The sequence below is a fragment of the Taudactylus pleione genome, unplaced genomic scaffold (genome assembly GCF_031769625.1).
Source record: "Taudactylus pleione unplaced genomic scaffold, aTauple2 ptg000037l, whole genome shotgun sequence".
In the NCBI taxonomy this organism is placed as follows: Eukaryota; Metazoa; Chordata; class Amphibia; order Anura; family Myobatrachidae; genus Taudactylus; species Taudactylus pleione.
Window position 1 is genome coordinate 9,204,600 of NW_028284439.1, and position 63,575 is coordinate 9,268,174.

Consider the following 63,575-nt stretch of genomic DNA (forward strand, 5'->3'; position numbering starts at 1 on the left):
ATCTTAGACCATCGATATTGCCTTTAAACAGTGCTAGTTATACAGTTATTATAGAATAACTGTATGGATTCGATTTATTTATTCGTGTTTCACTATGGGGACGTATGTTGATTCTAATGAGGGGTGGGCTGAGGCTCTATTTCACTTGACTCTATCAACTTCAGGTGTATAAATATGGGGTGGAGTGATTTATTGTGTATCTTGACAAAATTCCCAGAGCGGACTGAAACGTCGATGCTGTTTCTATTTGCCATGTGAATAAAGAAAACCCGTTTTTATTTTACTACAAATTTTGTCTATTTTTTGTCTATATACTTATATATATATATATTTATATAATATATATATATAAATAATAAATCTGAAGTCATATGGTGCATACACACAGTCCAACTTTGCAGGACAATATGAACGATAGTTTATCTTGATATCGTTCATATCGTTGACTCTTTTGCATTGAACGACCAATGATGCGTGTGGCCATATGGACGATAACGATATCTGAGGTCGACCATACATGCAGGCCAACTTGGTCGATATCATTTAAATACTGCCAGATATGGTTCATAATTCATGATCGTTGCTGAAATCATTCAACGATATCGTTCATTTTAAAGGTGCATACACACGTAACGATTTTTTTAACGATTTGTTGTTAACAACGTCATTATCGGTCAATCGTTCAAAAAATCGTTCAGTTTCTGAGTTATAACGATGAACGAAAATCGTTCAAGCGCGTTCCCGTTTGTAGTTCATCGTCCATTTCAGGCTGTCCAACATAACGATTTTCATTAAGGGAAGGAACATTTTTCGTTCATCGTTGTAAAAATCGTTCATTACACTTCAAAAAATCTTTCACTTTTTCAAGGGAAAATATGACAGAAAATTGGACAGATAATCTGACAGAAAATCGTTGGTTACAAAATCGTTACGTGTGTATGCATTAAGGGGCCTATCCATTTAACGATATGAAAGCCTGAACGTCCAGCGTTCATGTCGCTGAGGTGCGGGTACTGCACTAAAGAAGTTTGCTGAGCTCCTTTATGGTGGGTACACACTGGGCGATTAAAGTGGACGACTGAACGATATCGTTATCGTTCAGTCCTCCACTTTATCGTCCATTTTATCACAAAAACGATGAACAATAACGACGACGCGCGTTCCCGCGGTTCGTTCGTCATCATCGTTCATCGGGTTAACATGCAGGCCAACCTGACGATGTCGTCAGGTTGCTGCATGTTGGGGAATGGGGGAAGAGAGCCCAGCGCTGAACGATATCGTTAATGATATCATTCAGCGTGCTGAACGACATTGAGCACACCCTGCCGGGGACACACTAGACGATATCGCTCAGGGAGCATATCGTTTAGTGTGTACGCACCAAAAAAGTAGGAAAAAGTCGTTCAACGATATCGATGATCGAGCAAGTTGGATCGTGTGTATGCACCAATCTGCACTAGTACTATCGATGTGAGAGGAACCGATGTGAACCTCAGGGTCCTGCTACAGTAGTGCTGTGCTGCTGGCCGACACACACACAGTATATCAACAGCAACAGTGCCCGGGAGCGCGCGTAGCGCGATGTGGTGAGCCTGCAGCCACGTGCCCGCCTGCTAGCCCCGCCCATCCACGTCACCAGACAGCCGGGGCAGACATGGCGGAGCGGAGGAGACTGAAGAAGCGGATTCAGGTAATTATGTTCCGGGATAGGGTGCATCTCTCTTGGGTCGCCCGTGTGACAGCCCCGGCCGGAGCAGCGGAGGAATGTATCCACGGGGCCGGCTGGCCGATAGGTAGTGTATAGATGTCTGCTTCCCCTATCGCCATGGCGGACAGCTGAGGAAGAGGCCCCGGTCCTGATCTGGGATTACCCCCGTGTGGCTGTGCGGAGTGCGGACCTTCCGGTGCTGGTGTCCTGTGGCATACCGGTAGGCGGATGCGGGCCAGTCCCTGGGAACAGCTGGAGCCTGTTATTTGCTAGGTGGGGAGCAGGGTGCGGGGAGAGGGACAGTGGTGCCCGGGGTGATGGTGCTGGGGGCCCGCTAGACACACGTATGTCACTACCTGCTAGTGATACCCAGGCAGGTGTGTACACACATCGTAGGGAGCTAGGGGAATTCCACATATATGGCTATATATTATGTGTGTGTGATGTGTCCCATTGTAATCTGATGCATTCTGACATCTGTAACCTTAAGCTATAGCTGTGTTCAGTAAATAAGTTACCGCATAGTGTACTGGGAATATATAATTATAGCTCCAAAGTATATGATTTACTACATTATACTGTAGTGTTGCAATATTTATGGACCCGGTTACTGTGGGTCTAATGCAAATGTAGGAGCTAGTTTGTATGTTTAGGGAGCTGGAAAAAGTGTGTACTGTACATCTCTATCTATACACATTGACTCTAACATACGGATGCTTGTACTTATCACATTTTAAAAATGTTATAAACTTTCCTCAAGTTCTGAGCCATTGGCTGTCATGTATAATTATTATTTATATAGTGCCACTAATCACTAATGTATGCAGCACTGTACAAAAAATTTGTCATTTATAGCGTGAAAAGATTAGAGACATATGTGTTTAAAATTTGTGTTTCGCTGTGGTTTGTTTACTCTTGGTTTATGAGCTGCCCAGACGTCATGGAATGAAAGTGTGCAGAGCATATATAGTTTTCTGCTACTGGATACGCCACATCATGTCCTGTTATAATTGTGAATGGTATGAGTAGAACTTGTATTTCAGCGGATGGATGGCTTTGACAAGTGTTGTGATACACATGGTCCATGACCACACTCATTAGTGTGAATAAAGGAACTACAGAACTAACAAGAAGTTACTGCTCTGATGATTGGGATTACATAACGCCAGCTATAATTGTCATATAAAGCACAAAATTCGGCTGTTGTACAGTTACTTTTAGAGCTGTACCAATTTTGAAGCTTTTTTTTTTGTAATGGCAAACTTAACTGGAAGACATAAATCTTTTATTCTTCGTCTTAAGGCCCCATGCACGGTGCAATATGTACCTTGTGATGCGACGGCTGATCTGATGGTCGACCTATCGGGCGGTCCCCATACACATAGAGATCGGGTGGCCGACCGCCCGATATGCCGGCACCCCCCGCCCACATAGCGCTGCATGGGATCATACATCGCTCCCCCAGATCAACTGAGCATGCAGAAAGATCTGGAGGAGCGATGTACACTCCCACGGGAGCGCGCATTGGCCGATATTGTTCCAATCCGTTGGATCGGCTGCTAGATCGCACCATGTATGGGGGCCTTTACTGTTAAGTTAAAAAAATTTAATATTTTCATTTAAAGTGGTTACTTATTAAAATGCAACTAAAGTAATAACAATCATTATTTGAGGAATTCCCTACTTCATTTACAATTTTAAAATAGAACTCCCACACATTTCTAAACTTAACTAGAGGATGAGGGGTCCTAACTCATTCATCATCTGTGCTAGGAGGATGCTGAAGGGATAGCAGTGGTGTGGGGTTGCATTTTTTTTTTTCCCCACTGAAAAGATGTATTTATCCATTTTAATACTGTTGGGCCTATGTATCAATATGTTTTTTTTTTTTTCATAAAGTTATGCAGAAACTGTAGTATCTGCATAATTTTATGTATTGTCGTTATGTACTAAAAGCACAATGCAGGAGATTTCACAGAAATTTCAGGCAAAGTGCTTAACACTTCAGATAGTAGTGCCCATATTAATTATCAATGAGGACTACGATCTGAGCCCTATGTACTAAACTCCAAAAGCGAAGCTTTTTGGCGTTTAGCCCCGATAGTTTACACCAGGGCTTGAAATTTTTTTTCTAAAACCTAAAGCCAGGATGAAAGTGTAGGAGCCAGACCCCCCCTTCCCCCAGGGCAGCATTACTGAGCACCTACGCCCCAACCCCCATGGCCCACCACTAACGGGGTACCCCAGGTAAACTACCCTCCCACAGCCACATTATTGAGCAGCTAACCCGCTTCTCCAGGCAACCAACCACCATAAAGACCACCCTTCCGCAGCCAAAAAACCCCGGGCAAACAAAGCCACCTCCGTCAGTGGCCGAACTAGAGAGTGGTGGGCCCAGATGCAAGAATATGCTTTGGGCACCCCTATGCAGTTCCCCCAGTAGTGGTCCCCCTATGCAGGCAACCAACCCCCATAAAGACCACCCCTCCGCAGCCAAAAAACCCCGGGCTAACAAAGCCACCTCCGTCAGTGGCCGAACTAGAGAGTGGTGGGCCCAGATGCAAGAATATGCTTTGGGCACCCCTCTGCAGTTCCCCCAGTAGTAGTCCCCCCTCTGCAGTGCCCCCAGTAGTAGTCCCCCCTCTGCAGTGCCCCCAGTAGTAGTCCCCCCTCTGCAGTGACCCCAGTAGTAGTCCCCCTTATGCAGTGACCCCAGTAGTAGTCCCCACTATGCATTGCCCCTAGTAGCGGCCCCACCCTGTACAGTGCCCCAGTAGTGGCCACCCCCATACAGTGTCCCCAGTAGCGGCCACCAACACCTATGCAATGCGTTTGTTACTATGTAGTGTGGACCGCGCTCACGGTCTGCACTACAGGGCCCGGGGTTTGCTGAAAGTCTGGTCGCCAGGCAACCAAATCGGGTCGCCATGGCGACCTGGCCCCCGGGTTTTGTCGAGCCCTGGTTTACACTAGCTTCAGATGGCGTAGACTAGTGTAAACCTATGGAGGCTCCCGGTGCAGGAGAGAGATCTTTCGTTCTCTATCTCGCAGCCCCTGCTTGGCTGTAGAAGCTGACACTGTACTCATGCGCAGTGTCGGCTTCCCCTGGAGAAGTCTTTCACTTCTTTAAAAGGCTTCTACAATTTGCCAGGGATATAACTCAGAGGGACAGCGGTTACTGCAACTGCTGTCCATGCCACTTCCCCTTTGTACATAGCGCAGATACTTTCATTAATAATGAAAATATTCCAGGCGATATGGATAAATAATAATCGCAACTAGTCTGCTATTTTTTAGTACATAGACCCCTGTATGAAACACCTCTTTAGCCAGATCTAGTGATTAAATAAGCTGTGGCAATTAGGTGTCTGAAAAGTGTTAAACAGGCTGCATTCTATACACTAGAAACAAATAAAATTGTATGAACAGACTACGAAAAATAAAAAACCATATTCTCATCTTATATTTATGTGGTTCCACAAGCCACCCACAGCGAGTACATATGAGAGGGAAATCGAAAATTGCTGCAGTGTACTGTGTTTATCACAGGGCTTTCTATTGCTCTATTAAAGAGAACCTGTCATAGATGGTGAATAATGCTTTTTGCACTATGTATATGTTTTAAATGAAGTTGACCTTCGTTCAAGGTACTTCAGTATTTTCAGATCTCAGGATCCTGATTTGAATATTTGAAAATGTTTTTAGTTCTTTTATGTATGCCAACTTGTATTATAAGTTTAGTGTTTCTGGAACCCCCTCAAAGTATTACTATTATGCTCTTGTAGGGTGTCACAAGGGGTCCGCAGCACCTAACAAAGTACAGATACAGTATACACGTAACATGATGTAAAGTGAATAAAATTTACAATACAATCAAAGCAGAACACTTAATCTGCATACACACGTAACAATTTTTTGCACGATTTGTTGTTAACGACGTCGTTATTGTTCAAAAAATTGTTCAGTTTCTGAGTTATAACGATAATCGTTCAAGCGCGCTCCTGTTTGTAGTTATTGTTCATCGTCCTTTTCAGACTGTCCAACAGTGACTGTTCCAATGAGCCTACATATCGTACCGCTGGTACACATCAGAACGATGATATGAACGACGGAACAAGCACTCGTTCCGTCCTTCATTAACATGAATGGAGCCGCATGCAATATTGTCAGGTTTGATGTGCAACGCATCAAACCTGACGGCGCATGTGGCCACGGGTGCACACGTCGTGCATACACACTGCACGATATATCGTTACGATTTGGCCAAATGTAACAACATCGTCCCGGTGTGTACCCGGCATAAAGGTTCCCATCCACTTAAAGATCTGAAAACGACTGCACAATTACAACATTGTAATCGTGCAGTCGTTTATCAGTCTGTGATGAGCCTGCACTGAACGAGCAGTCGTTCAGTACAGGCTCATCCATCATCTGCAAACACGCTCAACCTGACGTTAACGTCAGGTTGACCAGCATGTTTGCATGATAATAGATGTCTAAACGACCAGCAGGCATGCGCATCGCTGGTCGTTTTAGATCTTTTTGCAAAAGATTTATGAACGATTGAATGATAACGATATTGTTATAGTTCAATCGTTCATTTAAATCGACTAGTGGATAGGGGCCTTTAGAGTAACTGCAGACCTGTGAGATGGTAAAGATATCACTCCCTTGGTTCACCACTTCATGGAAGATGTTTCCCCAAGGTGGCATTAAACAAGCATCACTTATCATGTGCCTCAGCAAAGTCATGTGTACAGAGCACTTATACCCAAGGCTCATCTGTCTTCTTTTGGTTGATTTATTTTTTGGTTATCACTCCCTGGACTGTGTCATGTGGGATGAATAGACAGCGGTTCATGTATGATTTTAACAAGCAGTGCAACTGTACTATGGCTTGGCTATACGAGCCCTGTATGTACACCAAATGTCTTTTTTTTTTTTTTTTTGCTTGTAGTTTCTTGCCAAATCATAAGAATAAGGGTCTCACGAGTAGGATACACTTCTTAGGAAAGCTATACTTTTTTTTTTTTTTTTTGTTATAGATCAATTAGCATTAGGTGATGCAAATCATGATTGTTTCATTGGTCTGTTGGCCCATCTCTTCTCATATTAATTTGAACAGTAGAATGTCCAAATAAAGCTCACTGGGGCTATACAAACTTTATTGAATGATGCAGCATGCCTGCCCAATTTGTAATTATTGATAGATGATGCCTCTGTTGATCATGATGTTAAGGGCTATATTTACGAAACCCATCGATTACTGGCGGTTTTGCCAACAGAATTTAAAACAGCAATAATATTAGGTCCAAGACCATTGCATTTAATGTCATTGCAGCTTTGAATATAGCCCTAATGGTGCATACACACGGTCAGATTTGCAACAATGAACGATTTCTCTAACTATCTCATTAACTATGAACGATTTCTGACAGTATTTAAATGATGAAGTCGTCCAAGTTGGACTGCAAACACAGACGACTTCAGATATCGTTATCTGACATGCGGGTTGGTCGATACATGTCGATATGAAAGATGGTCCGATTTTTTTCCATCATCGTTCATATCGTCAAGAATATCTGACCGTGTGTACCCTCCATAAGACTTGACAGAACGGCATCTGTAGACCCAATGAAGCATCAGGTTTTTTAAACATGTATATAGAAATATTTTTTCTTTCCCATTATTCATGACCGTTCTGAGCAATCAAATTGCGCTCTCTCTCTCGATAATGTATAAATAGGTGATGGGGGCTGTATACAGCAACATAACGCTTGAGGGCTAAAGGAAAATGTTGTTGTGCGAAGAGGGGCATTCCACAGAGTGGGTACAGCCCAGAACATATCCTGTAACCGGGAATGTGGGCAGGTAATAAGTAGGGGTGAGCGGGTTCGGTTTTACTCAGATTTACTCGGATCTTTAAACGGCATTTTATTGGCTATCGCCTATCATGTGTTTTGGATAGCCAATATAATAAATCCGAATTTGCGGTAAAGTGGCGATAAGAACTGAGTAAATCCGAGTAAAACCGAACCCGCTCACCCCTAGTAATAAGTGTGGATGAGAGATGCAGATCTTGTATGGAGCGGAGGGGTGGAGTTGAAAGATATTTTGAGATAAGTGTAAAATTTTATTTTTGCATAGAGTTGTTTATGGCCTTGTTTGTTACTTGTATTTTATATTTAATTTGACAAGATGAAGGCTGTAAAGACTGTTAGAGCGGCGCATCAGCAGTAGAACATTTTATGAAGAAAATCAGTTTAGCTGTTGCATTCAAAATAGAGCCTAGTGGTGAAAGTCTGTTTTTATGGCAAGACCAGTATGGAGGCTATTGCAATAGTCAATGAGGGCGATTTAATTCAGCGAGATGCTGAATAGCCTCAGGAAGGAGTTCCAGGAGCTATTAAATTCACTGCGCTGTTAGCCTAGAGGGAACACTAGAAATCCTTTAGATGGGCTGTTTTAGGGCACTGCGCCCTGCCCGATTATTAAAGGACAAAATGTGCCCTGCACTTTTAGCGACGCCCCGCTAAAACAACCTGCCCTGTGCCTTCCCCACAGTGTCCCGTGGGTGGGAAAAGTTGCGGTGACCGATCACCGCTGGGTGAATAGATGTCGGCATCTGTTCACCGTGACTGGAGAGCTTGGGGGAAGTTCTGGGCACCCCCCCAAATGTGACAAACTGGGGTTGTGGCACAAGGGCATGCCTTCTCCCCGGTCGGCCATGCACCCTTTTCAGGAGCGTGCGCAGTGGATGCCCTACCTGCGAGTCTGTGCCCGCATTCTAGCTGGAAAACTAGATTTCTTTTCGCACCCTCAGGAGGGAGTGAGCAAAAATCTGATTAAAGTGCCGGTCGTGATGCTGATTTTCAGCTTAGCAAGAAGCTAACAGCCTCGCGGCTGGCACTTTAGTCAGAGAATACTGGTTAGTGCGACAAAACACCCTGCTTTAGGCACACTAACTGGCATTCTCCAACGTAAGTGGTTTTAGACAGACTTGACAGCGCTGTGATTTGAATAGCTCAGGTAACTCCTTCCCGGTGCTATTCAGCATTGCGCTGAATTGAATCGCCCCAATGTTGGAGGCAATGAGGGCATGAACTGAAGTTTTTTCATTGTCATATATGATATATGTACATATTTGGAAACAAATTGAATGTGAGAGGCAAAGAACAGTTCCAAGTCAAGGGTGATACCTATGCAACAGGCTTTAAGCGTATGGTTGATTTTATGTGTTGTCAACAGAGATGTCAGAGGTAAGTTCTGATGACTGGTGGGGGTATTATTATCTCAGTTTTTGAAAGTTTGAGATGGTGAGAGGACATCCAAGACGATAAAGCAGAAAGGTGGTTAGTAACCTGTGCCATCACAGTGTTGGAGGATAAGTAATGTGGATATCACCTGCATACATATGATGCTGACGTTCTATAGGTAGAGAAGAGCATAGGACCTAGTGCTGAGCTTTACAGTTCTCCAACTTGTAAAGGAAGCACAGAGGAGGTAAAGCCAAATAACTAGTAGAACTTTTTTCTGGTAGACCCTTCCTCTGTGAGATGTCCAGCAATTCCTGGTTCAGTACGCAAACCATTTTGTTTCTGTTTAAGGTTAATTGGATAATATTTTGGATTTTAGAGCAGCAAAATAGTCTTTGAAAGGCATATTCCACTGCATTGCTACAGAGGAAAGAAAGTAAATATTCACCATAATCTTTCCTGTGCAACATGGTCTCTGGTGTAGCAGTCACACATGTTTGCCTCAAAGTTGAAACACCAGGTGCTGTAACAGTCTGTTTCCCTTTTTTTTCTTTATAGAAGAGTGTGTGTGTGTGATATTCTAAATTATAATCTGCAAAAAAATCCCAGCTTGGCGCTAATAAAAACTAATAATAAAATATATAATACTCTTTGATAAAGCTTCCTGGACCGGAAGCGAAACGCATCAAGGGATTGATACTTTCTGGTACTATTTTGCTTTTTAACCTGCTGGACATTTCTTAAGAATTGTCTCTCTGATCTATGCGCACTGTCAGTACGCTGCACTTGGACTGTGTGCGGAGTAAGGCAAAGGTGGTCACGAGTTGACTTCATTATAGCTTCCGGACGGGCTTGTCCATGGATCACCTGTCGGCAGTCTTCAAACGGGAGACACTATACCAGCAGCACTATCTACTGCAGTGATTTTCAACCTTTTCAACTCAAGGCACACTACACAAGATTTTAAAATTGCCAAGGCGCACACCATCCAGCGATGCGGCATGCATGACCAATGAAAAAACATAAACATTGGCTCCCACATAAAATATACACACATATTGGCCTCCACAGGAATAATACAAACTACATTGGCCTCCTCAGGAATAATACACACTACATTGACCTCCACAGGAATAATACACACTACATTGACCTCCACAGGAATAAAACACACTACATTGGCCTCCTCAGGAATAATACACACTACATTGGCCTCCTCAGGAATAATACACACTACATTGCCCTCCTCAGGAATAATTCACACTACATTGGCCTCCTCAGGAATAAAACACACTACATTGGCCTCTTCAGGAATAATACAAACTACATTGGCCTCTTCAGGAATAAAACACACTACATTGACCTCCACAGGAATAAAACACACTACATTGACCTCCACAGGAATAAAACACACTACATTGGCCTCCTCAGGAATAAAACACACTACATTGGCCTCCTCAGGAATAATACACACTACATTGGCCTCCTCAGGAATAATACACACTACATTGGCCTCCTCAGGAATAATACACACTACATTGGCCTCCTCAGGAATAATACACACTACATTGACCTCCACAGGAATAAAACACACTACATTGGCCTCCTCAGGAATAAAACACACTTAAGTACTAATGTGCTGAGCTGACTGCCGCGGCACACTTGACAGGCGCTCAGGGCACACTAGTGTGACATGGCACAGTGGCTGAAAAACACTGATCTACTGAGCCCAGTAAGTGATCGATCGTTATCAGCCTGGAGGTCACAAAACGGGTGGCTCAGTTCTCCAATACACAGAGTTGTTTAAACGCCTTAATATTACTGGACCTGGAGGTCAGAGAAGGTGAACTAAGACTTTAATTATGTGTATGGATGGCCAGTGAGACTGTCATATTTTCTGGACAGATTGTTTCATATATATACGGTCCCCACAGCGGGGAATTCACGTACTAGCTTTTGTAGTAGTTCTTTTTTTACAATATAACCAGATTAGTGTGCATAGACTTCTTAATAAGAAGTAGTTTTAATTATTGTATGAAGAACTATTTCTAACTATACAATAGGTGTCTTGATCTTGATTTTTGCCATGTCCAGTTATAATTATTTATTAGCGCAACACCTATATCTTTTGTCTGTAAATTATAATCTGACAACATATTTTGTAAAACACCACTTTGTTACCCGTGTCTTTGGCCACCTATACTCTTATATTGACACACAGAATTACTTTTATATGAGATGGCATTTATCATGTCCCATCCCTGCAGTACACTTTTAGGTGCATAATAATTTCATAATGATGGCCCTCAGTACAACTCCATGCCTGATCCCGACTGTGGAAGAAGGTAGCAGCTTACGGCCAGACAGCAGTGTGACATTTACAAAAAGTAAATGCCACTTGCCATCCAGTATTTATTTAGGGCTTTATTGCTCATTATCTTTCAGTTACTCCTTATTTTTGTGTGCATTTTCTGTGCATGTTTCCTAAATGTACTTTCTATCTATGCGGGTGACATTCTAATAACTTTTTCTTTTAATATTGCTAATTGAACACGTTATTGTATAATTTACTATGTGCTTGTTAGCACATATTGTCCATGTTTGCCTACTGTAGATGTCAGTCATGTTCTGGTATGTTGCTGTAGCTTGACTAACTGGCTTCTGAGACATTAAAGTGATCTCTGGCATCAGTAATAGCTTCTCCAGGTACACACTTAACAGATATATCTGCAGATGATGGTTTTTCATACACACTGAATAACCATCATCTGGACGTGGGTCCGGCTGGCTGGGGGTCACGCTGCGATCTCCTCCCCGCGGGATCTGTTGAAAGTGAATGGGCGATCGGCTGATCGTCCATACAAACAGCACAACGGACAGATATATCTGCATATACATCTGCCATCTGCTGTGCAGCACAGCCGACGCAATATGTCTGTGAATGATGTCGTTCACAGACATATAGCTGGTACACACTGGCCGACAGGCACACAATATATTGGCTGATCAATTGATCGGCCAATATATCTGCCAGTGTATAGCATCTATGTGTTGTCCGTGTGTTGTCAGTGCTTTGTATGCATAAAAAAAATAAAATAATGCAAATTGATTTCTCTGGCACCATTCACATTGGAGCACAATGCATTTTTAATAAACATTTCTTTATATTTAGTCTGTTGAAAATGCTGTGACTGACCAACTTACATGAACCTGTCAGAATAAAAAGAGAGGGCAGTTAAAAACCTCATCCTCAGACCGAGTGACGCACGTGTGTTTAACGCTGTCAGAGCTTCACATTGTTCTCGCTGTGTTTAAAAGATCCTTTTGTGAACCATAAACCAGGTTTATACATCACTTCTAAAGTAAAAAAAAAAAAAAAAAAACCCTGGATAGAAAGTTTCTAGGAGCATCATGTTTTTTTTTTTCTCCGTTCGGTTCTTTATATGAACATTGAATTGAAATGTAATCTATTTCTCTAATAATGTAAATCACCATTTGAGGCTCCTCTTTTTAGTTCATTTGTAGCTCTTTCTGTGTTGTATTACAATTAGCCAGAAGTACGTTTTGGTTGTTTTACATGTACTTATTAAAAAATTTCTTTATGGGCTTCTTCTTTTTGAAAGTCAGCCAATGCTCTCCTCTCTGTGTATTTATAGAGGTAAATGAAGGACAATTTGACGATGAAATTTATAACTTTAAAGCAAAATATACATGCTTATAGTTTGTGTTGTCTCACAGGAGGTGGGTGAGCCAACCAAAGATGAAAAGGCCATCGCGAAGTACCTACGTTTCAATTGTCCATCAAAATCAACTAACATGATGGGACACAGAGTTGATTACTTTGTTGGTAAGCTACAATATGCATTAGGAGGTTTCTTTGACACCTAGGTCATATTCACATTTCTAAGGATTGTAAATATTGTAGATCAACATCCTAATTGAATGTGCATATAGATGCGTCGTCATACACCTAGCCTAAACGCCTTACGTCGTGAGCCGCCAGATCCCATGCGACTCATCTTGCGCCAAACTACTGTTTTCCTGCTTTTTTACCCGAAAATGTGTCATAGTCGCAAATGGATGTGACAAACCGCTTCACGGGACTAATTTGATATGGCACTTGTATGTCTGAATCTGTATTCCAAGCACAACGGAACTTGGCATGAAAAAAAGACAAACCGCTGCATAGCATTTTGTATGCAGATTCAAACTCAGTCGCACATAGATATACACATGGCATCTATTCACCCGGCGGTGAACCGAAGCTGCTACTTTCTTCTTCAGGGTCCACAGGATCTACCTTGGGGTATGTAGTTGGAGTGATCCATTGCACCAAACAGCTTACAGCTTTGAAGCTCCCAGCATGCATAGGTCCTCCTCCCTGCCCAGCCACAGGCATTCAGTTTTTTTGTTTGGTGCGCGACAAGTATCCAGACGCACCGTTTTAACAGCAGGTCTGCCTAGGCAGTCCCAGGCTTTTCTTTATTTGACTTACCTTAGTTTTGTTAACTTCTGAGTTTAGCAGTATTAGGCACCGAATACGATGCATATATGGTGACTGTTTCTACCTCCGCCGATGCCGAAACGCCAGTACCGCTATATACGCTGGAGATTTCAGTGGGCCTCAGCGTGGCTCAGCTAGCGGCATCGCAGGGCCTGGACTGTGATCGAATTCACGGAGATGGCAGGTAAGATGACTCCTCGTGTGGGGAATTGTGCGCGAAGCAGTCCAGGTCTCCGGTGTAGGAGACGCATCGGAGGCAGCTGCAGGTGAAAGTCTTGTTTAACATGTCCTCACTAAGGCGGCCGGGGCCATATGGTCTGTCGCCAGGGTCGGGTAGTAGACGCACTCGGTAGCATCTACTACTGTGAGGCCAGTACCCGTACCGTCAAAGTCGCAGCTTAGGAGCTCCCCCAGCCTCTCCTCCCCCAACCCAGACGCATATTCTGGTTGCGGATTCTCATGTCTGGTTTGCTACTTCTGACAACTTCGTGAGTGAGACGCTCACAGTCCACCTTGGGTGCGCTGCTGAAAGCTGTTGGTCTCAGAGGTTAGGTCTATTTCCCTGTATAACTCTCCCCTGGATCAGGTATATATAGCACTCTATATCCTACCAATACCCCTGAGGGGTAGTCAGTTGATTCAAAATCCATTTACATTAGCATTTGATTATATTTATGCATTGTATGTGTCTGTAATGCTAGCTGCTGTATTTATACTGCTTTTTCGTTTTCAAAACTGTCAGATATAGCTATCACTGTGTTTCTCCTCATCCCTCTGAAGGTATGTGGGGTTTTTCATTTGTGTTAAGTCACATTGCATTTATACTTAATACCTTATACCTGTTACACATTGCCATGTCTAAAGGTAAAGGAGAGAAGGATGTGACACCTGTGCTGAAGTCATGTAAAGCCTGTTTGGCAGGCCTGTCTGAGCAGGATTTTGTTCAAGATGGGTTGTGTGGTGTCTGTTGTAAACAGCCACCTTTACTATCTCGTACACCTGCACCAGCACAAGAACCACCCTGGGTGGCCTCTTGGTCTCAGGTTTTGCCGTATATGGTGGACAGGGCTGCACGTCTCGTGCTCCTGCCACGATACTGCCTTTTGCTATGGGGTGTCCACAGCATTTGCATTCTTCTATGTATATGTCCCCCATGAAACCCTATTGGTTTGGTTCTTCTGCTCACTCTAGTCAGGGTATGCTACCGTCTATAGGACCTCAGCAGGTGCAGGCGAATAGACCAGTGGCAGTGAAGCAGGGGCATAAGAGAGGTTCTCTTCAGACGTTGCCTCAGGATTCTGACTCAACCTCCTCATCACACTCTGATACTCAGAGTTTGGGGTCTTACTCAGTGGAAGAATACCATCAATCCTCTGTGGATGTCCCCTCTCTGGTGAGAGTGGTTAGATCTGTCCTCAGTATAGAGGAAGCGGAGGTTCCGCCGAAATCTAAGACTCCGGTCTTTAGGCGTCAGAAGGTGGCTAGAGATTATTTTACTCAGTCTGAACAACTGACGAATCTCATGTCTGAAGCATGGTGAACTCCCAAGTAAGCGTTTCCATGCTACAAGGAACCTCTCGATACCCAGTTGCACTTGGTGAATGTAACAAATGGGAAGTTCCTCCATCGGTAGATGCTCATGTAACTGGATTGATCTAGAGCTCTACATTACCCATTCCTGCAGCATCCTCATTAAAAGAGGTTACAGATAGAAAACTTGATAACTATTTAAAATCAGTGTTTTCATTATCTGGAGCTATTACCAGACCAGCTATGGTTGTAGCTTGGGTAGCCAAAGCTATGGAAGAATGAACAAAGTCTCTGGAGGATAGCATGCCGAATGCTACAGAGAATTGCCGTCTTATCTCAGTCAGATGCAAGAAGCAGCTATGTATATGGGGGAAGCGGTAATTGATGCAGGTATCTTGGCTTCTAAGGTATCAGCAACTTCGGTTGCAGCTCGAAGAACCCTTTGGCTAAAGACCTGGAAGGCGGATATACGGTCCAGAAAGGCCCTGGAGTCTTTGCCTTTTGTTGGGAAGGTACTGTTTGGACCAGAGCTGGATGACATCGTGTCTTCTCTTGCGACATCTAAGTCTGCGGGGTTGCCATCTACGACTACCCCTAAGTATAGGCAGTCATCATCTCACAGAGTAGGACAAAGGGGCAGTCTTACTCTAGACTGGATAATTCCCACAGGAAACCGCAGACCAAGAAATCCTGGTCAATGGTCAACCAGACATCCTGCTTCCAACCTGGACGATAAGCCCACTGTCTGATGGGGCGGGTCTCCCCCTGGGGGGGTCTCAGGATTGGAGGCCGACTTCTACAGTTTTTTCATGCCTGGCATCAGATGACTGCAGATGCCTGGGTTCGAGAGGTGGTCTCTCATGGATACGCCATCATGTTCCTGAGGCATCCTCCTCAGAGGTTTGTTGTACAACCCTTCCTTTAGACCCGGTCAGGTCTTTGGCCTTCCGGGAGGCTGTTGGGGCTCTCCTGAGGTCAGGAGTCATAATTCCCGTTGCTGTGTCGCCAGGTCATACATGCCGAAGAATGGGCTCGTCTTTCAAATCCTGGTGGACAGGTGAGGATTACCGGACGTAGACCTCATGGTGTCACGCCACAACCACAAGGTCCCCAGGTACGGGTCCAGGACAAAGGACCCCTAAGCCACCTTTGTGGACACTCTGGCGATGAGGTGGGACTTCAGGTTGGCATACTAGTTTCCTCCAATCTCCCTCCTCCCAAGGGTGGTCAGAAAGTTCAAGCAGGAAGGTGACAGGATAATAATAATAGCTCCTGCCTGGCCCAGGAGACATTGGTTCGCAGATCTGACGTGTATCCATAGACAGTCCACTTCCACTGCCTTTATGACCAGATTTGTTAGTGCAGGGTCCCTGCCTATATCTGGATTTACCTCGGGTGGCTTTAATGGCATGGCTCTTGAGTCTTTCGTCTTAAAGGTGAAGGGTTTCTCTACTTCTGTGATGCAGACGATGCTAAGGCCAAGGAAGCCTGCTTCTGCCCACATCTATCACAGGATTTGGCATTCATTTTTTCTTTGGTGTTCCCACAGAAATTATGACCCTAAGGTCTTCAAGGTCTCACGAGTGCTTGCTTTTCTCTTCAGGCTGTGTTGGTCTTCGCCTAGCTACCTTGAGAGTTCAGGTTTCTGTATTGTCAGTTTGGTTCCAGCAAAGAATTGCTCTCCTGCCAGATGTTAGAACGTATTTGCAGGGGGCTGCAACCTCCGTTTTTACCTCTGGTGGCACGGTGGTATTTATATTTGGTTCTCAGGGCATTGCAAGTTGCTCCCTTTGAACCCTTGGATAAGGTGGACCTTAGATGGTTGACAGCGAAGACACTTTTTCTTCTCGCTATTTCCTCAGCTCTCAGAGTTTCTGATTTGGCAGCACTGTCATGTCGCTCTCCATATTTAATATTTCATCAAAATAGAGCTGTCCTCTGTACTAGAAGGGTTCCCTTCCAAAGGTGGTATCCCGTTTCATATGAACGAGGAGATTGTAGTACCTGCCTTTTAAGTCTTCAGACCTTTCTAGGGATGAAGATTCACTGGATGTGGTCCAAGCTCTGCGTATATACGTGGATCGTACCAACTCCATTAGGAAATCAGATGCGCTCTTTGTGTTATATGGTTTTCACAAAAACGAGGCTGGCCAGCTAACAAGCAGACTTTGGCTCGCTGGCTGCGTATGACTATTTCTCAGGTCTATACACAAGCTGATCTCGCTGTCTCGAACAAGGTAACAGCACATTCTACTCGGTCTGTGGGACCATCATGGGTGGTTAGACAGAGCGCCTCGGCTGAACAGCTGTGCAAGGCGGCCGCTTGGTCTTCCATCCATACCTTTTATCAAATTCTATGCGTTTGATGCTTTTGCCTCCCAGGATGCTTCCTTTGGGCGGCGGATTCTCCTCTCTGCTCAGGAGTGTCCCTACACTTAAGGGAACTGCTTTAGGATGTCTCTAAGGTAGATCCTGTGAACTCTATGGACCCTGTAGAAGAAAATCAGAGTTATGGTATAACATACCTCTGTTAACTTTTTTTTTCTTCGAGGTCCGCAGGGCACACATCCTGACGCACTTGGCCTCAGTTGGGACCTGTGACTTTCTTTTTGTATCACGGATTCCCTCCGTGTTTTGAAAGTGTTTCTTGTGTACATTGTACTTCCTTCTCCACTGTCCGTCTCTTGCCGTTAGGGTTGTTTACAAACTGAATACCTGTGGCTGGGGGCGGGGTATATAGGGAGGAGGACCAGTGCATGCTGGGAGCTTCAAAGCTGTAAGCTGTTTGGTGCAATGGATCACTCCAACTACATACCCCAAGGTAGATCTTGTTGACCCTAAGAACCTCAAAGAAAAAGAGTTAACTCAGGTATGTTATACTATAACTCTTATTTCTACTTCAGGGTCCATAGGGTATCCACAGGATACCTTGGGGTATAGGTGATGACGTCAGTCTTCAGGCACCACAGAGTTAAAGTTTTCAGCCTCCCAGGATGCATCTGGGTCCCTCTCCTATACCCCGCCCCCGGGCCAAGGCATCTCAGTTTCGTCGGTGCCTGGCCGGAGTCGGAGGCACTGTGCAGAGGGGGGCTATGAAGAGCCCCTGAAGTTTCTTTTAAAGGCAGCGCTGGCTGCACATCTGGGAGTACAGCATGGACAGTCAGTACTGACGTCCATGCCGTCTCCCCTACACCCCGCCGGTACCAGAACGCCGGTACTGATCCGGGGATGCTGGTAGACATCTGGGGTCACGGCTAGCGGTGTCTCCAGATGTTTTGGACCATAGCCGGATCCAAGGGGATGCAGGTAAGCAGCGGGGTCCCGCGGTGGGTCCCCGCTGGTCACATGGTCCTGAGTCCCCAGGCAAGGGGCTCCCTGGGGACTGGCTGCAGCGTGGAGCCAGGCGACCAACCTGCGCTTCCACTACCCCATGGGACAGCGGGCCGCTGCTGAGCGGCATGCGCTGCGGCGTCCCAGGGGTTAAATGCATGCCAGGGGAGCGCGCTTTCCCTGTCTCACAGCCGGCGCCTCCCCTGCTGCACACAGCCTCTCTGCTCTGCCTGATTGGCCACAGTGTGTCAGCTGTCCTCCCCAGGCCGGCCTCCTTCATCTTCTGCTCCTCGGTGGCCATCTTTAAAGCATGGTGAACACTGCTGGAAGCCTGTGAGCGGTGGCATTGCGGTCTGGGTCCCCCAGCATACCTCTCCTCTGTTTATCACAGGTCAGTGTATGCAGCGCTGAGTCCTACCAGCCTGAGGGTCTGAGTAGTTGAGAATCAGCGCTAATAGTGCAGGGATTTGTTTCTTCTGCATTGTATGTGACTGAACTGCTAGCCTGCTGTCTGTACTTTCACTTTCTACTGTCAGCTTTATTACTGTCCCTGATCTTGCTCTGCTCAAAGCTCTTGCGGTGCGCGGTGTGCAGGGTGTTATTCACACTATACCAATACGTATAGGTGTGAGTGTCACATACTTACCATCATGTCTGAGACTGATTTTCCTCTCCAGCTCATGTGTACTAAATGTAAGGTACCAATAGCGGAGGGGGAGGGTAACGCGGAGGGGTTATGCCCCCAGTGCCTGGCACTGTCACGGCCGATTATGGTCACGGTCCCGGTACAGGAACCTCCCTGGGCTTGTTTCGCTAAGGCGCTTACAACCCTTGTGGGCCAGCTAGCTCCGCCACCTGCGTTTACCCAGACGGGTTTGTCCCAGCAGTCAGTGGTGTCGTCACCCATGCGGGAGTTCCCGAGACAATTGATGGTACCCCACAGTCTCCCTGTCCCTTCCCAGGTTTCTCCGGAGCCTGCGTGGGTTAATACTCTTAACTACATCGGTTCAGCATTTGTCCGATGTTTTACAGGGGGAGTCTGTGTTGCGGCCTCATAACGGCCGGTGGCGTCTTTATCTGCTCCTTATGGGGATGACGATGAGACGTCAGATCATGGGGAGATTCTGGATCTATCTGACCAAGAACCTCTCCGTACCAAAGAGCCGGACGCTAAGTCCAAGGTTTATATATCCCTGGTCTTATTCGAGCGGTCCGCTCGGCTTTAGTTATTGAGGATATTGATCCTTTGGGGGCCACATTCATATATGCCTTTTTAAGGATATTAAGGGTGAGGCTACGGTGTTCCCTCTTTCTGATCAATTAGTGGATCATTTAGAGGAGGCGTGGAAAAATCCAGGTAAACGGTTTCAGCCCCAGAGACGCTTAGCCGTGGCTTATCCGTTTGCGGTCAATTATTTTTCTAAGCGGGAATCCCCTACGCAAGTGGATTCACATGTCACACGCCTAGTCAAAAGTGCCACGTTGCCTATGCCTTCGATGTCATCCTTGAAGGATGTCACTGACCGCAAGGTGGAGATCTGCCTCAAATCTGTTTATTCCCTTGCAGGGAAGCATCCAGACCGGCTCTGGCCGTGTGTTGGGTAGCCAGAGCTATGGAGCGCTGGGCGGATAATTTGGAGACGTCTTTGGACTCTGACTGTTCGGCCGAACAGACCGAGTTGGTGGGCAATCTCCGAGACTCGGCCACTTACATTAATGAAGCGGCCTTAGATATTTGTATGCTCACCTCTAGGATCTCCTCTGCAGCTGTGGCTGCTCATCGCACCTTATGGTTGCGTTCTTGGAAAGCGGACGCGGATTCCAAAAAGGGATTAGAAGGTCTGGACAGGTACTATTTGGTCCAGATCTGGACAAAATTGTTGTTACGTTGGCAGCAGCAAAATCTGCATGTCTTCTGTCTGCTACGATTCCTTCTAGTGCTGGTGGGTCGTCCTTTTGGCCTCACAGGGCCCAAGGTAGGCCTAAAGTACAGTCCTTTCCACGGCAGGCTGGGGCCAAGAAATTGTCCAAGCCCAAGAAACAGGTCTGGAGTACCAGACGTCCGGCTCCTAGGTCAGATAACAAACCTGCAGCCTGACGGTCCAGGCCTCCTTTTGGGGGACCCCAAAGTGGGGGCGCCTGCCTCAGTTCGCCCGGTGCTGGTCGCAGTGCATGTTCCAATTTCCCAGAGGGGCCTGGGTTTCTATTCCATTCTATTTTTGGTGCAGAAACCCAATGGGTCTTACCGTTCAATACTAAACCTAAAGGTCCTCAGCAAGTCCTTGAGGGTGCCTCTGTTTCGGATGGAGACCCTGCGGTCCATTATTCTGGCACTGGAACCTGGGGACTACATGGTGTCATTGGACATCCAGGACGCTTACCTGCATGTCCCTATTCTTTTGCGCCATCAGCAGTTCCTCAGATTGGCAATCTGCAACGAACATTTCCAGTTCTGGGCACTGCCTTTTGGCCTGGTGACTGCTCCACGGGTATTCACCAAGGTCATGGCGGCTCTCCTGCGGATGCAGGGAGTCCGACTGTTGCCTTATCTGGACGACCTCCTGTTGATAACGGGGTCTCCAGAGCTTCTTTTACACCATCTGGATCTGACGATTGCGGTACTGCAACGTCACGGCTGGTTGACAAACTGGCAGAGGTCCACTCTCACCCCGTCTCAGAGGATCCTGCACCTCGGGGCCTTATTGGACTCCAGGCAGCAGTGGATCTTTGTGATGGTGGAAAAGATCCTTGCTTTGTAGTTGAGGGTGCGCAGTTGTCTGCAGTGTCGTCGAGTGTCGATACACTTGGCAAAGAGGTTATTGGGCTCAATGGTGTCGGTATTCGACATGGTGGAGTACGTCCAATTTCACTCCAAACCTCTGCTGCTATTGATCCGGTCCACATGGAATGGATTGCCTCAGTGTCTCAAGTCCCAGACGATGGGGCTCACTCCGGATGTTCGCCTGTCTCTAACCTGGTGTTTGCAGACGACCCACCTCAACAAGGGTCACCCGTTCTGGGTGGCGAACTGGGTCCTGTTAACAACGGACGCCAGTCTCCGGTGCTGGGGAGCTGTCATGGGTCCACACTTGTTTCAGGGCAGGTGGACTCGGGCGGTAGCGGAGCTTCCAATAAACATTTCGGAGCTCCATGCGGTGTCAAGAGCTCTCCAGCGGGCACAGCCGGTTCTCCAGGGTCACCCTGTGCAGGTCCCGTCGGACAACGCCACCACGGTGGCCTATTTAAACCAGCAAGGAGGAACCGGGAGAGTGGTCTTTATACCAGGACGTCTTTCGGAGTCTGGTGGACAAGTGGGGTCTTCCAGAGATAGACCTCATGGCGTCCCGGCACAACAACAAGTTGCCGGTGTACGGGTCTCGAACATGAAACGAAAAGGCGTCTCTGGTGTATGTCCTGTCCGTCTAGTAGACGTTCCCGTTTGCCTACCTTTTCCCTCCGTTTTCCCTTCTTCCGCGGGTATTACGGAAATTCAAATCAAGAAGGAGGTACGCTACTGTTGATAGCTTCCGAGTGGCCCAGACAGCACTGGTTCTCCGACCTCCAGAGTCTGTCAGTAGACGTTCCTCTGAGGTTACCATTACGACCGAATCTGCTGTCATAGGGTCCTTGTCTTCACCCGGACCTGACTCGGTGTGGCTGTTGAAACGGTCATGCTAAGGTCCAGAGGGTTTTTCTAGCTCCGTGGTGCAAACCATACTAAGAGCTCGTAAACCTTCCTCGGCAAGAATCTACCATCGTGTGTGGCATACTTTCTTCCGGTGGTGTAGACCTAGAGGGTATTCCCTTAGGGAGTTCCGCCTGTCTAGGGTGTTGGCTTTCCTACAGGCTGGACTGGATCATGGGCTTTGCCTGGCTTCTCTGAAAGTGCAGGTGTCTGCCCTGTCAGTCTGGTTTCATCGTAGGATTGCTTGCGCTCTCTGATGTGCACACCTTTATGCGAGGTGTTCTTCGCATTCAGCCACCTTTTTGTTCCACTGGTGGCGCCTTGGAATTGGGCTGTGGTCCTGAGAGTTGTCTAGGGGCCGCCGTTTGAACCACTGGACTCAGTGGACTTTAAATGGCTTACAGCTGAAACCATATTCCTTCTGGCCATTGCCTCGGCCAGACGGATTTCGGATTTAGGGGTTCTCTCTTGTAGACCCCCTTTTCTGATTTTTCATAGGAATAGGGCCGTACTTCGCACTCGTCCGGGATTCCTTCCCGAAGTGGTATCCAGTTTTCACATCAATGAAGAAATTGTTGTGCCAGCTTTCAATTCACCTGGACTTTCAGTGGGTGACGCCACTTGGGATGTTGTGCGGGCATTGAGAATTTATGTTGACCGCACTTCTTCTTTTAGGAAGTCGGACGCCTTGTTTGTCCTCTATGGCTTCCGTAAAAAGGGTTGGCCTGCTTCAAAGTAAACTTTGGCAGGCTGGATTCGTATGGCAATTTCAGAAGCTTATCTTCATGAAGGTCTTCCAGTTCCCTCCTTGGTGAGGGCTCATTCCACTAGGTCTGTGGGTCCTTCGTTTGCAGCTAGCAGTTCAGATCTGCAAGGCTGCTACGTAGTCTTCTGTCAATACCTTTGTGAGGTATTACGCTTTTGACATCTTTGCCTCTCAGGATGCTTCCTTCGGGCGGCGGATTCTCCTCTCAGCACAGGAGCGTCCCCACCCTTAAAGGATACTGCTTTGGGACATCCCCAAGGTATCCTGTGGATACCCTATGGACCCTGAAGTAGAAAATATGAGATATGGTAAGAACTTACCCTTGTTATCTCTATTTCTACGAAGTCCATAGGGTTCCACAGGACTCCCGCCCTGTCGCACCTGTACTGCAGATGGGCTTTATTCTGGTCACCGGTTTTTCCGTCTCCCTATGGTGAGAATGTGATTCTTGTGAGTGTCCAGATTTTTTTCTTCTCTCTCTTTCTTCTCCTCCTCCGGCCTATGGCTTGTGACATAACTGAGATGCCTTGGCCCGGGGGCGGGGTATAGGAGAGGGACCCAGATGCATCCTGGGAGGCTGAAAACTTTAACTCTGTGGTGCCTGAAGACTGACGTCATCACCTATACCCCAAGGTATCCTGTGGAACCCTATGGACTTCGTAGAAATAGAGATAACAAGGGTAAGTTCTTACCATAGCTCATATTTTTTCCCACCCGCGGGACACTGCTATGTTAAAACTGGGCAGGGCACTGCGCCCCGCTGAACAGCCCAGTGGGAACACTAGTTAAGGATAACTATTACTTCCTATAAAGACTCGCATAATATAAACATGGTACCATATATTCAAAAGCTATGAAAAGAAATAACTCTGATATAAACTGCGCATCAAAGAATGTGATTGAAAACCGCAAGATAATAGAAGGAAAGAAGAAAAAGAAACCTTCCCATACTAACAGGCCAGACTAATCCGCATCGGGCCCAGTCCTTAAGTGTGGGAGCCTAATAAATGATTGGGCCCCAATGTTCAGTTTTACTGGGCCCCTCCTTTTATATCTGCCTGTTGGTTACCATGGAAAAACTGTGAAATTCTAATGCATACTATTGTGGTATTGCAAGTACTGGCTTGCACTAAAAGCCCATGACTGTTGCATGCTGGTGCTTGTAAGACTACTCATGCACCAACATGCAAATGGCTGCTAGTGAATACTTGCAGTTCCACAAGTGCACACTACCAATTCTAAATAGAATATTGTCCACCAATGTAAAGTTATAAATATTATTGTCCCCATTCCTGAATATAGAAAGAATATCCCTCAAAATAATTATTTGAATTTACCCCGTTTAAGAAACAAAAATAAAATTGCTGTTATAATAAACTTTCCTGATATGTTCATCCTGTCATCGTCCATTTGGGAAGGTGCGGGGAAAAAATAATTAAAATGATAAACAGCTCAGAGTACACAATGCAAATCTCTTTTCAGCATGACGCGTTAATGGTTCCGGAAGCCAACCACAGCGTCTATCTGTATAGAAACAGTGGCAGCTGAAAGTATATATTTACAGATCAGCACTAAAGAGAGAGATAGAAGGCTAAAGTACATTGCAGACCCTTACATTTTGCAGCCAGAGCTACTGTGCTCCCCTCACCTCATGTGTGTCTATCTTCTAGTGGCTGTGCAATGTAGATTTACCAAACTGCCAGATTTGTCAAATTTGTCCCCATGTCTTGGAGCATTCCCTGCTTTTCTGCTGCACTTCCAACACACAGGTCACTAGTACAGTGAATGAGAGAGAGGCCACTTTTCTCTTTACACTTTTTACTACTCCTTACTCCCAAGCAGCTGGTGACCGTAGTTCTGAGCGGGGTGGGGAGAGGAAAGTGTGGAGGCCAGGTGATGCGATGAGAACTTTGTAGCCACCATCTATGGCAAGATACAGTATGAGACATGAGTCTCCTCTATTGGAAGGCATGGTCCTGCACAAGTCTGAGCAGGCTTAAGTTGGGTACACACTAGGGCGACGGATCAGCTGTCCGATTTGACGATTGGTAAGTGCATTCACACTTATAGTTGGCCTGATGTGTCTTGACTGACATCACAACTGGGCAGGCATTTACATGTGCCAGTTGAGCTGTGCTTCTGCAGCAAGTGTACGGGCGATCACAAATTATACTTGTTCTGTCCTAATAGAAATTTACACCAGGCCATATTTGCTAGTTTATATTTCGTGTTTCACTTGTTTTGTCGTTTTCACTAAAATCCATTTAACGAAAAGGCAGTGGGTCCTATTTAAGATGGAAGTGGTGTTCTCAATAAATTGATATTTCCTATGTGAATTCATTTATAGATTTTCTTACTCTCGTTTTTTTTTTTTATTGTTTTTATTTAACTTGCCAATCAGTAATGCATTGTTCCATTGTTTTCCAGCTTCCAAGGCTGTGGATTGTCTCCTGGATTCAAAATGGGCAAAAGCAAAAAAAGGGGAAGAAGCCTTATTCACAAACAGGGAGTCTGTGGTTGAATTTTGTAACAGGTATGTTCAGTCATCTAAACAGAGGACATAAAGTGGTCACCTAGCGACCTGTTTGGTCAGGTTTTATTTCTCTGTATTAAAAGTCTAAAGGTGCTTACACCTGGTACGATGTGTAGGCACTGATGTGACCGATCCCAGGGCCAACATATCGGGCGATCCGGTGCTCAACCGCCCGATATGCAGCCCCCCCCCCAGCATAGCGCTGCATTGGATCATCGGCTGCTTCGTCTGATCTTTTGAACATGCAGAGAGATCAGGCTAGGCGACTGATGACTACACAGGAGCGTGCAATGCAACGATATCGTGCATACACACGGAACGATATTGCGGATTTATCGTTCCAATCCGTCAGATCGTTGGCAATATCTTTCTGTGCGTTAGGAACCTTTAGAGAGAAAAAAAAATTGTGTGTGTGTGTATATATATATATATATATATATATATATGTGTATATATATATATATATATATATTTATTAAAATGTATGTGACAGTGTATCAAAAGTTGCTTCATTATTCCTTCCCAACTTAGAATTCATGTCTCCAATATTGGAAACTCTCCCTTAGCTCTGTGGATGTAGTAGTGTATATGGCAGCTAATTGGCTGCCCCTTCTGTCCATTCAGCTGCTTCATATAGTGCACACCCACCCTCCTATGCTTCACATGTGACAAGTGTCCAATGCATTGGACAGAAATTCACTTTCTCTATCTGTTTTAGACAAAAGTATTGAAAGCAATATAAATTGTATTCCTGTGCCCTGTCAACACGCACAAGTATTGTTAAAATAATTTTAGCCAGTAATTGATCTGTTAATATATTGTTCCTCCATCAGTAAATTAAGATTGTAGGTATTGAAATTCTTATTTTCTTCTGTGCAGAAATGTCTCAGAATATTTTTCGTGCTTTCTTAGGAAACCTGATAAACTATATCTATGCCATGTTTTCTGCTGACATTGAAGTCGAGCTATTTTGCTTACTACTGTCTGATAGATTTGATGAGACCACAATATTGAGATTTGTTTACACTATTATTAGGGATACATATTACCAGTTTCATATGCTAGTGAGCCAGCTGGAGTAAATGTTGGATACCTGCCAGGCAGTACAGTTTACTTAATTTATTAGATTGTATTGACTGTTACTGTCTTGTTTTATGTGCTAAGCTTCATGGATAAGCCAATCAAATACGTTTTTAAAAATTATTTGCTTAACTAAAGTCTTTATGCTGGGTACCACAATTTACTGCAATAACTCCTGATCCTTGAAATAGGACATCTACCCACAGCACTTGAAAATTCATTGAAATAGTATGACACATTTGTTTCCAAGGTTATAGATTTTCCTAAGGACGTTCACAACATCCAAATAACAGAAGTAGCAAGTTCTGAGTCTTCCAAATGATGATTTTCAGTATCAATAGTTATTCATTAACTTATCATACCCAGCATAATGAATCTTAATGCCTTCGATTGTCTTTATAAATGTGTTCTTGGTAAGTGAAGAGAATTATGAAATATAGGTTACATAATTAAAACAACCTAAAAATACAAACTGTAATGGCAAATGAGTAGTATGTTGGGAATTTAATTTGCAGTGACATTGCTGGTCATCCCATTGTGTTTGAGTCCACCAATCTGTGCTGATCATTCCTTTTACTTAGACTGCAAGCCAAACCGCAGATTTATAAGAAGTGCCCCTTGCTAGAGGTGCAAGGTAATAAGATAGCTTGATGGACAGATTTAGTTACAGAAGAATTTCTCCCCCAAAAACCTGACCATTGAAGGACTGTTTTAGAGGCATCAGGGAGCGCCAGATTCCAGGTAAGTAACATCCAGTTTTATAGTATGCGTTAATGCACTCTGGCCAAAACAGGATTGATTTTTAGTTGCTTTTAGCATATTGTTCAGCTCAGTAATTTGCAGACTTTGATGATATGTAGAAAAGATTCACCGAATCTGAAATGTAATTCAACAGAGAATAAACAGGCGCTAACATTCACAAAAAAAGTGTGTATGTATATATATATATATATATATATATATATATATATATATAGTGTACATTACATTAATCTTTAGAATGTATGAAAGCAGATAACTAAGAGGAAATCACTTTTTTTTTTTCTACCGTATCTGTAAACGTCTAACAATTTTGGCGTTATTTGGAGATGGAAAACAGTCAGCGGTTAAGCAAGAATGATCGGCGCACTTTTGTAGCTTATTGTTTCTTCATATATCGGCAGGATTACCTGCCCGTATGTGTACAAACCTGCAGTGGCTTCTGTGGGGCTCCAGCTGTGTAAGAGATCTGGTGATGTTTGCGAGATCTTGTGCAATCTCACTGGGGCTGGCCAGAGGGGTGAGAGACAGTGCACCAGCAATAGGCAGATGCACTGCGGGACTTTCAGGGATCGCCAGAGGGGGGGCGGGACTTTTCTCTCCCTTACATCAGTGCCTGAGATGTAATATACATCTTGGGGTTATTGCTTCCTGCTTCACCTCGATAGTAGGCGAAGCAAGAAGAGCTTTAGCGGCACGATAATGAGAAGTCATTCTGGAGGTGTGGGCACAAATCGGCGTTAATTAAAGCCCGTGGGTTTGTCATGGGTCTCTTAAGTGAATAGCTGCCAGCACTTTGAGAAGAGGCCGTGCGATTTTAATACAAAAGAAGACACAAATATAATAGTGACGCTATTTGTTTTTTTTTTTTGTTTTTTGTTTTTTTAAATAAGATTCTCTTCGAAAATAGTTAACTATGTCCAGAATACTTTCAGGGTTCTTCAAGAAAACTTCAAAGATAGTATTCAATGTTCCAAAGCAATGTCCAATATAAAGAGGAAATCCAGATTTATAAAGAAGGAAACCTTATACAGATACGCCAGGAACTTATTTATATCTGCTATGCAGTTAAGCACATTACATTTGTTATTTGCACTATCACTTTATTAAAAGTGAGCACTAGCACTTTCTTAAACACAGAATACTCTGATTGCCCACATATTACCAAAACACTGGCAAGAACCATACTTAATTCTTCATAAGCCTTGGACCATAATAACGAATCAAATATACACAGATAAGCTGTTTTTTATGTTCCTTTTGGTCCGCACAGTTTACTAGCACTGCTGATTTTTTTATTAAATTAATCTACTAGACTAGTAGATGCTCCTGTCCTCTGTCTATCAAAAGGCTATGTATTACTGAGCTGAATAACATACCTTAAATAACTAAAATGATCATCCTCTCCCTCACCCATCTGCAACAAGATGCCATGTTAAGAGGAAGTGGTTATGTAACTAGGCAGTAACTTGCAGGGTTGCAGTCTTGCTCTGCACAAATGCTTTGTGTGAATTGGTTGATTTATACACAGGGGCAAGACCAGTGATTTCACGGCAACTCCGATACCTGCAGACACAGCTTTTTGACCTGCATCAGATCCCAATAAGACATTGTTGTAGAAATGTGGGAGGAGCTTCAGCTGTCAGTATAGGAAGTGAGTGACAGGTAATGCGTTATTTCATACAATATAAGAATTGTTTATTCTAAGGCTCCTTAAGAAACAGTTCTTTCACCGTGCGTTAAAAGTGATGAAAATGAAGCCAGAGAAAGATCCAAAGAAAGAAAAGGAGAAAGATAAAGGAAAGCTTGATAGCGGAAAGGAAGAAAAGAGAGAGAGCAAAAAAGATACTACTAAGGAGGAGAAAGTAAAGAAGGATAAAGAGAAGAAGAAGGAAGTGGAGAAAGAGGAAACTAAAAAAGTGAGTACAGTAGTAGTAACTGTTAAAAAATCATGAACACAGCGGTGTCCCCTATTCCTTGCTTTATCAGACGTGTCTGTTATAGCTTACACACTGCTTGCTGATATGTTACAGATAGGTCTCTCTCTTTGATCAGATGCAATATTTGATCTTCTTACTGAGATTGTGCAATGTGTGGGCCTTTTGAAAGTTAGGCCGGGTACACACTAGAACAATATCTTCACTATTTGTTGTTCCAATTTGCTGGGAAATTACAAATCGTGAAGATCGTTCAGTGTGTATCGGCAATTGTGCGCTTGCGTGGGTCGTTTTCGATATCTTCTGGTTGGCCGTGCTGTGTTATGCAATGGTTATGTCTTGCAAAGTGAGAGAGATAGGCATATGTGTAATAAGGGAAAAGCTTTTCCCCCATTTGAAGATGTTTAAACCATTAAAATAAATAACAGCTCATTGTTGAGAGAAAGGACAGCTCTGGTTATTGGACACTGTAAAACTTGCAGATCACTTGTATTAATAATGCATTTTAGTAGCAGAGTCAAAAGATATCAACTTTTCCCTTGTAGCCAGTGAAGAACTGACATGTACACTACATATGGGGCAAGGGAGGGGTTAATTCTCATTTGACGCCTCTCATATTGCTCTTATGTGGTTTCACTCGTCTGTAGAAAATATAATTATTTACATTTTTAATATCCGTGCCCTGTACAAAACCCTTCTTTCATGTTCCAGAGTCTAGTGAGAGCATTATTATTATTATTTATTTGAATTATTATTATTTATTTGAAGTATATTACCCCAGTTATTCCCAAGCCTTGACTATGAGGAAGCCCACTAAAGCTGGTCGCCAAGTCAGAGATTTAATTAGCCTGCTGGCTCATTTAGAAATACTAAATTACCTATTGTGATTTTGGTAACTCCAGTCTAGTCAGAATCTGGGATCTATTACTCATGTACAGTTTATATATTTGTATAAAATAGAGTGAATTTTTGGCAGATTGCGCTGCTGTTGACCCAGTCACCAAGGTCTGGAGATTTAATAGGAATGTCTTGCAGTAGCTGAAGGCTAATAGTGGCACCAATAACAAGATAGGACCAGACAGGAGCTCCACTCTGACCTTTCCATAGAAAGCAAAAATAAAATCATACAAAACACTTAAATTAGGCTCAGTGTAGCAAAAACATACAAACACATTTTATGTCTGCATAAGATACGATTACAGTTTATTCATTAATTTATTTTTTATCCAAGGAAGAGACTCCTGGAACGCCTAAGAAAAAGGAAACCAAGAGAAAGTTTAAGTTAGAGCCCCACGAAGATCAGGTTTTCCTGGACGGTAATGAGGTAAGTTTGCCATGGAAACGCTGGTATCTTCACATATTTAATTTAGGGGCAAATGTATTAAGCGTGCCTATCTTAAAATGCATGTCCCTGCTTCACCCATTATTGAAGCAAAGCAGGACCATTTGCTGAAGAGGGAGAGTGTTCACTTCTCTCTTTGAAAGTGGGAGTGCGCAATTCACCAATGTCTGTGACTGGTGCTTGCAGTTATTCTGCGCATACGTCGGTCTAAGTTTCCCAGAGGCCGATGTTCCACACACAAAGTGAGTAACTATAGCGAAACGGTGTTGAGTGAGCGACAGCCGGAGCTGACTAAATCGATACCTGCGCACATGGTAATGGTCAGAGCCACGGATCGTTCTGAACTTTCTAATCCTAATCGGCACCGTATCCAGGTATAGCAGCACCAATAATAACCGGGGCGCAGTCGGAATACTTTCCTGCTTTAATACATGCAGTGAAGCGGTAACTGCTGCACATAACATGCACAGTCGCCACAAATACATTAAACATACTTTTGGACATCTGCCTCTTAATGAATACTGTAAAGGCATCTAGTAAACAAAACATGAGTTATACGTTATCTGGTCACATGGTCGACAGTTACCTTGCCGACATTCACAATGTCGACACTAGAATGTCAACTTGGTTCAACATGTTGACATACTCAGAATGTCGATATCAGAAATGTCGACATTCTCAGAATGCTGACGGTTAGGTACTAGAGGGAGGGTTAGGGGTAAAAGACTGCTGAGTCTGTAGTGAAACTACTGTTCACATGACTGCCAGGACCCGAAGACAACGTTGGAGATGGCACTGCTGCCTGGTTCAGGTAAGTTATCAATGCGCCACTAGGTATGTTAGGTCGACATTCTATTATGTCGACATGTCATTTGTGTAGACATGATCACTTTGACCATGTCGACCATATGCTTGTCAACATGAGAACAGTTGACCTAAAATACCACACCCGAGGTATACAATAATGGGGAAAGTACTCTTTAAAATGTATTAAATTACTAGTGAAAGGATGCTCCATATGCCGGGTCACCCCAGTCTGCGCCCATTCCACCCCCTTTTTCCGGTGCCCAAATTCCCCCTACCTCCTTTCCCACTTTGACCGCTGCTTGTCCCGTTTCACAATCCACTCAGTCCCTACCTAATTCCCGATGGGCAGCCGGGTCCTCATCTACTGCTGCACTAGGTCTGTCCTGTCTCCCTCACAGTGGGAGCCGTTGAACAGGTGGCATGCCCCCCCATCTCCCATTGTGCATGTTTGTTGGAGACGGGACAGACTGTAGCAAATTATTATATAAATGTTGCAATTACTAAAAAGGTATTTAGTAGGTACCTTTCTAGAACTACAAAGTCAATAGTAAATTAAAATATTGATAATTATATGCATTGTTATATGCATTATTTCAGAAAGCCACAAAGAAAGTTTTACCATGAAGTCTAATCAAAATCTTTATATTGTGTGTTTGTGTGTATGTATGTTAGTATATGTGTGTGTGTATATATATTTATGTGTGTGTGTATATATATATATACACACACACACACACATCTATCCAATGTAAGAAAGTAATGTATCTTTAAATTTGGGTGTAGGATTATCATCTTATACAACACTTGGTGAATAATGAGAAAAGGTCTATGCATTTTAGTAGCAGACCAAAAAACTTAGCGAGCTTAGTTACAATGTTAACTTTCTTTTTTTAAAGATCTTGGTGTATATTCACTAATATTTGATGTATATATGCTTTTTAATTAGTCAAAAGCTGAGCCAACTGTGGGATTCAAGAATATTCAGAAATTCTATTATGCCCAATTTAATTTAACAGTCTTTAATACTCTTTCAAATATTCAGGTTATTTTTTAACCAAGCTCACCTATTTTGTGTAAATTTACATATAATTGATATCTACAAAAAATTTTATTGTATGTAAGTGATTTAGATAGCAGATTTTTTTGGTTCAAATGTGACTTCTTAATTTTTTTTATGTTTCTTTTTATTCCGAAGTTGTCATTTCTGAAATGTTACAATTTTTAGAACTTTTTTTATTTTCATTTCTAAATTCTCCCAAATATTTCCAGGTGTATGTGTGGATATATGATCCAGTCCATTTTAAAACCTTTGCTATGGGCCTCATCCTTGGTAAGTAGGTTCAGTAACTTTATGCTGTGGATTTCACAATTTACTGTATCTCTACATTGTTACAATAACCCATAAAATACAAGGTGATCCAATGGCAAAAGAAGAGTGTTTCAGTCAGTTCTCCCTTTAATATGTCTATTCTTGTTCATTAACTTTATGAAAATACTGTCCAACTTATCCACCAGTAAGGGACCACCTGCAGCTTTTAGCATATTACATGGTCTTTTTCTGAATCAGATAATGAGGGGTCTATTCACGAAGCCTTGGAGAGGGATAAAATGGAGAAAGATGAGTACCAACCAATCAGCTCCTAATGGTCAGTTTAAAGGCTGTGTTTGAAAAATGACAGGTGCTGATTGGTTGATACTTCTTTCTCCACTTTATTTCTCTCCAAGGCTTAGTGAATAGACCCCTAACTGTTTAACATAATTCGTGTTTAGTTTACCATTTCACATTTATCACTAATATACAGTATTATAGCCATGAAGTGAAGCATGACAATGTGTGAATATCACACAATCCTATAAAATACTCTTTACACACTTATTTTATTTTCAAATATTTTGGGAAAACATATCCCTTGACTCTGGTTTGGTAATAATGTTTGACAAGTATAAAGAGATTGGGCCTGTTTTTGCATTGGACACTGCAGGACCCGTGTCTGCGTCTTTTGCCTGTATTGCTTCTGCGACTTTATACAGACGCTGCTACTAGCCGTCCCCTGTATTTAGTTGCTATAATACCGCTTGGTGAGTCTTTAGATATAACTATCAGTCACACCATCAAAACGTGCACCAGCCCCGTGCTTGGTGCAGATTCCCTGTCAACGTGAGCCATTGTGCCATCTGAGTTTGTAACCACTATCCGTGACACACCTGCAACACTCCCATAACATACCAATAAGATGGACTATCTCCGTGCATTCGCATAACCACCTCCCAGGAACGCCCAAGACATTTCTGAGACCATACATCTTAATCACAACTGTGTTAAATTAAGACTGCAACATCAGCACCTACCATGCACAATGTTGAATATCAAGGTAGCCCTTAATAGAATGACCAGTATTTATAGTCTCCCATCTTGTGAAAAAATACGCATGAATCAGTTTGTGTTGGGATTTGTCTACTAACCAATTATTTCAACAGGAAGCAGTGTGCCTGTGATCCTGACTGTCTCCTGGCTCTGCAATCTCTGCAGGGCGGAATTCTCTATTTAGAACACTGTATCTCATATCTTCCACAAGATTGCACCACAGTCACCCATACCTATAGTGTGCTGAATATACCACAATGGTATCCTGTCAGGAGGCCGGTGCATTGCAGGGACAGACTAAGGGGTAATAGTCAGTAAGAGCCAAAACGGTTATGTGGATAAATAAATGGGCAAACAAGGGTAAAAAAATGAGGATAGAAGACTGAGAGGTTGGAGTACCAGGCAAGGGGGGAACCAAAAGGGAATACTAACAAGCGCCAGCAGAAAAGAGACAAGAGAGCAATGTGTGGTAAATATGAAATGAGGTACAGACAAGTGATAAAATAGCAAAGAATGGCTTCAGAGACCAAGCTATAAAAATAGGGCGATAAGGTGGAGCAGGCGAAGCTTAGGCCTTAGAAACTTAACAGTGGTGACAACTCTGGAAACAGAATGGTGTATAGTAGGTAAAAACTATTTTTATTAACTTTTCACTTAACTAAAGCTAAATATGTTGGTGGGGGGAGCGTTCAATAAAGAAATAAACATACAATAAATATGATTGGTGAATCTGTGGTTAGACATCAGGTTCTATTTGGCTTGATTTCTTTGAATTATATGCTGCAGTTGAAGTGACTGCTGGCACCTTAGAGTATACATGGTCCCACTATATAGATGGCAGGTATTTATTACCATTGTTTCCACAGTACTTGTGTGACTCTTGTATGTGTGTGTAATCTGTCCTCTTTTGTTTCAGTAATTGCAGTGATCGCTGCCACGCTCTTTCCTCTGTGGCCGGCTGAGATGCGTGTCGGGGTATATTATCTCAGTGTGGGAGCCGGGTGTTTTGTGGCCAGCATTCTTCTTCTTGCTGTTGGTAGGTCTGTTATATTAAATACATGTATGTCTGTCCTTGAATCCAGCATTGCCATACTACAGGCAGCATTGCCATACTACAGGCCGCCTTGGGAGTCTTTCTAGCTCAATATGTGCGTCTTATTCGCATAGATAAAACAAATGGGAGCGACAAAACTATAAACTGCTATATATCCATATACGTTATTGGATTCTGAGAGTGAAGGAATAAACACACCAGTAATTTATGCTGCTTTCATTTGATTCAATAATATTCATTTATTTGACTAACCACTTGGCTGATCTTTTCTCATTATTATATGAGTAAGAAATTAGATCCCTACTGAACTGGTGAATCAATTCAGCACAATGCTGAATACCCCTGGGAATGGGGTCCCGGAGCTATTCAATTCACTGCGCTGTTTAGTCTGACTACAGGATTTCTGCTCACACCCTCCTGAGGAAATCCGACTTAAGTGCCGGCCGCAATGCTGTTTTTTCCGGCTTAGCGCGGCGCTAACAGCCTCGCGGCCAGCACTTTAGTTGGAAAAAGCCAGTTAGCGCGGCTAAACATCCAGTTTAAGGCGCTGTAATTTGTACTCTCCGACTTGCGTTGTTCTAGTCGGACTTAATTGGTCGGTGAATTGAATAGCTCCAGGAAGTCCTTTCCGAGGCTATTCAGCATTGCACTGAATTAGAGTCCACAAAATGTATATTAGGCTTCGCACAGTGTTGGTCTAACTAATTTCTTGTACTAGTTTTAAAGAAAATGTAGTATCCAGCACCGGAGAAACCCACACAAACCCAGCTCTTACTTATGCCAAGCTACCTCTCCCAATATACTATAAAATGTTCCTGGTATTTAAAAACCATATGATAGAAATAAGTGACACACATACAGATATGTTGGAATGGAACCCGTGACCCCAGTACTTTGAGCTGTATAATATTTGTATGCAGATAAAAATAATTTTGTATTGTTTTATGTTGTCTTTTAATTTCTTCTAATTTATTTTTAGCTCGATGCATTTTATTCCTTATAATATGGCTCTTGACTGGAGGAAGACACCACTTTTGGTTCCTGCCTAACTTGACAGCAGATGTTGGCTTCATCGACTCCTTCCGACCACTTTACACACACGAGTACAAGGGACCAAAGGCCGATCAGAAGAAAGATGAAAAAACGGAGTCCAAAAAGCCTGTAAAATCCGACAGCGAGGATAAATCTGACAGCGAGAAAAAGGAAGAGGAGGAGACCAAGGTGGCTGAAGCAGCAGAGGGATCAGGCACAGAAGGGTCTGGTGCAGATAGGCAGTCAGACACAGACAGTGATAGGAGAGAAGATGAAGGCTCACAGCACAGTAGCGGCAATGGCAATGATTTTGAAATGATCACAAAAGAGGAACTTGAGCAGCAGACAGATGATGGAGACTGCGAGGAAGAGGAGCAGGAAGATACAGAAGAGCCTCTGTGTGAAAAATCTTAATGCATCGGCTGGGCTGTTGGACTGATATATGTGCATACGAAAGGATTTCTTTGTGGAGTGATCACCAAAACATTTACACACATCTCTTCACTGTCTTCTTTCCGATATGCAGGATCTGTAGGGATCATCAAATTCACTAGACTCTAAAGTTGGTATTAAACAAAACAAACTGATGTTAAAGATCTTTTTTGAAGTTTCTTTTTCTAGTTAAAATGCCAAAATACAAAGGGTAGACGCTCATTTTTCTCCTGCTTGTTCGTAGTGTTTTCATGTATGAGCCGCTGGTGTCTGAGTTAGGTGATGCTGGTCTGACCTGCATGCTGCTTGCACTCATTGTTGCCTGTCGTGTGCACGTAATTCAGTAAGGTCTGTTCATTTCAGGAAATGTTTGGGATAACCCCAACAGCTCTCAATTGTCACAAGATATTTAATAACACCTCTTTTTAAGATTGGTTCCCTCCCTCTGTCTTTGTTTTCTCTTATATATGCTTGAGCTGGTCCGTATGTCTGGCAGTAAAGTGCTATTCCATTAGTTAAACTGGAGATCTCATTTGCTTTTAGCATGTATGTCTTCTGAATAAGTGTTCTTTTTATGATTTTGATGATCCCTATTTCCATATAATTCATGTCAGCTCTTTTATATATGTATTTTTTTTTTTTTTTTTTTTAGTACAACTCTATTAACTATCATCTGAAACCCTCCTGTCTAGAAGTTTAACTCACCATCTCTATTTGTTTGAAAGCTGAAAAAGTACTTTGCTCTTTATGGTGGTGTTGGTACTTTTTGCTATGTAATCATTGTTTGTAGGAGGTAGATCATAAACAAACCAATTCTATATATAAGAACTGTCCAACAAGGAGAGTAGATGAATACAGTGGTACAGTTAGCTCTTGTTTAAAGGTGTGTTCAGATACAAGAGCAGAAGTACAGAGTGTATGTGGTTGGTGTGGTCATACCGCACTACAACTTCAGCATGCATCCCTCCCTCCACACTGCCACACATGTGTAAGAGCATTACTTGTTATAGTGTAAACGAAGGTCGGATCTGGTATTGGAGTCATTGATCCTGGTGTTTCTACTTGCCTGTGTCGAAGGCTCCCCTGTTCTGCCACACCCTCATGATATGTCAGACACAGCATTTTCATATGCCAGTGCCCATCTTAATGTCATAAACCAGAATATCTCATCTTTGCCTGACCAAGCCCAGCTATTATACATAATGCGGGAATTCAGATAGGCGCTGGGTTTTCCGCGCCAGGAAAAGCTCTGGGTTTCACGCCCGGAACTATGCAATTAATCTGTATTTACCTTGTGCGGTAAACCATGGGTTAACACGTGCTAACCCATAGGTTCTAACCAAAGTGCTGTAATCTGTGGGTTTCCCCGCGGGTTGAAATGCATAATCTACATTTTAACACTGATTTATTTTTTTTCCTCGCAGCTTTAAAAGCTGCAAGGAAAATTCCACCCTCTGGGGCTTAGTGTGCTGGGTTCCCGCAGCTAATTGAATTCCCCCAAATATGTACATCTGTTTTAATATGCATACAGTGTCATTGACATTGTTGTTCAAGGATGATAATTGCCCTTTGGCAAATCAATTTCCCAGTGATGTGATATAGTGTAGGCCTTTAGCCACAGTAAGAGCAAGATGGACAGCCTTGACATATTAATGAGCAGGAATATCTCTGCATAAGTGTTCTTTGTTTATTCATGCCTCTTCTTGACCAAATGAAATACTTTTTCTGCCAGCTAGCTAGTGTGTTACATGTTACCTCTTGGAGTGAAAGGGGTGATTTTATATTTTACTCACTTTAACTTTTCAGAAGAATATGTAGCTGCCTATATCACTTTTCAGAAGAATATGTAGCTGCCTATATCCCTCCCTTTTCTTTGTTGAATTGACATGCGTAGTCTTATATCACTCGAGCAGATGGTAAGCATCTGCTGGAGATTGTCTTATGAAGTTTGATCCATGCTATATTCTCTCCTCTTACTATAAATACCTACAATGTAGTATGTGTAGCTGTTATATGTGTCACCAAGCAGGACCACATGACGCAGAAGTAACCGATGGCGGCTTCCTTTCTGAAACATTACCTATAGACTATACCAAGAAAAGAGAAGTGAGAATAGTTTATGATGTATTTGTAAGAGTCTGTGCACCTTTTAAGACACCATTCTGTAAAAGCTAAATGGTAAAAAAAAACTTTAATGCAAACATTCAAGTTGGTTGTAATTCAATAAACTGTAATATTGATGGTTGTTGCAAATGTTTGTTAACATAACTGAGCTAGTTAAACTGGCTTAAGATATTTCTAAATATATACATTTCCTGCTGTTAATGCAAAACACAGATCTGTGTCAATGAATTGTGTCCTTGTATCACCTCAATCTTCTGTTTGAACATAGGGGCAATTTACATTTCTCTACAGATTAATTGATTGACATAATGTAGAAACTGATATTACTTTGCTAAAGCTAGCACATGCGCAATTATGGCACTGTGATAATTTAAAGAAATCATTTAAGGAAGTATCACTAATTATGAAGTTGTATTTTATAGGTGTGTTAGTACATTTCTGGGAAGTGTCTCATATATAACTGTACAACACAACATGGCACTTGGGGAAGAGGCGCATTGGTCAGTTTCTGTCATGCTGTTTTGTGGCGGTGATATATGCCTTAAATTATACATTTCCTAATTAGTTATACCTAGAGTTAAAGATGTCTCTGCTGGAAAAAACTAAAAGTGCTTTGAATCTGAAGATTTCTTGGCAGGAGATAAAATAATCTGTGTAAAGTACACCAGTCCATACACACAGTGTAAGCTGCCATTGTGTTGGTGGAATGATTACACAGCCCAACAAAAAAAAATCGTTTAGTTGCCAAAGATAGTTGAACGAATTTAGGGTATTTTTGAGGTTGCTGAATTAAAAAACAAGTATTTTTTTTATTATTTTTTATTTGGCTCTAGTTCTTGAGATAATGGATACCCTCAAGTGATAGCGACTTAGCCATGGGAATCTATCAGACAGAACATTCTAGAAGGTGAGTGTGCGAATATTCTAGGTGTTCACTCTGTGATCGTTCTAGAATATACTCTCTCTGTATATAAGTGATCGACCACCCAACCAGCAGTCAGATGACAGTTGTCTATTGTGTTTTTTCCTGTTACTCGTCTGTGTATCTAAAAAATTAGAGCCAATCTATCAAAACCAATGTCCTATTCGGAATCAGCACCACATAGTTGCCCCAAAATTGCTCTAATATGATTGACAATAAAATGAGAGATGATCAGTGTTATTCATCAGAATACAACCTACAAATTAATTAGGAAGTTGCCACTAATTCATATTGTCAGGTTTAATATTGGTCTAGTCCAAAAATGGTTGCTTTCACTGTGTACGTAACAGATCCACTTTTAATGCTGTTCTATCATCTGTTAAATATTTTCTGTAGTGTATTCTGTACACACAAATGTAACCCCCCTCCTACACTGTCTTACTCTTATTTGTACAGGTTGAGTCTCCCATATCCAAATATTCCGAAATACGGAATATTCCGAAATACGGAATTTTTTTAGCATGACTGAGATAATGAAACCTTTGATTTTTGATGGTTCAATGTACACAAACTTTGTCTAAGGCACAAATTATTAAAAATATTGTATAAAATTACCTTCAGGCTGTGTATATAAGGTGTGTATGAAACATAATTGAATTTCATGTATGTACACAAACTTTGTTTGAGTCACAAAATTATTGAAAATATTATATAAAATGACCTGCAGGCTGTGTGTATAAGGTGTATATAACACATACATGCATTCTGTGTGCATATTTGGGTCCCATTCCCAAGATATTTCATTATGATATGCAAATATTCCAAAATACGGAATATTCCGTTATCCAAAATACCCCTGGTCCCAAGCATTTTGGATATCGGAGACTCAACCTGTATATCAATGTCCTATGGTTTGATGCCTGTGTGACATTGACACATAACATGCTTCCCATTCATTCAGGACTATAACTGGGTTTAAGGTATTTAATATGCTTTTTTCAGAAAAAGACATCACTGGGACCTAGAGGAAGTCTGTGCGGAAAATAGATGTTTTCACAGCTTAGGTTTGTGCCAACATTCCATGTATGTAAGTATAAGTCAAAAATGCTATTAAAAGTAATGGTGACTAACTCTGCAGATGCTGTAGTGTGAACTTTTTAAGAAATTCTATATAGATCTTATATATGGAGTATTGTTTATGTTGTCCTAGATGTTAAAATGGGATACTGCAAAATCTAGTGCTGTATACATCAACCTTTGTGATATGGTATCATCGCCTTGTAGATCATGTTTACAAGAAAAGGCTTTTCCCGTGGCTACATTTATTAAAACATTAACAAATTAACTTTCATTATGAATATCCTCTCCCACTTATTTCTAGTTTTGTTTTTCTTGTAATTACCTTCCTGCCATTAAACGATTGGAAATATGTTTACAACAATTTATTGTGGTTGTGCATTCTATTAAATGCACAGAAACTCTATAAACTGTACATAAAAAGGGTTCTGTATATATTGTCGACAGAATGTGCATATTCATCATGTCGACATGGTCATAATGTCGAAAAATACCATGTCACTGATGAAATGTCGACAGGCTAACACTGTCGACAAGCAGCGGTGCGGCTCTAAGTACCGTAAACTTAACTCAGCTGCTAATAATCCAGTGCTTGCGGCTTTAGTTGCAAGTTACTCTGGTTAATCCTAATGTAGGCATTTAAAAAAATATCGGCATGTCACTTATCAACATTTGCAATGTGGACATGTTAGATGTCGATATTTCAAAAATGTCAACATTATGACCTTTACATGCTGACTGCATCCCCATACAAATACTTTAGTGGAGTATCCAATTAGCTCCGAAAACTTTTCAGCCGTAAAAAGAGACTTTTTGCGTTTTTTTTTTTTTTATCGTGCTATCCAATTAAATTCCGTTTTACGCCCGTTTTCAGTTGTTTTCGCGAAAAGTCGCGGACCTATGTATTTTCTCTGCCGCGATCGAAAGAAAAACACTTTCTTACCGGGGATTTGGTTTTGCCTGCCTGAGGCAGGCAAATCAAAATCCCTGATAGGTGCAGGCTTCGGGGCTAATTAGATAGCCCCGGGGCGAGTTCATTTACCACGGCTAATTGGATACCCCCCTTTATTTTAAAATAACTTTCAACATCTCTTATAACCTCCTGTCAAAGGTCACAATCCATTTATTTATAAATTTGTATTTCAGTGGAAAAGAAATGTAGAGAATATTAACCATTTCGATGGGGCTACTAGACCACTAACTACACCCCACAGATCGATCGATCTCTCTCTCTCTCTCTCTCTGTCTCTCTCTCTCTCTCTCTCTCTCTCTCTCTCTCTCTCTCTCTCTCTCTCTCTCTCTCTCTCTCTCTCTCTCTCTCTCTCTCTCTCTCTCTCTCGCATCCCACAGCTTCTGGAGGGTGCATGGTGGAGTATCCATAAAGAGAACACAACGATCAAGGTGGTCCCACAGATGCTCAATTGAGATTAGGGGGCCAGGGAAGTACTTTGAAGTCTTGGTCTTGCTCGTCCAACCACAGTCGGACATTTCTAGCCGTGTTTTACATGTCGCATTGTCTTGCTGGAAGATCCCATCCGCCTCAGGGAAGGCAATCAGCATGTATGGGTGTACATGCTCTGCAAAGATGGATTCATAACCAAATAGGTGGAGGGTGCCTTCCAAATGGATGAGTGGGCCCAGATAATACCATGAAAACATTCCCCAGACCATAATGCTTCCACCACCAGCTTGTGCTCTTCCAGCAATGGTTGCAGGGTGTTTGTTCTCCAATGTTTCTTGCAATCTGTTTTCTCGTTTTTCCGTTGAGTGAAGTTCTGGGATTGGTTGTAGTGCCACTCGAGGAGATCTGCCCAAACATGCAGGCTGCAACACTTCCAGTGTGTGCATTTAGACTGTGCGATTCCTTCCAAGCTGATTACTCACCTGTCTCCTTTTCTCTGTGAACTTTGCAAATTTCTTAGTGTAACAGCTGGTCCAAACAGTAGTGCTGGCTTTGAACTGCAGAGATTGAAGATGCTATTGCCACAGCTTGCTGCACGCCAGAGCTCCCTCCTAAACTCTGTATGTGCGCAGCCATGTTGGATCCAGTAACCTAACTTTCCTCCACCACTCCGAGTGCTGCTACCAGACCACCTGACTGCATCAGTCAATACCTGGGGGACCCAGGGTATAAGTATCCTGCACTGACAGCATTCAGTGCCTGAATAATAGTTACTTCCTGCGGTGTGACAGGTTACTCTGTTGCATGCTCCCAGTATGTGTGCTAACCTGTAGTAGGCTCCTGCCGGTCCCAGTCCGGTTCTGCAAGTTACTCCTGCTGGTCCCAGTCCAGCTCTGCAAGTTACTCCTTCAGGGCCAGTCCGGCTCTTCCTTGCTGCATCTAATCTATCCATTGTCACTATCCAAAGGCAGTTTTCACTGCTACCCAAAGCTAAATGAGAAAGAGAGCTATATACTGCCTCTGTTCCTGCTATGCTCACCTGCTGCTGGTCCTACACCAATGCCTGAGACAGGTAATTCTGTAACACCAGCCATGACCGTTTGTTCATGCCCACAAATGGATTCAGATCAAATGCAAAACCCTGGAGCTAATCCTTTACAGAATCTGGCTGCCCGCCTGGATACACTGGAGGCAGCACATGGTCAATTGTTACAATACCTTCAAGAACTTTCTGTACGTTTGTACAGAATTCAGTCTGTGTTGCCGACTCCCAATACTTCACCTGGTTCCTCTCCTATGCTGTCCGCTCCCGCTGTCATACCCCCAGCAGCCACAAGTCTCATTTACAACTACCCACTCCAAATCGATATAACGGCAACCCCAGGAGCTGCCGAGGATTCCTCAGCCAATGTGAGGTACACTTCGAGATCCTTCCCCACAACTTATGGACGCCAAGGTCTAAAGTGGCCTACATAATCTCTCTGCTGGACGGTTCTGCTTTAGAGTGGGTATCTCCTCTGTGGTAACTTTCTGACCCCGTGGTGTCCAATTATACAGTGTTCATTGCCTCCTTTTAAGAGAATGTTTGACGAGCCTGGTCGATCGGTTGCTGCTTCCACTGACTGTTCATTTTCAGACCATGGCCTCTGAGCTACAATGGAACAATGATGCCCTTAAAGTAGCTTTTCTAAATGGCCTATTGGAGAGAATAAAGGACTAATTGGCTATTTAACAGAGTCATTGGAAGATGTGACCTATTTATGTGTAAAAATTGATCTTCGCATACGTGAGTGTGGTCTTAAGAGAAGCAGGGGGGATCGCTCCAAGTTTTGTGTGACTCCTGTGATTCGTCCCAAGTCCCCCACAACTGAAGAGCCCATGCAGATTGGCCACTCCCGGCCAGCACCTGAAGAACAACTTTGTCGTCGCCACGAAAAGCTGTCTCTATACTGTGAATCACCTTACCACTTCTTGAGGAATTGTAACGCTCGCCTGGGAAACCAGAGGTCTTGACTTGTTTCAAAGGAGTCAGTTGGGTGTAACCACTAAACCTCCTCCTAAGTCGGACTGACTTAATATCGGTCACTTTAGAACAGGGGTCTTCAAACTTGGCCCTCCAGCTGCTGTGGAACTACACATCCCAGCATGCACTGCCACCTTTTTGATATAACAGCATGCTAAAACTATGTGCAGTGCATGCTGGGATGTGTAGTTCCACAGCATCTGGAGGGCCAAGTTTGAAGACCCCTGCTTTAGAAGGTCCCCAAGATTCTCGGAAACGTTTTTGCTTTGCTAGACTCCTGAGTAGCTGGTAATTTTATTTCTTCTTCCTCAGTCCGAGAGTTAAATCTTCCTCTTAAGCTGCTTACACAACCTATCAAACTCTCAGCAGTTAATGGAACTCTAATCAAGGAAGGGACCATCTCACACGCCACAGAACCTATTACCCTGCAAGTGGGGTCTTCACATCGAGAGCAACTCTCATTCCTTGTACTTCCACAAAAAATGGTGTTGGGTTTACCTTGCCTTCAAATCCATAATCTGCACGTCAATTGGGTCTCCCAAATTTTACGTTGGGGGTCCTACCTGCCAACAAAATTGTATTTTCACTGAATGTCCTCTTTGTGAGCCCTCTCATTCCATTTTGCCTAAAATATATCACGACTACATTTAAAGTTTTTTTCTGAGCAAGCAGCAGACAGTTTGGGTAATCCCAAGCTCGATGGGAGTGGTAATCTATTTAATTCCTGGAAAAGTCCCTTCCAGAGGACGCACCTATCCCCTCTCAGTCCCCGAGACAGAAGCCATGTCGAAGTACATACAGGATAATTTGAAAAAGGGGTTCATCTGGTCGTCTACACATCCAGTGGGTGCATGTGTCTATTTTTGTAAAGAAAAAAGATGGATACCCCTGATAACTGAATTGTTCATGTTTGCGAGGAGCCAAGATATTCACTAAGTTATATATGAGAGGGGCTTACAATCTTTTTTGAATAAGAGAGGGAGATGAACGGAAGGACCGCCTTTAACACCAGAGGTGGCTATTATGAATACTTGGTAATGCCCTTCAGCTTGTGCGATGCAAAAGTGGGTTTTCAGCACTTCCTAAACAGTATGTGGTCGTATGCTTGGACGACATATTAATATTCTCACAAGATTTAGCTGATCACCGCCAGCAAGTTCAGGAAGTGCTGCAACGCTTACTGGTCATTAATCTGTATGGCAAGCTTTCCAAGTGCACGTTTGAATCTCCAGTAATCCATTTCTAGGTTATATTATCTTGGGCACTGAGCTACGGATGGGTCCTGAAAAGTTAGCGACCATTCAGAACTGGGCTCTACCATCCTCTTTGAAAGCAGTACAACGCTTCTTAGTTTTTGCGAATTATTACAGAGTATTCATTAAAAATTTCTCCATTATTGTGGCACCTATCACTGCGTTAACAAATAAAGGTGCAGAACCTACCCTCTGGTCTCCAGAAGCGCTTGCAGCCTTCCACCACCGAGTTTACCTCAGCAACGATACTTTCGCAACCTGATTTGGGAAAACCAATTATCCTCTAAGTCGATGCATCTGCTTTGGGAGTCAGGACTGTGTTATCTTAGTATGCTGATGACAAATGACATCCCTGCGGCTTCTTCTCCAGAAAGTTCTCACAGGCTGAACAAAATGATACCATTGGCAATCAAGAATTCTTGGCAGTTAAACTTGCATTAGACGAGTAGAGATATCTACTGGAGGGTGTGCAACACCCAATCACTGTACGGATCATAAAAATCTGCTTTACTTGTCCACTGCTCATTGTCTAAATCCACACCAGGCACTCTTCTTCACTTGGTGTATCAAGTATCGCCCAGGGTCCATGAACGCCAAGGTGGATGCCTTGTCTAGGTCATTTACTTGAAGACAATATTTCTTAAAAGCCCATCATCAATCCCCTCACCTTTTGCTACTACTACTTAAGTTCTACGTAATCTAAGGGTGAAGCTTCTGTCATGGGCACATACATCTCGGATTGCAGAGCACTCGGGAGTCCTCAAAATCTATAAATTCCTGCAGCAGTATTATTGGTGGCCAACCACGAAGAAGGATGTGCAAGACTTATCAAATTATGTCCCAATTGTGTGTAGCATAAGTCTACTCTAGGTCCTCCTGCAGGATTGTTTCAACGTGTTACCTGTACCAACTCAGCCCTGGACACGTTTAGCCATGCACGTCATCACAGATTTACCTGAAGAAAAAAGTTATAACACTCTTTTAGTAGTGGTAGATCACTTCACTAAGATGGCCCACTTTTTCGCTTTTACTGGGCTTCCTTCAGCTGCCAAACTTTACCAGATCATCTTCCGGGAATTTTTTAGGTTACACGGTCTTCCTCTAGAAATTGTATTGAATCATAGAGTCCAATTTGTAGTCAAGTTCTGGCGAGCTTTATGTGAAGTCATGCAGATCAAATTGAAATTCTCTTCTGCCTACCATCCTCAGACCAACAAACTGGTGGAAAGGGTTAATCAAGACTTAGAAACCTTTCTCCGCCTTTACAAAAATCCCTTCACAAGACCATTTGGTGGAGCTCTTACCCTGGGCTGTTTTCGCCCACAACTGCTGCTATCACACTGCAGCTGATACTACTCCGATTTATGCTACTTTATCCTTGCTTCCCTGAATATCAGTTGCTTCTGGCTACCGATGTGCCTGCAGCGGCTTCCAGATTAAAACTCCTCTTTCAGGTGGAGTTTCTATCATTAAAGAAAGCTTCCAAATGATATAGTGTCCGGTTCTTCCTAGCTTCATCTAATCTATCCATTGTCACTATCCAAAGCCAATTTTCACTGCTACCCAAGCCTACATGAGAAAGAGGGCTATACACTGCCTCCTGGGTTCCTGCTACACTCACCTGCTGCTGATCCTATACCAATGATGAAGCAGAAAACATGACTCATCAGAGAAGGCATACCTTCGCCAATATTTTTCAGCATACGTTACTGGCATACTTCACATAATTGAAGGAAGGATGAATGGAAAAATGTACCGAGACATTCTTTTTTTTTTTTTCCAACATATTTTTATTAAGGTATATTAAAATGAAAATACACAAAAAGGAAGTAAGGCATTGCAGACCTCATAACAAATACAGCTTGTCAATATAGAGTGAGTTCAAAAAGAAGGAACATATAATCTAGAGGTCTTTCAAAATCAGTGTATATAAATATACCAATATTTTTTTAAACTTTTATTTCTACTTCAGGGTCCATAGGGTATCCACAGGATACCTTGGGGTATAGGTGTGACGTCAGTCGCAGGGCACCAAAGAGTTAAGCTTTCAGCCTCCCAGGATGCACTAGGTCCCCCTCCTATACCCCGCCCCCGGGCCAAGGCACCTCAGTTTAGTTTGGTGCCCGGCCGGCGTCGGGTGCACCTGTCGGAGTGGGGGCTAGAAGAGCCCCTGAAGCTTTCTTCAGTGCAGCTGTGGCTGCACATCTGGATGTACAGCATGGACAGTCAGTCCTGACGTCCATGCTGTCTTCCCTACACCCCCGCCGGTACCAGAACGCCGTTACCGATCCGGGGATGCTGGTGAGCATCTGGGGTCACAGCTAGCGGTGACCCCAGATGTTCCGGACCATGGCTGGATCCAAGGGGGACAAAGGTAAGCAGCGGGGTCCCGCGGTGGGTCCCCGCTGGTCACATGGTCCTAAGTCCCCAGGCAGGGGGCTCCCTGGGGACTGGCTGCAGCGTGGACCGCAGCAGAGCGGTAGCGCTGCGGCGTCCCAGGGGTTAAATGCATGCCAGGGGAGCGCGCCTCCCTGTCTCACAGCCGGCGCCTCCCCCGCTGCACACAGCCCTCTCTGCACTGTGCTGACTGGTCCTGTGTCAGCGCTCCTCCCCCAGGCCAGCTTCTCTCTGCTCCTCGGCGGCCATCTTCTCTGCAACGCATGGTGAACGCTGCTGGAAGTCTGGAAGGAAGCATCGTGGTCTGGGTTCCCCCGCATACCTCTCCTCCGCTGTGGCTCAGGTCTGTGTATGCAGCGCTGTGTCCTACCAGGCCCTGTGTCTGTGTAGTTGAGTGATCAGCACTGTTAGTGCAGGAATTGTTATTTCTCTGCATTGTATGTGACTGTGCTAGCGCTGCCTGTAACTTTTCTTCTCTAAACGGTCAGCTTTATTACTGTCCCTGTTCTTTCTGCTAAAGCCCTTGCGGTGCGGTGCTGCAGGGTGGTCTCTCGCCTATTTAATACTTAATTGGTGAGAGAGGTCACATACGTGGTGCCATCATGTCTGAAAGTGATTTTCCCCTCCGGCTACAGTGTACCACGTGCAAAGTACCGTTAGCGGAGGGGGAGGGTAGCGCGGAGGGCCTTTGCCGGCAGTGTTTGTCCATGGCGCGGCCTATTACGGTTACAGCACCGGTACAGGAGCCGCCCTGGGCTTGTTTCGCTCAGGCGTTAACAGCTTTAGTGGGCCAGTTAGCTCCGCAGCCCGCGTTTACTCCGATGGGTTTGTCCCAGCAGTCTGTGGTGTCGTCACCCATGCAGGGGTTCCCACGACAATTGGTGGTACCCCACAGTCTCCCTATTTCCCCGCTCCCGGGTTCTCAGGAGCCAGCATGGGTTAACTCCCTGACGAGTTCTGTACAGCACTTGTCGGATGTGTTGCAAGGGGAGTCTGTGATGCGGCCTCATAAAAGGCCGGTGGCGTCTCTGTCCGCTCCTTATGAGGATGACGAAGGGACGTCTGATGATGGGGAGATTCTGGATCCTTACGATCAGGAACCTCTCCATACTAAGGACGCTGATGCTAAGTCCAAAGTATATATTCCTGGACTTATTCGGGCGGTCCGCACAGCCTTGGTGATTGAGGACGAAGTTCCCCCAGCGGCTAAATCTAAGTATGCCTTTTTCAAAGATGTGAAGGGCGATGCCACAGTCTTTCCTCTTTCGGGTCAGTTGGTGGACCATTTAGAGGAGGCGTGGAAACAACCTGGCAAAAGATACCAGCCGCAGAGACGCGGATAATTATTTTGCTAAGTGGGAATCCCCTCCACAGGTGGATTCTCACGTGACCCGTCTTGTCCGTAGTGCCACATTGCCGATGCCATCCATGTCCTCCCTTAAGGATGCTACGGACCGCAAGGTAGAAATCTGCCTGAAGTCCGCTTATTCCCTTGCAGGGGGGGCAGCACGGCCGGCTATGGCCATTTGCTGGGTTGCCAGAGCGATGGAGCGCTGGGCGGATTCATTAGAGGCTTCTTTTGCATCCGACTGTCCGGCCGAACAGGCGGAGTTGATTGGCAATCTCCGTGATTCGGCCACCTACATCAACGAGGCGGCTCTAGACATTAGTACTCTGGTGTCTAGAATTTCTTCAGCAGCGGCAGCTGCTCGTCGCACCTTGTGGCTGCGATCCTGGAAGGCGGACGCAGATTCCAAGAAAGGTCTGGAAGCGTTGCCGTTTACCGGAGAAGTTCTCTTCGGTCCGGATCTGGATAAGATTGTGGCCACGCTGGCGGCAGCCAAATCTGCTTGTCTCCCGTCGGCCGCTGCTCCTTCTGGTTCTGGACCATCGTCCTTTCGGTCATCTAGGGCCCAGGGCAGGCCCAAACCACAGTCGTTTCCTCGACAGGCTGGCCCTAAGAAATCGGTCAAGCCCCGGAAACAGGCATGGAGTACCAGACGTCCGGCCCCCAAGCCAGATGACAAGCCTGCGGCCTGACGGTCCGGGCCTCCCTTTGGGGGATCACAGGGTGGGAGGCCGCCTGCTGCAGTTCGCCCAGTGTTGGTCGACCACTACGACAGACACTTGGGTTCTGGAGGTGGTCTCCCACGGGTAAGACCTCTCCTTCCGGCACAGACCCCCAGCTCGATTCTTCACCACGGGTCTACCATCAGACCGGAACAAGGCTACGGAGCTGCGGAAGGTATTGCACACTAAGCTCCAGGCTGGAGTTATAGTGCATGTTCCATTCTCCCAGAGGGGCCAGGGTTTCTATTCAAATCTATTTTTGGTACAGAAACCCAATGGGTCATATCGTCCGATTCTCAACCTCAAAGCACTCAACAAGTCTTTGCGGGTCCCGAAGTTTCGGATGGAGACCCTACGGTCCATCATTCTGGCGCTGGAACCTGGGGACTACATGGTGTCATTGGACATACAGGACGCTTACCTGCATGTCCCTATTCTTTTGCGCCATCAAGAGTTCCTTCGGTTTGCAATCCGCAGCGACCACTTCCAGTTTCGGGCGTTACCTTTTGGCCTGGCGACAGCACCACGTGTTTTCACCAAGGTGATGGCGGTCATGGCGGCTTCTCTGCGGCTGCAAGGAGTCCGAATGTTGCCGTACTTGGACGACCTGTTATTGGTGGCAGGATCTCCAGAGCTCCTGTTACACCACTTGGACCTGACCATTGCACTGCTGCAACGGCACGGCTGGCTAATCAACTGGCAGAAGTCCACTCTAATCCCGTCTCGGAGGATTCTGCATCTTGGAGCCTTATTGGACTCGGGACAGCAAAGGATCTTCGTGACGGAGGACAAGATCTCTGCTTTACAGTCAAGGGTGCGCAGTTGTCTGCACAGCCGCCGGGTGTCCTTACACTCGGCGATGAGGTTACTGGGCTCCATGGTGTCGGTGTTCGACATGGTGGAATACGCCCAGTTTCACTCCAGACCTCTGCAGCACCTGATCCTGTCCAAGTGGAACGGGCTGCCTCAGTCTCTGAAGTCCCAGACGATTGTGCTCACCCCGGAGGTTCGCCTGTCCCTTGCGTGGTGGTTAAAGACGACCCACCTCAACAAGGGACGTCCGTTCTGGGTTCCAAATTGGGTCCTGTTGACAACGGACGCCAGTCTTCGGGGCTGGGGAGCAGTTTCGGGTCCACACTTGTTCCAGGGCAGGTGGACGCCGACAGAAGCGGAGCTTCCAATAAATATCTTGGAACTCCGTGCGGTCTTCAATGCTCTCCTGCAGGCACAGCGGTTTCTCCAGGGTCACCCGGTGCAGGTCCAGTCGGACAATGCTACCACCGTGGCCTACATAAACAGGCAAGGAGGAACTCGCAGTCGGGCGGCTCTCGTAGAGGTCTCTCGGATCCTGGTTTGGGCGGAGCGCAATCTTCCGGCCATATCAGCGGTCTTCATCCCGGGAGTGCTAAATTGGAAGGCGGACTTTCTAAGTCGCCAGGACGTTCATCCAGGGGAATGGTCCCTGCACCCGGACGTTTTTCAACTACTGGTGGACAGGTGGGGGTCTTCCAGAAATCGACCTCATGGCGTCCCGGCACAACAACAAGTTGCCGGTGTACGGGTCTCGCACAAGAGACGAAGGGGCGTCTCTGGTGGATGCTCTGTCCGTCCGGTGGACGTTCAGGTTCGCATACCTGTTCCCTCCGGTCTCCCTTCTTCCACTGGTAATCCGGAAATTCAAACAGGAAGGAGGGACGCTCCTGTTGATGGCTCCCGCGTGGCCCAGACGGCACTGGTTCTCAGACCTTCACGGTCTGTCCGTGGACAGTCCTCTGCGGTTGCCGCTACGACCGAACCTTCTGTCTCAGGGTCCTTGTCTTCACCCGGACCTGACTCGGCTGTCTTTGGCGGCGTGGCTGTTGAGACGGCCATGCTGAGGTCCCGGGGGTTTTCCAGCTCTGTGGTGCGTACCACGTTACGAGCTCGGAAACCGTCTTCCGCGAGGATATGCCATCGCGTGTGGCATACGTTCTTCCAGTGGTGTCGACCGAGAGGTTATGCACCGCGGGAGTTTCGTCTGTCTCGGATTCTCGCCTTCCTGCAAGCGGGACTAGATCATGGGCTTCGCCTTGCTTCTTTGAAGGTACAGGTTTCGGCCCTATCTGTCTGGTTTCACCGTAGGATTGCTACAATCCCGGATGTGCGCACCTTTATGCAAGGTGTTCTCCGTATTCAGCCGCCCTTTGTTCCACCTGTGGCGCCTTGGGATTTGGCTGTGGTCCTGAGGGCTCTCCAAGGACCGCCGTTTGAACCACTGGGCTCAGTGGATATTAAATGGCTAACAGCTAAGACTGTTTTTTCCTTCTGGCCGTTGCTTCGGCCAGACGTGTTTCTGAGTTAGGGGCTCTTTCTTGTAGACCCCCTTTCTTGGTTTTTCATGGGAACAGGGCAGTGCTCCGCACTCGGCCCGAGTTTCTTCCCAAAGTTGTTTCCCAGTTTCATGTTAACGAGGAAATAGTTGTTCCGGCCTTTAACTCACCGGGTCTTTCCGTGGGTGAGGCCTCTTTGGATGTTGTGCGGGCCTTAAGGACTTATGTTGACCGCACTTCTTCGTTTAGGAAGTCGGACGATTTGTTGTCCTCTATGGCTTCTGTAAAAAGGGTTGGCCTGCTTCAAAGCAAACTTTGGCAGCCTGGACCCGTATGGCTATTTCTGAAGCTTATCTTCATGAAGGCCTACCGGTCCCTCCTTCTCTGAAGGCTCATTCCACTAGGTCTGTGGGTCCTTCGTGGGCAGCTCGACGTGGTGCCTCGGCAGTTCAGATCTGCAAGGCTGCTACGTGGTCTTCTGTCCATACCTTCGTGAGGTATTACAGGTTTGACACCTTCGCCTCTCAGGATGCTTCCTTCGGGCGGCGGATTCTCCTTTCTGCACAGGAGCGTCCCCACCCTTAAAGGATACTGCTTTGGGACATCCCCAAGGTATCCTGTGGATACCCTATGGACCCTGAAGTAGAAAATATGAGATATGGTAAGAACTTACCCTTGTTATCTCTATTTCTACGAAGTCCATAGGGTTCCACAGGACTCCCGCCCTGTCGCACCTGTGCTGCAGATGGGCTTTGCTCTGGTCACCGGTTTTCCGTCTCCCTCTGGTGAGAATGTGATTCTTGTATGTGTCCAGATCTTTGTTCTCTTTCTTCCTTCTCCTCCTCCGGCCTAGGGCTTGGTAACTAACTGAGGTGCCTTGGCCCGGGGGCGGGGTATAGGAGGGGGACCTAGTGCATCCTGGGAGGCTGAAAGCTTAACTCTTTGGTGCCCTGCGACTGACGTCACACCTATACCCCAAGGTATCCTGTGGAACCCTATGGACTTCGTAGAAATAGAGATAACAAGGGTAAGTTCTTACCATATCTCATATTATATTTAACTAATCGTTACTATAATATAGAGATTTAGAAATTTATAATCTCTATTGGATAATATTGAAATAAAATAAATAAATAAAACGAATAAATAAAAATGTAAATGTAACAATTTCAACCTTAACCTGTGCTCATCTACACCCAAGGTCGTCGATCCATCCATGGGATAAAAAGAGAAAGAGAGATAAAAAGAGAAAAGTAATATGACAGATATAGAGTGAGAGAGGGGGGAGAATACAGATGCCCGGCTGTGTTATAGAGGAACAAACAATTTAAGTTGTGATAGGAGTTTGGTTATCTAATAACTGGTAAGAGTACCACGAAGTGAATTGAAAGCACCGTTGTATTGCCAGTTTAGTTGAAGAGGGTAATGTTTGAATATATTTGCCCCAACATTGAAAAAGCGCAGGGGTTAGAGTTTCCTTATCTAAAGATGCCTCCAGCCAATCCATATTAAATAAAAAGAGTAGTCTAGAAGTGGCCATACAAACAGGCTCAAATCCAGAGCGCAGGACACCCCCAAACTAGCCCAGCCAATCCACCTCAAAGCACCGCGTGAAGTGTTAAGAGCAGTATAACACATTTTCCTTTAACACATTTTAATACTTCACTGTCTGTTTCCTTTATATATATATATATATGTATTTCACTTTTTTATTTTTATGCTTTATATGCGGCCAGCGGCTGCTCTTAACACATCACTTTTCTTATTAGAGCGGTGCTTTGGGGTGGATTGGCTGGGCTAGTTTGGGGGTGTCCTGCGCTCTGGATTTGAGCCTTAGTATGTTAGGGACCCTGCCCGACAAGAGGTTACCTGGATATGGTGGGCAGGCCCGTAAGCTTGGCCAAGATTATGCCAAAAACCTCTATTGTATTTACTGCAAAATGTATTTATATATAATCAGTTAATTTGGAGTTGTGCACCTGTATTTTTTCTTTGTGTATACATCTAAAAGGTATGCCTAGCACCTCAGACCCATAATGTTGTAACTCACTCCAAAACTTCCTTATGTGTCGGCATTCCCAGAGGCAATGCATGATATCTGCATCTGTAGTTGAGCATTTGGTGCATCTCGACTCGTCCGATATACCCATCAAATGGCGTTTTTTGGGTGACAAATATGCCCTATGTAGTAGTTTATATGCCATCTCTTGGTAGGAGCTGGCAGGAATGAGCTTTAAGTTAGTTTGAAAAGTCTCCAAAATTAGATTTGGGGACATAGAGGGAATCTGGGAGGACCATTTACCCAATTCCAAAAGTTCGGTTTCTGGATCTATTTCTGTGCGTATACGTGTATATATTGTTGAGATGGAATATGTAGTGGTGTACGTGAGAGAGACTAGGGGGTTTACATAATCCTGTTCATCCAATTGGGGAAGGATAGAACGTAGATAATGGATAGCTTGGTAATAATAGAATTTGTGTTGGGGTCTAAGTCCATATTTTTCCATGGCTTCATTGAAGGTGAGGGGGAGGTGTGAGTCGTTTAAGAGTGTTCGTAAATTTAAGATTCCAGAAGAGCGCCAGGCGGAAAAGGGCAATGATATCTCACCTTTCTGAAAGTCTAGATCACCAATAAACGGTAGTGCTAGGGAGTGGAATTGTTGGAGTTTGAGTAGTTTTCTAGAGGATTGCCATGCCTGGATGGTAGATATTAGGAGAGGGTTATTAAAATTAAGTGACTGCAATCTCGACATCCGCATATGTAGCAAATAACTAAGAGATAGAGGAGCGCATAACTGAGACTCCAACCCACCATCTGTGTATATATTGTTTTCAGTGATCCAATCTATAGCGAAGCGTAGAAGACAGGCTAAATTATACTGTCTAATATTCGGTAAGTTTACTCCCCCCCCCCCCCCCCTTGGTACGGTTTGAGACCGTTTATTTTGGCTAATTCTAGGCCTTTTATTATGCCAGATAAATTTTGAGGCAGTGGCGTTGAGTAAAGATAGATCTGAGTTTGTAAGTAGAAGAGGAGTCATCTGCAGGATATATAGCAGTTTTGGGAAACAAGCCATTTTAAATAAATTACAGCGTCCTAACAAGTTAATAGGTAGATTTTGCCACAGGCTGAGTTCGGTTTTTATTTTGCGAATAATTGGATCAATATTTAGGGTATATAAATGGGCTAGATGAGATGGAAGTGCCACCCCTAAATAAGTAAGGTGGTTGTTTGCCCACTGAAAAGGAAATGTATTACTCCATCCCCTCTCCACCTGTCTAAATATGGCCAAAGCTTCTGATTTTTCAAAATTGATGGAAAAGCCTGCAAATGAGGAGAACCGATTTATGGCCCCAATTAAAGGGGGGATGGATTGTCTGGGGTTGGACGTAAATATGAGGAGGTCGTCTGCAAATGCTGTAACACGTATCTCTCATTTGCCAATTTTAATGCCAGTAAATCCAGGCAACTGTATAATATACCAAATAAGGGGTTCCAAGCCCAGGTTAAAGAGAAGGGGCGAGAGAGGGCACCCCTGTCTAGTGCCCCTCTCAAGTTGAAATGAAGGAGAGGTCACGTTATTTACCACTAATTTGGGCAGTGGGTGTATCGTAGAGGGTTTTTATTAAATTACAGAAGGCTACACCAAAGCATTGATGGTGCAATACTCTATCAAGATGGGACCATGCTATTTTATCGACTGCTTTTTCTGCATCTAAATTAACGAGTATGTTATCCATAGCTTTGTGCATATGAGTATATGTTATTGCGGTAATAGCGGCTCGTATGCCTTGTACCGATTGCCTATTCTTAACAAAACCAAGCTGCGCAGGGGAAATTAGTTGGGGTAGATATGTCTGTAGGTGATTTGCCATCAATTTAGTAAGGATTTTAAAATCCTGATTCAACAGGGAAATGGGGCGATAGGAGCCCACCAGAGTTGGGTCTTTGCCAGGTTTCGCTAACACAACAATTGTAGCTTCATTGAAACTAAGAGGAGTCTCTTTAGTAGTGAGTATGTGATTATAGAGTTTTGTCAACGTTGGGGTTAGTTCCTCTCGAAGCATCTTATAAAACTCTGCTCCAAAGCCATCAGGGCCAGGGCTTTTGTTATTTGGGAGAGATTTAATAGTGTCAATCACCTCTTTTTCTGTGATGGGATCGTCCAGGGATTCTCTTTCTTTCTGAGATAATTTAGGAAGATGGGCCTCCCTCAAGAAGGAGTGTCCCTCGCTAATGTCATCTGGACCCCTGGTGTATAGTGATTTGTAAAAATTTGCAAACTCAACGCAGATATCAGTCGGAGTGGTAAGGATGGTATTAGAGTTTTTTATAGCGTTCACCCAAGTCTTAGTGTGTGGGCCTTTAATAAGATTGGCCAATAACTTCCCTGATTTATTTCCCCATCTATGGAATTTATTTCTCTGATAGTCATGTTTAGTTTGGGCATGTTCAGTGAGAAAGGTGTCGTATATCTGTCTAGCAGAGAGATATGCTTCCCCGTGTATAGGATTATCAGACCGTTTATAGGTCCGATAAGCTGCTGTGAGTGAAGAGCTTAGCTCTTGCAGACGGTTGGTGAAGTGTTTGCGTTTGGAATGGATATATGAGATGATATGTCCCCTAAGGACGGCTTTGGAAGCCCCCCAGAATAGCGGCGTGTCCGCCATGTGTGGTGAATTGTCGTTAACATAGGTCAGCCATGTGTGTTTAAGAAATAGAAAAAAGTCTTGGGATTTATTAAGGTATGCAGGAAAACGCCAGCATTTGGAGAAGTGTCGGGGCAGGGTTAATTGAATAGCCATAACTATGGGGGCATGATCTGATATGATAATGTTCTTAATGGATGTATTAGTGACTTTATGAAACAGGTGTTTGGATATAAATAGATAGTCAATACGAGAGTGGGTGGAATGTGGGTGAGAATAAAAGGAGTAGTCTCTCTGGAGTGGGTGAAGTACACGCCACGGGTCCAGTAAATCTAGTTTTGTACAAAAGGAGGCAAGAAGAGAATGGGAGTGGTCAAGGACCTGTGCACTCACCCCAGATCTGTCCAAGGATGGATCGACAACTGTATTCAGGTCACCCCCCAATATAAGATTCTGGCTGCCCCAGGAAAGAACCTTCTGCAAAAGTGCTGCAAAAAAAATGTGATTAGAAGTATTCGGAGCATATATATTAAGTAGGGTGTAGACCACATCATCAATCTTAATATCTAATAATATATATCTCCCATCGGGCTCTAAGTATTTCCTGCAGATGGAGTACTGTAGATTTTTATGGAGTAAAATGGCCACCCCTCTGGTTTTGTTGCAGTACGGAGCGGAGATACAATCTCCGATCCATACGGCCCTCAGAGAATTTCTGGGATCATCGGTCCAGTGGGTTTCCTGGAGAAAAGTTATATGTGGAGACATACGGCCAAGGTGTGTAGTCACCTTTTTTCGTTTGATGGGACTATTAAGCCCTTCAACGTTCCATGATATTATATTAAATGGAAGAAGTGGAGCATCACTCTCTACAGATGGTTGAGGTGGGGTAAGGTTTGCTATGTTAACCTACCCCCACAGCTGGAATCGGCAAAAAAAAAGATTCAAGGACACAAAGGGGTGCCCTCCTGTCCCAGCACAAGAGGAAGATCCAAACCCCAGGCACAGACAAGCACAAAACATATCAACATTCAACAAAACAATAAACATAAAAAAATTGTGTAAAGAAGATAAAAAATGGTATTTCGTGTGCATATATGGTTAATCAATATATCCACAGTGTGGCCTATATTCATAAGTAAGACCAGCAAAGTGGAATGTAAGAAAACTCAAATGCAGATCAGTCAAGTATCAGGGCGCAAAAAATGAGCTTTTGCTGCATCTGGATCTTCGAAGAAGAGTGGTTTTCCTCCCTCAAATACCCGCAATCTGGCCAGGTATAGCAGAGAAAATTTGACTTTAGTGTCAAATAGATGCTTGCATATCGGGGCAAAGTCTCTGCGTTTGTTAGTGACGTGAACAGAAAAGTCCTGGAACATGAGAAGACGTTTCCCTTTGTATGATAAACTGGCTGTTTTGCGGTAGTGATCCAAGAGCTTGGTTTTATCTGCGTAATTTAAGATTTTCATCATAACAGGACGCGGAGGTGTTTTTGCGATCTGGACCAATTCTGTGTGCCCTCTCAATGGCCAGCGGCACCCCCTTTAAGTCCATGGCTAGTTGTTCCGGAATCCAGTTAGAAAAGAGATCTAGTAATTTGTGACCCTTTATTGATTCTGGGATGCCTATGACCCGCAGGTTGTTGCGCCTGCTACGGTTCTCTAGGTCATCCAGTTTGTCGGTGAGGGTAGCGATGTCCTTATGTTGAGATTCGATGGTTTGTTGGGCAGTGCTCAGGTCGTCTTCTAATGTTGATACCCTCTGCTCCATTTCGTCTAAACGAGTAGAATGTTGGGTTAATTGAGATAAAGTAGACTCAATAGCTTCTTTGATTCCTGCAAGTTTTTCATCGAGCAGAGGGCCCAAGATAGCAGCAATATCAGCAGGTTTCATCTTAGATGTTTTAGAGTTGGTTGATGATTTGCGTTTGCGGTAGGTGGCGGAGCGAGTGGTAGAGCAGTCTGAGTCAGAGGAGTTTCCACCAGGGGTATCGTCTCGGGGGGCTTGAGTAGAGCCAGTAGGGGTCATCGAAGAGGAAATTAGAAATTTTTTCATAAAGGATGCAAGCTCGGGATCAGATGTGTATTTATGTTACGCAGAGGTTATTAAGGCCACACACATGTGGACACATCCAAAAAAGGTCTACAGGAGGAGATTTGAGTTGAAAGATGTAAACTTGGGTATTGTCGAAGGTGTCATTTCAACATGGATCAGAAACAGGAGTTTGGTGTCACTTTCACATGAGTGTAATTACAACAGATTACCACAGGGGGAGGCAGATCCGTACACATGTAGCAGTATACTGAGGCAAGTGAGAAATGAGCTATGGCAGCACCCCACCCCCTCCAAACAGGCAAACAGGACGACAAAGGAGAGGGAGAGTGGGAACCTCACCACCCGGTCCCAGGAGGGCTGTAGCAGCGCTGGTCCAGGCACAGGGGCTCCAGAATCGGTCAGTTGATCCCCACAGCGCCGCAAGATGCAGAGCGGGCGTCTCCAGCACACCGTAAGATGAGAGGTCGGGTCCCCGCCGGCCGCCCAGGACACAGCCACAGTCAGCAGGAGAGTCAGGTAAGGCTCCGGAGGCGCGGGGAAGCCCAGTGGGTATAGGAGGAGCGGAGGCGCCGTGTCGGGGGCCTAATTAAAGATGGCGGCCGGGTGTATTCACCGGACTAGAGCTCTGCCGTTTGTCTCTTCTGTGGCACCCCCCTAGCTCCCCAAGGGCATCCGGAGGCGGGAGGTAGCAGCGCCGATATTTCTCAGCGAAGAGCAGGCAACAGTGGTAGCGGCGGCCCAGTGGTATCAGCTAGATGTGGGCCCGGTCAGAGCCACTAATTGAGGCCCCGGCTTCTCGCTGTGGGTATGCCGCACCTTGCAGCAGGTCGTCGGAGGCCCTCGGCGCTCACAGGCAGGTGCCGGCAGGGTGGGCTAACAATAGTGAACCCCTGTGCAGGGGTTGAGGGTGGGGATTCCTCAAGAAAATGCCCCAAATATGGGTATTGTGCAGGAGCCGAGGTGAAGCACGTCCACCCAGTCTGCCAGTCAGGACACGCCCCACCGAGACATTCTTGATAAAAGTCTGCTGCCATCTACTACCAGGATGCTGAAGATGAAACGAGGGTGGACATTTCAGCAAGACAATGATCCCAAACACACAGCCAAGGACACTCTCAATTGGTTTCAGGGAAAGAAAACAAAGCTCCTAGAATGGCCCAGCCAATCACCTGACTTGAATCCAATTGAAAATCTGGAAAGAACTAAAGATCAGAGTTCATAGAAGATGCCCACAGAAACTTCAAGATTTGAAGACTGTTTGTGTCGAAGAATGGGCCAAAATCACACCTGAGCAATGCATACGAGTAGTTTCTTCATACAGAAGGCATCTTGAAGCTGTCATTACCAGCAAAGGCTTTTGTACGAAGTATTAAATTACGGTAAGTGTGCAATACTTTTTCCCTGTGTCATTTTGCATTATTGCACACAATTTATGGACATCTATGGTTTGATTTCTTTGCATGTGTGGATTGCATGGGTTGTTGCTGACATTTGGTGAAAATTTCATTAAAATAGCCCCATTACAAATATATTTACTGAGAAAAATGTTGATGAGTTAAATACTTATTTTACCGTGTGAGTGTATGTATATACAGTATGTGTGTGTGTTGTTTTTTTTTATTACACACATCCACCTATCAGTCATAACATTCATTTTATCATTACAATGGCACTTGTCACGGTTTGGGATTAGGCAGCAAGTGAAGGGTAAGGATCAGAGCTACTTTGAAAGGGCCAAATTGTGATGGCTAAACGACTGGATCATAGCATACCCAGAAAGGCAGGTCTTATTCGGTGTTACTAGTATGCAGTTGTTAGTACCTACCAAAAGTGGTCCAAGGAAGGACAACCAGTGACCGGGTCATAGGCACCCAAGGCTAGCCGTCTGATTCGATCCTACAGAAGAGCTACTGTAGCATATATTGCTAAAAAAGTTAATGCAGGCTATGATAGAAAGGTGTCTGAACACACAGCGCATCACACCATGCTGACCCCTGTCTACCGTCAAAAGTGCCTATAATTAGCTTGCGTGTCAAAACTGAACCATGGAGCAATGGAAGATGGCCTGGTCTGCTGAATCCTTTTTTCTTTTACATCATGTGGATGGACGGGTACGTGTGCGTTTTTATCTGGGGAAGAGACGGCACCAGAATTCACTATAGGAAGAACACCAAGCCGGCAGAGGCACTGTGATGCTCTGGGCAATGTTCTGCTGGGAAACCTTGGGTCCTGAATTCATGTGTACGTTACTTTGACACGTACCACCTACCTAAACATTGTTGCAGACCAAGTACACCCCTTTATGGCAACAGGTATTCTCTGATGACAGTGGCCTCTTTCCACAGGATGGTGGTTTTAATGTTCGATCTGATCGGGGTGTGTGTGAACTTGCCAGGGTGCCTACCTTAAACAGATACTTGATTACACCAAAAATGGGTGCCACTCCAGGACTTGGAAGAATTAGTAAAAGTACAACACTGTCACAGACTTCGTTTCGGCTTTATTATAAAGTTGTCTTTGGGATAACCTCATCATATATGAAAACTGGCTTGGGTATGGGACCCAGTGATCAGGATGCCGCCAGTCAGAATACCGACAGTGGTATCCTGACAGTCAGAATCCCAACAAGGTAATGTCCCTAATGCTAACCCTTACCCCTACCCCTCCCTCTTTGGTGCCTCACTTCCCCAGTAGTGCCTGAACCTAACCTCCCCACACCCTAAACCTAACCCTCCCCCCTTAGTGCCTAACCCCCTATACTTAGCTTCGGGATACTGGAGCTGGGATCCCGACGCTGTCAGGATTCCGGTGCTGGTATTTTGACTGTCGACATCCCGCACACAGGGATGCTGACTACATCCCATGAAAAGGTGCAGTACTTTGAAACAATTTTTTGTATATTTAAACAACAAAGAGCGCAATGATTTCTAAAATTATTTTTGACTTTTAATTATATGGAATATATAAATTACATTAAACATGTAGTACACACAAAAAAGACAAATATAAAACATGCATAATCTGTAGTCTTAACACCAGATAAGTGTATATGAAAAATTAATCCTATAGAAATGGTTAGTCCCGATATAGAGATATCCTTATGATGAAACGTATTAAACTCATTTTATGAGCTTCTTGCAATTTTTTATATAACACTGAATTCCGCCTTGCATAAACCAACTATTGGAAATAAGTGCAGATGGACATCCTTTATATAATGAAAAGTTGAATTGTTACAGCGATGCCACTCCGACCTCCCCTTGTTAAGTCCTCGTATTATTGACTAACAGCCCCTATTGGGTATAGCTGTGTTGTAATCAATTGGTAGGGGGAATATGCTTCACCCAAAGATCTTACCGTTCTCAGTTTCCGTTGATCGGGCTGGTTAAGCAATTCAGGGCAGGAAGGAGTATGCCGTTATCGAGGTTCGTTGTCCATTTACAAGATAAATTAAGTGCATAGCAAGCAGGCAGAGTCCCCTTTCCTTGACGCATTCCTCCGCTATTGGGATTTAGTGGTTTCTTCAGAAGGAAATTATGTATAAGCACAGGTCTCTTAGTTGGTATTTATAGGGCTTTCAACCAATAGTTCCCAATCGTCAACAGACAACGCAAGGTTAAAGGTTACAAGAGAAAGGAGGTCTAAAGGCGGAGAGGTGGGAGGGGGCACTAGAGATGAACAAAAGGCAAGGCTTGGGAACACACTTTCTCTTTTCAAGAAACCATTTCCCTCCATCCCTACTAACAAGGTTCCTCCCAAGCTGACCGACAATGGGGCATAGGCCCAATTTCGGACCATCGCCACTATAGTGATGGAGGAGTTTTCTGACTTCACGATCAGTAGGATTGGAAGAACGCATTCCGTTGAGTTAGTTGGATACAGCGGTACACCATAGAGGATAGGGTGGGTAGGATTACCCACTCTAATTACCAAATTGGAATAGTATGTTTGCAATTGCTTTTCATGGACCACCAACTTTGTGGAAGAGATTAATAAAATAGGTACTTTCTTCCCACCAGCCACAGTGTGTTGTGTTTTAATTAATTTAGGCTTTGAAGTTGTTGGCTGCAATGCTGCAGAAGGATAACTTTGACCTAGTCACAAGAGAAGCCCTAATACGTAATCGACTTATTACACTTTGACAGCGAGACAATCCATGATGTCAGAAACAAGGAAGCCAGTCGCTGTTGCTACCACAAATCTTAACATTACCCATGTAGCTTGAGTAGGGGTCAAGGGACCCCAATACTGAGGTTTCTGGGGTGGTTCCTTATAAAACGTTCTCTTCAGTCTTTAAGCATATAAGTCTCTGTCTGGAATTCAAAATCATCTGGTCTATAACATTTCAAATTAATAAAGCATTGAATTTTCCCAGGTACTTCCTTAGAGTCCAAAATCCTTTCGAGTTCATATTCAGGCTGACCATCCACTAACATAAAAGGTGGAGAAGAGACCTTTGACTGGGCTTGTTGGAATAGAACACTGGTTACAACAGAAAGCAGTGGAAAGTCCTGGGTATCCTTAAAGATATTTGCAGCTTTAGCTGGAATATGAAAGCACTCCACTTTCTAATGCTTAAAAGGAGCAACATATTTAGGCTCAAATGTAATAGATGGTCATATCAAAGTAATATTGCTGATAGACAGCCAAATTCAGTGCCTAATTCAGAAATGTACGCAATCCTTACAGTTTGTGTGCATCTCCGATATTTTAGGGTCTGCGCATGTGCAAAACAGGTCCTGCGATCTCACTAGCAGATCTTCCAAAGCGCAGCGTAACTGACGCTTCGGTGTTTGGGGGCAGAGCAGGGGCGTGGCTGACCAGCATTTCCGGAAACTGGCTTCTCGCCCACGGTTTCCTCAGGCTGCCAGGAACCGGCCAGGATGAGTAAATCTTAGCTTACACAACCTAACCAAAGGAGCAACCAAATGGTTGTGATGGCGATCCAAGGCAGCATCTACAGACGCTGCACTTGGATCGCAGATGCAGCAAAGAGGTGTCTATTTCCTACAGACACCTGCGTTGGACGATATTGCATAGCCGCTTCCTAACGGCTGTGCAATACCTTCCATCTCTGAATCAGGCCCTCTGTCTCCTACATTGAAATTACTGATTATTTTTTTTGTCTATATAAAAAAATAGCAGTATTTGTTGCTCATGCCAATGCTATTTG

The 63,575-nt window shown here is 44.4% G+C and overlaps 1 protein-coding gene across 2 annotated transcripts; it reads left to right on the forward strand.

The window, feature by feature from the left end:
- Positions 1 to 1,567: 1,567 nt before the first annotated feature.
- Positions 1,568 to 40,526, forward strand: SEC62 (SEC62 preprotein translocation factor). Of its 2 annotated transcripts, XR_015871630.1 has the most exons (9): positions 1,568 to 1,690; positions 12,703 to 12,811; positions 25,207 to 25,312; positions 28,860 to 29,070; positions 30,320 to 30,412; positions 32,507 to 32,567; positions 34,519 to 34,638; positions 35,636 to 39,151; positions 40,169 to 40,522. XR_015871630.1 is itself a non-coding variant. In XM_088452378.1 (8 exons), exons 1-8 carry the CDS (start codon positions 1,655 to 1,657, stop codon positions 36,100 to 36,102), a joined length of 1,203 nt encoding a protein of 400 aa, XP_088308504.1. In that variant the 5' UTR covers positions 1,568 to 1,654; the 3' UTR covers positions 36,103 to 40,526. The 2 variants fall into 2 exon arrangements, 1 of the variants encoding a protein (XP_088308504.1); XM_088452378.1 differs by having other exon boundaries at positions 35,636 to 40,526.
- Positions 40,527 to 63,575: the final 23,049 nt, after the last annotated feature.

Excerpts from the sequence above, each read along its gene's own strand:
- SEC62 (XM_088452378.1), top strand. The coding sequence starts at position 1,655 with ATGGCGGAGCGGAGGAGACTGAAGAAGCGGATTCAG. Across the intron at positions 30,413-32,506 it reads TTTTCCTGGACGGTAATGAG|GTGTATGTGTGGATATATGA; the intron begins GTAAGTTTGCCA and ends AAATATTTCCAG. Across the intron at positions 32,568-34,518 it reads TGCTATGGGCCTCATCCTTG|TAATTGCAGTGATCGCTGCC; the intron begins GTAAGTAGGTTC and ends CTTTTGTTTCAG.